Source organism: Magnolia sinica, chromosome 3 (genome assembly GCF_029962835.1).
Source record: "Magnolia sinica isolate HGM2019 chromosome 3, MsV1, whole genome shotgun sequence".
NCBI lineage: Eukaryota > Viridiplantae > Streptophyta > Magnoliopsida > Magnoliales > Magnoliaceae > Magnolia > Magnolia sinica.
Genome location: NC_080575.1, coordinates 20,241,068 through 20,313,156, shown reverse-complemented (window position 1 = coordinate 20,313,156; position 72,089 = coordinate 20,241,068). Strand labels below are relative to the sequence as shown.

The following is a 72,089-nucleotide window of genomic DNA, read 5'->3' as shown; positions in this document are numbered from 1 at the left end:
TTGCTGACGCTTCGGAGAGGGCGGATCAATGATAGGCCGATCGATAAGGTTTTCATCTCTTGTAACTTCATTTTTATAGTGCATTACTCGTCGCTTTTGTGCCATGGTTTTTTCCTGAAAGAGTTTTTTCACGTAAAATTCAGATTGTCTTCTTGTTGGATTTGTTTATGCAATTGTGATTACTTTGCTTGATTCTTCTCCATATGCTTGTGAGTCTTAAGAAACAAGACTAGAAATCATCCCCCACAATATGAAAGACAAAGATGGTGTCACCTGTTAATGAAATAGGTAGTAGTCTTGAAGAATGGAATATCGTTTAAGACATACTTCCTTTACGTTGTAGGGCAACAACAATTTTACTATTTTGGGTATAAGTGAACAACTTAGAAACTTGCAGTGGGCAGACCCATGCCCAACTTACTACAAGAATTACATTAGACATGGATAAAGCAAACACATCCAAAAGTTTTAGGAAGAAGAATGAAAATTAAAGAATTGGGCTTCAAAACTTTAAGAAAGTAACTGATTTCAAGAATGAATGAAGACATATATTAGTCATCCTATTGGCCATATAGGCAGCTGTGACACCCCAATGGATCTTAATACACACATCCCAAGTAACATTGACCTAGTGAACTCCAAGAGATGAATATTCTTTTGGAAGAACCGAAGATTCAAGAGAGATCAGACTCTTGACCTAATTTTATTAAGCATAAGAAAACTCAAATCACAAATTTTTATATGATATCCCATAAGAGCACCTCAATGAGGAATACATGCATCACAAACATGACCTAAAAGGTGGCCCAAATGCTCGAATCAAATATAACAATTGTTCATGTTCAACAGAAAAAAGGTAAAAAGATTTGGACAAAAAAGTCAAATGTTTGATGTATAGATTTGTTAAGCTTAAGACATTTACCAACAAAACCCGACTTACAATTAACATGAACCTAACCCATGAGATAAATGCACCACTTCCTCGATCATCTGATACCCTCTTCATGTCATGCCCCGGACTTGGTGACCGGACTCAAAAGGAACCCGATAGCCGGTTCTGACCGCAATAGCCTCCGTAGTACCCATTCTCGGCTCCTAAGACAGGTTCTAATCATGGGATCTTATAAGGAGGATTTCTATACCATAAATCCGATTCAATTGAGTATACCCAAGCTCATAACAAGTAAATCTAAGAAAGTAAATATAGGAACGCATTGCAAAATCCACTAGAATTTTAAACTTTTACAGGTACATAAGGTTCAAAAGGACATACATAAGGTAAGAAAGGAAGAGAATAGTCTACAACAGGTCCTCAACACGCTCCAATCCAATGCCCCACCGCTACTGCGCCGACCTAGGATCACCTGCACGCATCAATCGTGCATAAGCTTATAGAAAGCTTAGAGGGCGGTGAAGGCGTGTGACAATGGTGCTTAGAGGAAGATAGAGGAGAATGCAGAAGGAAACATGAATGATACTAGCCATACCGAGACTAAGCTATGAATGCAGTAAGCCGTACCCAGGGCTATGCAATGCAATACATGAGTACTGGGCGCCATACCAAGGTGATGCAACATAAGGCTTATATAGTCGTTGCTAATGCAATTGAAGTAATGCCAGTCCTCATATCCAATCCACATATCAAGTACAGTTCAATCATAAGGAATCTATCGGGGTCAAGTACACCGCAGGATGACTGCCGCTCTCCAAGACCCGCACAGTCAAATGAGCGTAGGAGACCTCACTACCTGCCTGTGGATAACTAATCACCAGCGAGGCTCGACGGTAGCGGATCCATTCACGAGCTGGTCAGACTCAACCTAGCTATGCCCTCTCACTCAGGCGGATGAGACCAAACCCCATCTTAACCGACCTCGCAACAGTGGAAGTCGCGGCCTAACGGTATAAGGCACTTGGGCGCTCATATTTTTCACTCGGTCTCGGAGTTGAGGCGTCTCCTCGATACCGTGAAGGTTTAGGGGCTTTCACACAGGGATATTCTATGCACACCAAATGCTCAAGTATCATTTCCAGTGTCCACACACGGCCATTCATGATATACTTGTGGAGGCTATGACCTTGATGAAGCAAGGGCGGATATCCACATGTTATGCAATGCCAAATGCATGAATCACACTATCACCCATGCATCAATCCCAAGCATCCATCGTGCTCAAGAGGGGAAACTCCATCCCTCGGGGAGATACCAACATGTCCTATACAATGGCACAACCATGGCCAATCGTACCTCAACCAAGCATGCATATGATGCATATGGGAGTGGGCCATGAAGATGAATAGGGGTATCAATGAGGTGAAGATGAACTCTCTACTTAACCATGAAAGGTCTAGGTACTCACTCAATTCTTCATAAGGAATACAACCTCTAGTGGGGGCCCATTTACATGGGGTAGCCCATAAGACTAAGCAAACAAAACTACGGACCTAGATAATATAGACGAGCCTAGCAAGAGACTAAGGTGGGCAATCAACCACTCTTAGACACTAATGGGCCTAGAGGGGTTCAAATGGGAACTATCAACCACCATTTCCCCAAGGCATAACCAACCATACATCACATAGTTATGAGGCCTAAGGCCCGTATCCAAACCATATGTACATAAGTCCCACATAATGCATAAGGAATTGGGCTAATGCTACCATCAACAATCATAGGCCCAGAGAGAGGAATCAAGGCCCAAGGCCTAAGTCCTAATGGCCATAGGATCCATCCATTTAGCTGGACTTAGTGGGCAACCCATATACACAAATACATGGCCCAAAACAAGTTTAAGTTGGGTGGATTGGGCCCCACTATATCAGCCCAATAATTATCAATTTAAGTGAGCAACCAAGGGCCCAATACCACCCTTATCTTAGCCCATAAGTCCATCAAAATGGTGGAAGGACAGCCCAACATATGGCTGACCAAGGTGGGACGTTCCAGCCCAATCTGGGCCAACAAAAGTCCCAAAAATCCGGTATGTGTTTGGGTCCCACAAATGGTCATCAATGAGTGGCCCAATCATGCATTAATTATGCCCAAGGGAATACTAAAATATAAAGGGGCAACAAATACCCAAATCCCTCAATGTGGTGGGTTCCTCATCCAATGAAAATCTAGTTATACAATATACATATAGTGCCCGATGGCTGGACTTTCAGTCCACCTAATTTCCTAGGCCTATTGAGGCCTAGAAACTTGTCCAAGGATGTATGTATTATTTCTAAAAGGACCAGCATTACTTATAGGGGTCCCCACCAAATGGAGGAAGGGGTTTTGACACCCAAACTAAGTGAGCCTGTTGCTGGAATGCAGGCCCAGCAGCAGCCCATGGCATGGGCGTCCCAAGGGGTGGGATGGTCCAAGGCTTGGACGGCCCAGCCAAACACATGCAGTAAGGTGGGCTCCACACATCACAAGTGGGCCCCACATGGGACATCCACCTAGGGTGGACCCAACCTACATGGGCCCCACACAAAAATAGATGGACAGCGTGGATGAAAACATACTTCATGGTGGGCTAGCACGTCTGGATGGCCAGCTCGACTTGCTGGTCCAGCTGGTTGGCCCCACAAACATGGCCTCCAAGGGCCTCAATAACATCAGGAATGGGCCCCACAAGCAATCACCAAAATCCAATGGGCTGGGGCCCAATTACTGCTACAAACATGAAGAGGACAGCAAGGTAAAAAAATAAATTCTGCACTGTACATCTTGTTATCCTGAATTTGGGCACTCCAATGGAGTGGGTCCAGGGCCTCTAAAATTCTTGAAATTGAGGACCAAGGTCCTTCATCATGTATACAACAAGGTGGGACCCAGAAAGGTGGCCCATCATCAGAGAAAAGATTTTTAAATTATGGTTTTATGGGACAATGCTACTGGACTGCACAGCAGAAATTTCTGGTAGTCCACCATGTTGGCCCACCCTTTTAGAGGCTCAAATGGGGTCAGTTGGGGCTGAAATTTGGCATGCTTATAGGTGGGATATACACCTTTAAGAATCATATATTATATGGTACTAATCTCCCCACCAAATGCCCAAAACTCAGGCCCCAAGATGCCCTAAAAATCTGTCCAGACAGTTCTGGACAACAACATATATTTGAAATAAATAAATTATAAAAATTATTCAAAAGATGATTTAATCTCAGAAAATCATGGTGTGGTCTACCGTAGTGGGCCCCACAAATATCCAAACCATCCACACCTTCTAAACACCTTTGCATGCACCCCATTTTGGTGCATTTTGGGGGTCACATGTCCAAGGGATGGATTGTCAAAAACGTCCTCCCACTTGGGACAGTTTGGATCTTGTTAGTCCACAAGATGGGCCACACACAATGATCAGAAGCATAATAACAAGAAAAGAAGGAAGACCCGCCACAAGGGAAGGGTCTCTGCCTCATTGAGGCCCTTCCCCTCATCACACATACATGCACATTCCATTATCGCAATATGCACAAGATCTACAAGATCAAATGGCTATCTACTTGGGATATATGGTGGAGATCCAATCTCCATCAACCAAGGATCAAGGGTCTAGATGACCCAAAGATCCCTGATCAAAGGAAGAAAAAGCATGAATGGATCCATGGAGAATGGTCCCTTGCATACAATGTAGGATAGGCTACAAGCCACATCCATGGAGACTTGGAGCCACCTCATTACTTGATGGGTCCCACAAGCTCCATCATGAGAAGAAAAATGAAGAATAAGAAAGGAACCAAAGAAATCTGAATTTTTACAAATGCTAACACACCCACCTATTGATCAAGCTTGAAAGTTACACCATCATCATCTAGAAGCTCCAAGAATCATGAATTTAAGGTTAAGATGAGTTAAGAAGGGATGGATTGGGAGGTATTTGGGGTAGCAAGGGTTGGAAAATAGAGAAGAGGTGGGACATTTGGAGAGTTGCTAGGGAGAGGAGAGAGGAAGGAGAGAGAGAAATGAGAGGGAAAGAGAAAGAGAGGTTTTAAGGCAAGTCATGATTGCTTCTCTCACCTAGGGTAGAGAAATGCAATCATCAGGGTAGGGAGTTACAAACAATGTTCATAGGCTAGTAGGCTTTTTGAAAATCCAGCCTAGGCATGACATCATCATCCACATGCTCATGGGAAAACGTGTGGGGTGGGGTCTACCATCCACACATTAAGGGTCCATATCGAACGTTGCCCACAACTTGAGATGTACACGTCAGATTCACGCACGGGACGCTGCGTTGGAACTACGGCGCCGATACAGACGAAATAGCATAGGTTTCGGGTTGATCCGAGTCGAGTCATCGTGACCAAACTTAAGGATGACTACAAACACTATCCGTAGGTCGCGGGTCGCCAGGATTAGACCGGTAAGACCGCGAGACCTAAAGGAATGGCGTGCATACTTGGGTTAGGGTCTTACACATCATTTTGGACATTAAACTAATCCAAACACTTCTTTTTTAGAATTTTTACAAAATAGTGCCTCATTGATACAATATTTACATACTAACACCTTTTTAAATTATGGGCTCATTTGGCATCTCTATTCTAATCTAATAAGAGCTTTTCAAATAAGAGATACTCTAATAAGCTCTTCGTCTTCTTTTTTTTCTACCGCTTGTTTTAAATATGTTTGTTTGATAAATTATGTATTCAAAACCATAAAAATCTCTTATTTGAAATAAACAACGTTCAAATAAAAACTTTTTTAGGTATAGTAGATGTCATTTTCAAAGATTACAACAACTCTTTTATAAGAGCAATCCAGATGGTTGTTTTGGTTAACCTTCGATGTGGACCGTCCATTATATTGGGCCCATCTTGATGTAGGTCATCCATCATGTGGGGCCCACCATCAATACTAATAGTCCTTTATGTGGGGCCCCTCGATGTCCACTGCTCATGATGTGGAATCTACATTTGATGTGTCCATCGTTCGGGCCCCACCTTCGAAGTGGGTTGTCCATCATATGGGGCCCACTTTTGATGTTCATCATCTGTCATGTGGGGCGCACCTTCTATGTGGATCATCATGTCGGGTCACTTTGGATATAGGTCGTCCATGATGCAAGACCTTAGATGTGGACCGTCCATTAAGTGGGGCCCACTTGATGTGGTAGTCCATCACGAGGGGCCACACTTTGATGTGGGCCATCCATCATGTGAGGCCCACCTCATCCATGATGTGGGCCACCTTGATGTGGACCGTTCATTATGTGGGGCTCCACCTTCAATATGGGTCGTTCATGTGGGCCCACCTTTAATGTCAACCATCCATGGGCCCAACTTTGACGTGGACTGTCCATCAAGTGGGGCCCACTTAACATGGATAGTCCATCATGCTGGGTCACACTTTGATGTGGGTCCATCATGTGGAGCCACCTTTGATGTGAATCATTCATTATGTAGGCCCACCTTGATGAGGACCATTCATCATATGGGGGCACCTTCAATATGGGTTGTTAATCATGCAGGCTCACCTTTGATGTCCACTATCCATCATGTGGGTCCCACCTTCGCTATTGATTGCCCATCATGTAGGGCCCACTTGATGTGAATAGTCCATGCAGGGCCACATTTTGATGTGGGCCATCCATCATGTGGGATCCACCTTTGATGTTCACCATCCATCATGTGGGTCCCACCTTTGTTGTGGACTGTCCATTGTGTGGGGCCCAACCTTCAATATGGGCCATTCATTATGTGGGCCTACCTTTGATGTCAACCTTCCATCATGTGGTCCCACCTTCAATGTCCACCATCCATCATGTGGGGCCCACTTTTGATGTGACTGTGCATTATGTGGGTCCACGTTGATGTGGACCATTCATCATGTGGAGCTCCACCTTCAATATAAGTAGTTTATCATATGGGCCTATCTTAGAGAGATTATAAAGAGAAAAGAAGATGGTAACACGAGAATTATTTTAAAAGTTTAAGGACAAACTTACACCCTTATCCATAGCTCAAGTGGCAGACTAAGTGAAAAATTCCTCGTCTCAATACTGAGGTCTTGGTATCAATCCCTAGTGGTAAGCTAAATAAACTCTTAAAGAAAAAATGTTCTCCCTAAGCTCTCATTCATTAAGATACCTGGTTGTCCAGGTCCATTTGCTTTTCAATTTCCACAGTAAATACAATGTAAATGAATAATCATTACTCATTACAATTGCTTTGAAGAGAGCTATTTACATTTTAATTTGGCTTTAAAAATGTGGCATAAAGGCATTGAAACATGATCCAATTTGTGATTGTTAAAATTGTGGGGCCCACCATTATATATGTGTTTGACTATGCCATCCATCTAATTTACATGTTCATTTTAGGGCATGAGTGTGAAAATGAAGCAGATCCAAAGCTTTAGTGGACTAAATTGTAGGAAGCATGAAGAATTGAATGCCCAGGGCTCACAAGGATGTGTACCTGTCATTCAACCAGTTCATAACGTAACATGGACATGGATGGAGGGAAAACAAAAATATCAGATTGATCCAAATCTTATGCGGCCCCAAAGAAGAATTGAATGGTTATTTATAATTCCTCTTGTTTCCTATGGTGTGGTCCAGTTAAACTTTGGATTTGCTTCATTTTTGGGCTTATATTCTAAAATGAGTGTGAAAAATGAATGGACCGTGCATATCAGATACATACATGACAGTGGGCCCCATAAATTTTAGTGAAAGAAAATCTCATTTTCTATATTATAGCATCTAAGTTTTTGAAGAAGCTTCTCGGCAACATCAAGCGGACATCAAGTGGCTGCAGTTCGTTCCTGTAAATATAAAGGTAGGTAATAATTATCTATTTAATGCTTATTTACATTGTGCATGGGAAAACAAATAGGGCTAGGCTAGGCTAGCCTGACAGGCTTCTAGGCCTAGCCCGTGAGTGGAATATCAGGCCCACAGGCCAAGACTGGACTTAACCGTGCAAAGCCCGTCAGCCCTCTAATTTTATTTTATTTTTTATAAAAAAATCACTCCTACCACAAAAATCTGAGCAAAAGCAGTTGAAATTTGAATATATATATATATATATATATATATATATATATATATATATATATATATATCCCTCCCGTAGCAAAAAGCTGAGCAAAAGAAATTGAAATAAAATAAAAAAAAAAAATCATTGTCCTCCTGCAGTAAGAAGTTGAGCAAAAGCACTTGAAATTTATTTATTTAAAAAAAAAAAATCATTTTCCCTCATACAACAAAAGGCTGAGCAAAAGCTAAAAACTGACGTCTCCTTTTCATCTCCTTATTCTGTTTCTTCCTTCCTTTCTTTTTTTCTCTTGTTTAAAAGTAGTTAAGTCATCCGTGCAGCTCTCTCTCTCTCCATGCCCTTTTCAATATTGTGAAATTTTGCCCTTTTCAATATTGTGAAATTTCACTTTTCATGGCCAATTGTAAGAATTCGAACTTGACTCAACCTAGACCCGACCCGTTTGTTAAATGATACAGGTCTGGGTTAAAAAACAGACCCAGTTACTAAATGGTCTAGATCTGGTTTCCTTTATATTAGGCTCGACCTGACTCGAGCCAAACCCATTTTAGTAAATGGGTGGGTCTAGTCTATGTTGCAAGGGACCAATGGAGACCTAATTTTAAACTCGGTAAAAATGCTTGCATAGGACCCATGGAGACCTAATTTTCAACTCGGTAAAAATGCTTGCATACCTTTATAAGTAACATGGAGAAACCCACCTATGTCTGGTTGAAAATATGGGCCACCACAGAATATAAATCAACGTGCTGAAGATGCTAAGATTAGTAAATTAGGAAGTAAGCAAGTTGCATGTGAAAGACTTTTGCAGGAAGTTCTTGGGCTCGGATGGCTAAGTGGGGCCCACCGTGAGGTTTGTTAGAAATCTGCCCCGTCCATCCATTTTGCCAGCTCAATTTAGAACATGAGACCAAAAATCAGGCGGATCAAGAACTCAAGTGAGCCATGCGAGAGGAAACAGTGGGCATTGAACGACCATCATTGAAACAGTTGTATGGATACAAGTTTTATATCAGGCTAAGTTTTAATCCAGACCTGTTAGACCCGACAAGACCCGTTAAACTTGTTTATAAGTGGGTCTGGTTCATGGTATGGATATCCTGGATATCCCTTAAGCAGACCCGTTAGACTCGCCCATTTATAAATGCACCTGGTGGATCTCCTTCTACTAGATCCAGACTCATTTATTAACGAGTCTGATGGTGTTGACTCAAACCCAACCCTGCACCTGCCCATTTAGTAAAAAGGAATGGGTCTAAAATTTCGAACATTTAGTACATATGCAGGTCTGGTTTTGGCTAAACCCACCTTAAAACTGACCATTTACAGCCGTGTTGAAGGATCTTTGCTTTTCCGGAAGATTGTTGGTCCAGATTGTTGGAAGATGAAGAGATTTTCTTGGTCTACTTTTCTGAAAGATTGTCAGCTGCAGAGGGTTTTAAGCCAAAAGAATGGTTATTGATAAGTGATGATTGCCGGATTTGCTATCAATGAATATCTGACACTGTAAGGCTGGCGAATTTGTGCACGGATGATGATTGCCGGATTTGCTATCAATGAATATTCGAAGACATTGGTAATATTTGTATGTTGCAAAGGGGAATTTGGAAAGCCCAGCCCTCTGACACCCCTAGTGTTGGCTAATCTTGGCACTTGGGAAATCTGGACTGTCAATGGATCCACAATGTCAACAATTTACGGTCCTCACTGATCCCAACTCAACCTAGTTGTGAGCAATTGTTGGTTAAGCCTGATTATTAATGTATCCACCTGCTGATTATTAAAATCACCTGCAAACACCAAAGGCATGTTAGAGAGAGAGAGAGTTATCACTTGTTCGACCTGGAGAGGTTAAGCCATTGCCAGAGATTCATCCTAGCAAGTCCAATCAACAGCTAAAGCTCAAGTGGGCAAATATATTCTAATGGTTTTTACGCAGGGCCCATCCATGAGTACTACAACTGATAGATGAACCAACCCAATCTAAAACGTGTATACCACACGCATACATATTGAATGCTTGAACGCTATCATCTTTTCTCATTATAACCGTTTCCTATTTCTAGTAGGGCTGGAATTCTAGAGTACACTTTTCTTTTCGTTTCTTTTCTTTCTACAAGAGGAGCCCCTGTTTAAGTCATCCAGACAGTTATATAACATGTTTCACTGTGCATGCCAATGAAAAAACAATTCTCATATTGGAAGATCCCGGCCATTTGAGTCATTTACCTTTTTTTCTCAGTTGAACATGCATCATTCACATAATGTCTGTTTTCTGCCAAAAACTGAAAGGGCCAGAATTTTGGCATCCAAGAAAATTTTCAGTGCATAGTGCAGGTCGCATCCTATCATATACATCCGTTTGCACTTGTAGAAGAAGAAAACTAAAAGTGGTGAAGCAAAATTGTGTCATAATAATGTTGACTTCCAATTACATTAAAATCATATGATAAAATCACAGAAGCCAAGAACTTGATAATCTCATGATATTAATGCATTAATGTGATCATAACATTTGATTTTCAGCAAAAATAACACAACATTTTCAAAATCTTAAAGATACTTGACACACTGGCTAAGAACAAGAAATACCCACGTGGAGATCCCTCAAATCAACTAACAAAAACATAGACAACAAGATCCCACCAAAAGAGTTGGCTGCAGAGAACATCCAAGGAGCCCAAGTTACATGCTTATAGTAGACCACTCACATGTCAATGCAATCATATTCAACACAGCACTTTAGCCTGACTATCATGCATTACCCCAAAACTGTTATCCATGATACCTACTGACCGCCCCCAACACAATTCCTTTCGCCCAATCCTAACCCAAAAAGGAAAAAGAAAAAAGTGCCAATGATTCTGTGGCATTTGAATCCATTTCAGCTAATGTCCTGGAAAAGGTCTTGATGCATCTTTCTGCTGTATTATACAATGCCCCAGCCAAGAGTTTGTGCAAACAGGGCCCACTATTCGGTGATCCAAACCATCTAAATTGTGGGCGCTGCTATGGATGACCCAACTGGTTCAGTAATAAAATAAAGGTCCCCATCAAACCAAATAAGATCATATGATTTTCCTGAAACAGGGATTTTTGGAGCATGGACCATACTGAAAGCAAGAGCACGCTGCACAAAAACTCCCGGCAGAGGCACTGTACACTGCCCAGTTTTGACTCCATAGTTCCCAACACCTGCCCTACACAGCTCCCAAAATAACTGCCATCGAAGTTCAATTTACAGTGCCCCAAAACAAGGTGGATCCACTTCTTAATGATGTGGCTGTTCTCCACACACTCCCTAGCTGTTGCCCACCAGTTTATCTCATCGTATCATTTGAAATGAATTTTCATCTCTTTACTGACGTCCCACCAATCAAGAATATTTTCTTTAATTCAACTAGCCACTTCCTTGTCCCCACTGCACTTTGAGCATTCTCTTACTTCTTTCCACATGCATTACAAAGATGTGTGTGTGTGTTTTTTTTTTTTTTTGGTTTTTTTTTGGGGGGGTGTTCTGTCTCAATGCCTTCAACAGCTGCACCTGCGAAACAAAGAAACAAGCCTTATGATTCAGCAAACCTAACTCATAGAAGTTTTTATTTTTATTTTTTATACACACGCACACACACCCCACACACTCACGCTAGTGGAATTCACCACCTATGGATACTCGAACCCTTGATCGGGTGTTGAAACTCCTGAGAGTCTACCATCCGAGCAAGAGTAAGGATCCAACTCATAGAAGTTGTTAAACATTTAACCATTCATACATTTCCGTACACAATTGTTATAACTGCATAGCCAAATGTGCCGGAATTAAACACTACAAGCCCAAACCTATAAATTGCTAGACTTGGATACAAATTGGCACACAGTATACAACTTATATTTCTAAGAAATACATGAACACAGGAGAGAGATTGGCTACAATACACTTAGTTCTAAGAGCTTTGCTAAGCACACATATGTGTGCAATAAAGGTTGTGTACAGGCCACGTGTGAGAATGCCACAAGAGACCCAAGATCCAATCCATCCATTGGAAAAGAACCACTATGTTGATGCCCTAATCCAAGAATGTGGTTGACAACCAGTCAGGTTGGCCACAGTTTGCTAGACAAATGAACGGCTCTGAAAACTTGGCTGGGGTTTTCTAACCCAACCATCAGTTTCCAATACTGGGGCCCACATGCATGAACCAGATTTATTTTTGGGAAAACCTGTAGAAGGTCAGGCCAACTTGATGGATGGATTGGCTCTTGAGCCTACACGCATGGCGTGTGGTGTGTACATGAGCTTTATTGCACACATGTTTGGTTCTAATACAATATACTATGACTACTTTTATTTTTATTTATTTAATTATTATTTTACATACACACTCACAAAAAAGTGGGATTTCACCACAATGGGTACTTGAACCCATGACCTCGTGTTGAAACTCTTGTGAGTCTACCACTGAGGCATGAGTTAAGGACCTCGTGTTGAAAACCTTGCTTCTTTTAATGGTAAAAAAGTGAGTCTCAAAAAGATGGAAATCTCCATATAACAATATTTGAGGAAGTGGGAATAGCCCTTGTTCAAGGAAAATCATGGAAATCGATTTCCACAGTTGACTTTGCTTTCACAAATGGTGGAAAACATCACCTCTGAGGAAAATGATTTCATTTCCACAATAGAAAAGAGGATTCCACCAACACAAGCAGCCCATATCTGAGTCAAGTATCTGAAAATTTTCCGAGAAAAAAATAAATTTGGTTTGAACCAAGAGCATGTTGAATATTTTTATTTATTTATATATTAGTTAGTTTGTTTGTTTGTTTTGAGAAATAACAGCAAATTTTATTTAAAACAAAAGGATACATCAAGAGGTGAGAGAACACCCAATTACAATAGAAGAGAGGGCAATCCCAGCTTTAGCTAAACCAGCGGATAACAAATCAACTTCTTTGACAAGATGGGCAAACGAAGTATTTAACCTTGAAGATTTCATCAAAACAAAATATAGCCTCCATGGTTCAGCCTGGCCCTTAATTGACCAAGATGCAACACTGAGAGAGTCGCTTTCTGCAAGGACCTGACCTTCAAGCTTCTTGGCTAGGAATCTCAAACCTTCACTAAGGGCAAGAACCTCTTCCACTGAAGCATCACCCAAGCGGGCTGGACAGCAATATCTAAAGATGACCTCTCCCTTGTCATCACAAAGAGGCCTGCCCACACCACAAGGATCAGGACAGCCATTTAAAAGATAAATCAAATCTTGAGTTCGCACCACCACTGACAAGAGCTGCTACCAGCTACACAACTTCATTGTGATGAGATGCACCACATGCCACCAACAGTCAATTGAATAGAATATCCAGGCGGACAGCCCCCTTAACTCAGGGTGTTGTAAGGTCTAATTTATAATGCTACTCCTAAGCCGCTCAATGATTTTCTCCCAAGAGGTGATGATCCATAAATTTTGTGGTGTTTCTTTCCTTTAGAAGAACAATCAAAACTTGAGTTTGCACCACCACTGACAAGAGCTGGTACCAGCTACACAACTTCATTGTGATGAGATGCACCGTATGCCACCAATAGTCAATTGAAGAGAATATATAGTCGGACAGCCCCTAAACTTGACAGTGTTGTAAGGTCTAATTTATAATGCTGCTACTACGCTGCTCAATGATTTTCTCCCAAGAAAGGAGATCCATGAATTTCGTGGTGTTTCTTTCCTTCTAAAGCTCCCAACATTAACCCAGAATAAACTTTATAGAATAGACCCCCAACTACTTTTTTTCCTAGGCTTTCTTTTCAGATCCATTTTTCAGATCCATTCCATATTGAATAATTTCAGAAAGCGACTTGTATCATCCTAGCCACTAGGCAATGAATGCATAGATGATGAACTGATTGTGCATCCCTTTCGCCCATGATGCATCAACTAGGATTCTAGGAATACTAAAACCCAAGTGAATCAAGTGATCCAGTGTAAAGATTTTGTCAGCCACTGCAGTCCAAATGAACGCTTCCACACTAGGAGGATCTAGAGAAGACCATGCACTGGCACACAGGGGGGACCCAAGAGAAGTCAGAGCATGGAAGGAGCCAGCAGAGAATGATCCTGAGGGAATCCATTTTTTAAAAAGTACATCCTTACTGAACTCCCCTACATTTATACGCCTCATTTAGAATCTCCATTAAATGAGTGAAATCCTCCACCTTGTCTTCTTTAAGATTCCTTCAGAAGGGGAGCATGCCAAATTAGATTTGGTGAAGAAGAAATGCACTTGACATCTTAGACTGACAAACACCTGGGACCGTGTCGAGACAGGCTACTCACATTGACAAGGAATACAAGGCTACAAAGGAGCATCTAATGAACATTGCGCTGGCAGAATACACTGAATTAAAAAGATACCTGCAGAGGCTCAATATGGGAGCCACACAAAAGTTATGATGCATAATGATAAATCTGGGTTAATCATTGAATATTGATCTAGACTCCAAACAATGAAAAGAAACTAAAATCTTGGGCACCATTTCACGAAATGTACATAGCTCCATTGCACTAAGTACATGGGAACCTTTCCATCCAAAGTTGTATTTGGACATATGGGCAGTTCATATCATCAGCCTTGAATTGCACCATCATATTCCCTCCCACCCTCCCTCCCTCACTTTAATCTTTGATGACATCTTAACTATTCCTCTACTCGGTGTCATTTTTTTGTTTTCCCCCCTCGACTCGCAAAAGGATGAATGCGGCGTTCTTCAATTTGCTTGATGACCAAAGTACTGACAACACCTTTATTTTCTCTGCCTTCTCCTTTCCTACAAATGGACAGAACTGTCCACAGAAACTCCAGTACGAACATGAACGAATTGTACGATGAAGATTCATCCTTTTTTTATTTTCTAACTGCAAGAGGCAGTCAGTAGCAACCCTCTCTCTTTTACAGGTAGTTTCAATCCTCAATCCAGACTACCCATCTGCTTAGCCACGCCTTGAATTGTCTATCCCTAAAAAAATCACTCTGATTGTACTATCCTAACCATCAAATTGTTGGTCTGCAAACAAGCAGCCTCCATGTTAGGATCACTCAACCAGAGATCTTTTTATGGTGGGCCATCAACACTGGACCCACAGAATAAAGGTCTAGATCAAGTATCTAATTGTCTGCATGTACAGTGCATATTGCAATATGACATGGTACATTGATCAGAAAATTTTCCAAATATAGGTCCTTCGATTCGGTTTTTGCAATGGTGACACTCATTACAAGTGTATGTGTAGACAATCCATCCCAATTCACAGAGAGAACGGTTTGCTTCATTTGATCTCACAGACATTAAGTAAATGAAACCTCCAGGATACATTAATTGAGATCTAGTGGTGAGTTGTCTTGAATATCTATGAACTTGTGTAATGCAATAGAAAAAATAATATATAAAAAATTGCAGATCCCAGCAGATATTTGGTGATATGTTCAAAGTAAGAAAACCTCCATTTAACTAATCATAGAAAAATCCTATTACAGTTCCAATCCTCACCAGAAACATTTTTTTTTTCCTGATTTTTTTTAAGTTCCTCACCAGAAATCTATAAAGCTGAAAAACAATAATCAAGCCCAATCAAGAAGTTATTACTGGTGTTAATGAATGTAATATGGGCCTACATAGGCCCACTTAGATGGGTTATTTTGGACCAGGACATAGATGTGATTTTTGCTTTTGTTATTAGTGACAATTTTGTAATTATGAAACTTCCACCCCCAACTTCAGCTCACCCTCTTCCTCCACTATATTACATGGTATTAGAGCTATGTCATTTTTTATCCTTCTTATTTCTTCTTTTCTTTGATCCCTTGGAGTGCACATCCAAGTCGACTATGACTTCATATATGAGAAAGTTTTCTAGTGGCAAACTCTCTACTTACACATGTTTGATCTCAGGACTAACTTGTTGATGTGCTCACCAGGGTTCTTCGTTCCACTCAAGCCACACGCATTGTTCGGGGTATCCCTAATATTATCGAAACATCCCGGATATTATCCGTATCTCCAGCTCGCCGATACCGATAACAATAACACTGGTGGTCCCAGAAATTCTAAGTATCAAAGATGTCTTGTTAAGAATCGCCAACATTTTTGCCTGTATAAATTCTAGGTGTCACTTGTGTCGCCAGTGTATTGATATCACCAATATATTCGACTGTATAAATTCCAGGTGTTGCTTGTATCGCTAATGTAATGAGATTGCCAAAAATCAGTTTATTAAAAAAAATCCATTTCAATTTTTTTGTGTGCATGGTTGTATGCGATGTTAAAATTGCCGACGATAATATCAATTGTATCGCAATATTATCATTATTGCAACATGGGCAATATTGAGACTATAGTCCCTTGTTTCCTTTCCTGTTGCTGATGATTTTTCAAAGAAATATTTTGTTTTGTTGATACTATGAAATATCGATGGATGTTTGGATATAAGGTTGGATGGTTAGATGGATATATGGAATGGATGGGATGATTGGACTGGTTTCTTACAACAACACATGCTTTTAGGCCCCCATTAAATGGAAATTTATTACGTATGCATTATTTTCGCAATATTTTTCCTAAGGATGCAAATATGTGTATTTTAGCATCTCCTGAAGTTTCACTTAAAAATTTCATTGTTTTCCCCATGTTTCCCTACATCGGCGACATCGATATTGTTTCTGTATCCCCAACCGACGAAACTTATAGCAATGACAATACTTCGAACGCTGGGGAGTGTTAATGAATGTAACATGGGCCTACATAGGACCACTTGGATGGGTTATTTTCATCTAAGACATAGAAGGGATTTTTGCTTTTTGTAATTAATGGCATTTCTGTAATTATGAAACTTTCAAAATATAAAGGAGAGGGGGGTATGAACCCTAACTTCAGCCCATTCTCTTCTCCTCTCTCTTTCTTCTCCATTCCATCTCTCTTTCCATTATTTTACAGCTAGAGCTCTAACAGGCGGAGCTCACAACCCAATAAACATTCCTATTTGAGTTTGAAAGTGGCACCTCATTGGCTCCAGTGTTTTAAACAGCTTACACTTTGTGGCTTGTAGCATAGGTTTCACGCTATGTAGCTCATGAAATAGCTTAAGCCTCTTGTTGCCTATGCTACACCCTGATTTGCATATAGCTACATGCTACATAGCCTATGTTACATGCTATGTAGCTTATGCTACACATTTTTCACTAAACGTTAAAACTAATTCATGTTTCAATGATTCGTTACATTTATCCATTTTTAATAAACACTAGTCAATGTTTTTTTTTTTTTATATAAATTTTATTTATGAAAGGTGACTAAATTTTATTAGAACCCCGCAAGGCGCGGGGAAAGCAAACAAACAAAAAAGGAACAAGAAGACAAACGACTACAAAGGGTAAGGGACAGCAGGAGCAAGCTTAACAAAAACGCTAGTTAATGTTTTCAATGACTTTAGTAAATAACAATATTAAACCATTTCCGTTGCTATTTTTTCCATTACTTTAGGATGTGTTTGGTTGCACCAAATATCATGAAATTTCATGATATTTCGTTTGGTGCAACCATGCACAACCTTAATTAAAATCTAAAAGTAATGCGTAAGCTACACGTTACGTAGCTTACACTCGCGCTTCAAAGGGTGAATGCTACATTACACGTATTCGCTATTTAAAACATTGATTGGCTTTTATTGAACACATCTATGAGATCAATTAGTAAGTAATAATTACAGAAACCAGATACAGGACAGCTTCAATCAGGACTCCGATTAAGACACTCAAAGATACACAGTTTTGGTTAAGTCTGTTATTGGGCTGCATTCAATAGAAGTTAATGTTACATCGTGCTACAAGCAGCCAAAGCAATTTTTTCTCCCGTGAAGAGTAATCATCTAAGGCATCTAGCCGAAATAAGCTCAGACTTTCCAGTTTAGAAGTGCACATCTAAGCTCCCAAGCAACATATTCTATCAAGCAAAAAACTAAAAATAAATAATAGAGGATGTTTCAATTTCTATCTGATGCATATCAGAGCTAATTTATGCACATCAGCTCTCTAATTCAGTAATTTCTTTTAGACATAATAGAAATTCCTCGAGCAATAACAAAACTAGGTGAAAAGAATCAATAAAAATGACATATAGAATAAACTTCAACAAGAAATCATATCTAGAATTGAAAGGGAGCAAAAAAGACTTCATAAAAGTAGAATAGCAGTTCGCATAAAATTCAGTGAAAAGGCATTCTATGGAAAAAATAAAAAATAAAAAATTGCTATGATCACGTAAAATCCTCAAAAGCAACAAAGCCCTAAACTAAATGCTAGCCTTGGTTATTGCTTATCCTCAACCCTCAAAAGCCCTGACAACTTCAGCTTCTACCTCTATTGAAAACAGAAAGAAAGAACCCCAAATAAATCAAGCTTTCTACCTCATTGCAGCTTTTCCAAAAAAATAAAATAATAAAATCCCATTAAAAATCCTTCCTTAACTAAAAAAAAAGGCACACTTTTCCATTTCCATGCAAACCTGGATCTGTGGGCCTGTCTGACTTCAGCATGACATCATCAGTAAGCCCCAAAATTCCTGTGATTCTTCCTCTTTCTAAGACTTGTATGGTTGTTGATTCAATGTCCTTTGGATGGGGATAAGACAGGCTGTGCACCACGATCTCCACTGATATTAACTTCCAAAATGTCAGTCCATCAGTAATGGTAATGGTACGATTGTCCTTTTTTTTTTTTTTGAATGGCAACCAATGGTACGACTGTGTCCATCAACCATGAAATGCTCATCTGCGCATGAGGAAGAACACCAGAACTTTTTTTTATAGGTAGAAAACCAGAAAACTATTGTGCTTTATAAAACTACTAGCACTTGGTGCCTACTGACAGTACCTCGCAAATGACTAAAGTCAACCAATGATTACCGTGTGTGGAAGAGTAGCTCGACACTATCTAGTTTAGTGCTAAAGCAAAATACCAGACAGCCTTCTGCAGTTGGTAAAATGGTTTTAAGGCCTCATGGTCATGGGAGAAGCCAAATGCAGGTGTAGAGCAACAACAAGCCTAATTCTGTGCTAATTACAATGTCAGAACATCACACAGACAGCTTCAAAAAACATATCCTTAATGAAAGAACCCAACCATTGGAGGTCAGGTCATCTGCCATTTAGTGAGAAAGAAGGTGACAGAAGTACTGAGCAAGACATTTTCTAAGAAGCAAAATTTTCAGTCTTACTTTTTGTTTGAGTAAGACCATTTATTGGTATGAAGCAATGGAGGCTGACATTACCACCAGGCAGGAATTTTTTCAATCATTCATAAGCAAATCTTTGACTGATAAAGGCATGCATATTAGCATGAAGGGGAGCGTCAAAAGTTTAATGCAACTTTTAGAAATATGTTTATGATGGCATCCATTTACTTTCCATTTGTGAGGATATATCTCTCACCTGGACATAAGGTTTTACTTGGTCACCCAAATCATTGTTATCTGATTTTATGAATAATAGCAATTCATTAATACCCAAAAGGGGAAAACATGAAACAGCCATAACTACCCTAGAGATCTTTCCAAATTACTTTGGGTGAATATGTTAATGAGGGCACTCTTTTATTTTCCATTTGTAAGAAAGGAACCAACGATATACTTCTGACCTAGACGGAAGGTGTAACATGGTCAACCAAATCATTATCACCTGTTTTTAAGCGTAATGGCTATTTATTAATACTCGCTCATAAAAGGAAAACAGGAAACAGAAAGAACTGTCCCTTAGAGATCATTGCAAATTATTTGGTCACCCATATTACCATTTTGCGAGATAAAACCAGAAAAGGATAAAAGTATTATATTTCACCTTTCCAGTGTGTATCTTACATGAGATCGAAAAGCCCACTTTCATCAAGGAAATAGCACCATGCACGTGACAACTCAACATATGAGAAAAAGCCACATAACCAGGCATCCAGATAACTCACAGACTTAAAGATGGTCAGGGAGTCACGCAGAGCATCCAGTACATGTGCCTACTTTAGGGGTCCTCCATCTCTCACTGCAATTGTTCCTGTTCAAATTTCTACCCAATTCCAGGAGTTGGAAGACGAACAACAGTTTACAAAGCTATGTTCAAATTTGCCCTGCATATTTCTCCCTTTGGTATGTTGCTGTAGTGGCTCAGTGACTACAGCATAGAAATGTTCGCATGTACATAGAATTTCTGCTTCAGGCCCCATTGAAAATCTGACCAAAAACCATAAAGCCGCACAGACTGTCATCGATAATGCCGACAGAGTCAGTTGTGACACCAAAGATCTGTCCTGGATTCTCATTTGACTTATTTCAGGCATCAGATGAATATCATGGAGAGTAGCAACAAGGAGAGTGTTGCCTATATGATGGACATACGTAACTCCATGATAGATCAGGCAGCGACGGTTGCAGAATTGTGGCTTCATAACAAGCATGACTTTTCCATAGAGATGAGATTTATTGAAGGTAAGTTACTTGCCCTCAGCCTGCTTTTTGAGACACTAAGGCCAGTTGATGAGGGGGAGTACATGTTTAGAGTTTATTGAAAAACAAGCGGAATTCTGCATCAAGTTCATGAATCTGGAGCACAGCAGAGAGTTGATCCAAACTGAACTTCCAAAGGCTGAACCAAGGTATTAACTTAGCCGTCCACGAACTGAATTTCAGTGTAGGAACAATTCACTTCAATAACAGCGGATGAATGCGAATAATTTCTTAAACATAGCTATCACAAGCAAACACAGGGAGGCAAACAAAGCATTGGCTTGATTGCGCCAACTGTAATTCCATCTCAATGGCTGAACAATGTGGACAGATGCGAGTTTTGCAAGACTGCATTCAAGTATTTTGGACCAATGTGTTCGGTTGTCCACTGATGTAGAGTTGGTGGATTTTGGCTTTTTACTGTGGACAGTTCCTGTACTTCTTTTTGTGGACAATTTTGTAATGCACCAATGTGACAATCTGCAAATTTATTTCTGATGAATATGCACAAACACGAATTACATCTTTTGGACATCCATACTTGCACTTTGTGGGGGAGGAACCATTAAGGGAGAGATACGAGTGGTAGAGACACCTGCTGGTGGACGAGAACTAAGAGGGAGGGAGCTGTTTGGGGATGGGGAGACCGAAGAAAGAGGAAACGAGCCATTTTGAGGGGGAGCTTTCTTATCAGGCTCCATAAATTACAGTCTAGCAAAATTAAAAACCACATAAACATTAACTTATATTATAGCCTTCTGGTTTTAGGATTTAGTCATCAGTCAGAAAAGGAAAATGAAATAAAGCAGAACTAAAAGCCTGACAAAGAGCAAATACATTTTTAATCTTTGCTGTGCTTTGCAAAGTAAGTTTAAAAAAAGTTTATAACGAACAAAAATGGCCAGCTTGAGGATACAAAGGAGGATACAAACATAGAATATATTCCTGAAGCCTGAATGACTTCTACTGCACAAATATGTCAAGAAAGCAAGTAGAAAAAATCTGTGAGAAATATAAAACAATTCATTCCAAGAACAAATAAACAGCACATCTATGAGAGAAGTGATCAAAATACTTACAAGTATAAATACAACATAAGATCCATTCATGACTTCTTCTGATGATCAGGGCAATGTCCTTTGCTAGACTTGTCAAGTCTTTGTAGTTTATGATGCTTGACATCATCTGTTTGACTGTACAATTTATCCGGTCTAATGTATTTGCTGTCCAAAGAGGCATCACTAGTCTCTTCATACCTATCATATAAGCCAGAAGGATCGTATCTGTCATCAAAAGTACTTTGTGCTGCAGAACCTGACTTATGCTTCCCCTGAGTCCAGTGTCCATGTCTATGTTTACTTTCTGGCATCTGATCACACTTACTCGTGCTTGAATCCTGTGAAAGTTTTGAGGAAGAAGAAGAGAAGGATTGGTTATCCCGGTGTTTAGAACTGTGAGAAGATAAGGAACCATTCCTTTCATACTTATTCCTGGTCCCTTCCACATCATCTTGCTCTTGCTCTCTTTGACGCCCATGTCGCTCACGTGACTGGCTGTGACTTCGATAACCATGTGGACTTCTAGATCTATACTCTCTATCATGATTGTCCCTGCTGACACTTCTCTTGCGATCTTCCCAAGAATTATTAGACGCATGGCGTTCATAACTCTGATGCTGGTGTGCATACTTCAAACCACTGCTCATGCCCGATTGATCTTTTGTAAGAGCATCCTCTAGCCTCTTAGATGCGATGTTAAAGCCGGTGTGTACTTGTCTCTCATAAACATGAGAATGACTTCTGTTTGTTTCGACTGAGCGGCGCCCGCTGCCTTTTAACTCATCAACATCTGCCATTTTGTCACAAGCAGAACTTGATACAGTTTCTTGAGCTCCTTTCACCAAGCACCCAATCCCTCCTGCCTGCTTGATTTCCTCCATGTGCTCCTCAATTATATCCCGCATCACCTTCAAACAAGAAGACAAAGAATAAGACAAATATTGTTTTTCAAGAAATATTAATAAAAATCAAGTTTGAGAAAAATAAAAAAGTGCCAAAAAAGAAATTCCAAAGCAATTGATCAAACTTAAATCAGGTTGCAGTACAATGGTGAGTCTTCCCAACTTACAGTAAAACAAACTGTAAAATCAAACATAAAGAAAACAGAGAAACCATAAAGAAGTTCGGATTTGAAAGATGAGAATAGGACATATAACTTCAGAACCAAGATCTGAATAAGGAAGAAAAAAAGGAAAAGCAGCTATAAGAAATTCAATATCGCAGCTGTTCCTCACCTCTGTCGTTGTTCGCTTCACCTTCTTACCACGATAGGACATCCTCCGCCGTTTATAATCCCTTTCCTCAGCCAACATCTCCTCTCTTGTCTTGTTTTTATTTGTGTCCTTCAGAACAGAGATACCGAGTCAAAATAAACAACTAAAGAATAAAGACCAACAAGCAACTACAAAGACCATATAGCACATTATGACAAACAAGGCAACATGTAATCCCATGCCTGCCAGAAGATTTTAACTGAAAACTACAAAATTTACATCAGTGCAAACCTGTCTATCTGAAGCTCGTACCTTGTGCTCAAATGGCAATATCCAAGCTAGTTAGTACAAAGCACAAAGGTTCACAAGAAACCTGTAGCAAAGCTGCTAGGGTTATTGAGTGTCTAAATTGAGACTAGATTGTTTCTTCTATGCAACAAAGTATTGTTTTATGCACTTTCAATGGTAGAGTTGTATCTCTTCCTTTATTAACCAACCTATAAGCAAACAAGAACGCTAAATTAAGAACCTAACTTGGGCCAAGGAGGGAGAGAGGGATCATAACTCAACAACGGTACCGGGGATTGAACCCTGGATCACTCACACACTACGCTCTCTACCAGCTCATCTAACGGGGTAGCCTCGTTGCTGAAAGAAAATATATCTAGAGAAATACACACACACACACACACACCTGAATAGACGGTGAGTTGCAATCAACATCCAGCACACTGCAGGTGCCAACATATATCTGACATCCTAGTTGTCTAGAATTGTGGGTCCATCCATGAAAATCACCTGCAACAAAATCAAGACAGGTGGGCCACACATGTCCACTGAATTGGACCGCCTACCTCATTGTTTTCTTCTGGTTCGGAGTGCCTGACATTGCCAGACAATCTTATAGACAGCTTTAACCTTTTGGAGTGCTCAGATGTTGTACACACATGACACGTGTGCCCAGGTGGAAGGTAACTTACCTACCATTGAGCTGTATGCAAATGTTATTCCTCTTTTTCTTTTCTTTTTTTGAGAGCTGACAGAAATTTATTAGAAAAGGAAAACAAAGCATGAGAATTGTAAGGCATATCTACAATAATACAAAAGAGAAGAAACCCCAAAGATCCTCCAACCCCACTTCTTCGTTTGAGACCACTGCACATCATCGCCACTTTTGCCGAACTCAACAATTGAATGTGGGACTTCATGTTCCCAACCTCTTACCTGTACCGACTGAATGTTCCCCTTCTCTAATACCCATCTCTCAACCACATGTCAACTTTCTCGTGGGAGAGAACCACAGAGCTAGATGCCCGTCTCCTCTTGCTTCCATCACACATATGCCTCTTTGACTTCCCTTGCCATTCTTCATAGCATTGACAAAGAGCTTGTGCATCAACTACAGGTGGAAATGGGTGGTTGGGTTTGGGCCACACAATGAGACCCAATCCCAAGCCTAGCACGAGCCCGGCATGGACCTCGATCAAAGACACAAGCCCGAGAAACTTTGATCGGGCCCAGGCCCGACCCGCTAACCCTAATTGATACATGTTCAGAGAAAAATCAGGGGTGGAGGGGCAATGGAGATGTTGTCTTGTGTTTTTTCCTTAAAAGAGAAGAAAAGAACTAGAAAAGAGAACGGTGGAGGGAGAGTTGCTATTGAGTTTAAGAAAGAGGAAACAAGAAAAGAAAAAGGGAGGAGTCAAAGAGAGAGTATGAGGGGTACATGTGCGTGTGTGTGTGTGTGTGTGTGTGTGTGTGTGTGAGAGAGAGAGAGAGAGAGAGAGAGAGAGAGAGAGAGAGGGTTAGTGTTTAAGCTATGTTAAATATATGCATGCATGCTCTAAATTACTTAAATACCCTTATATTTGCGCCCAGTTGAGTAGGCTAAATGACCTGAGCCTAAGCCCAGCCCAAAAATTGATCAGGCCATACATGTTAGGCCCAAGCCAAACCAGGCTCTCCATGTTGGGTGAGCGACCAGGCCCATTGCCACCCTTAGCACTAACAAAAAGTGGCTGTTGCCGAGCACTTGAGGTGAGAGAACCACAATTTGCTCAGCAGTTGCAACCCTACCGTTGATAGAGTATGACCCACTTTGGCTCATATTACTAGTCCTTTTGAATGAGGGTTTCTTCCTATTTCTCAAAGATTCTAGGCCATTTGGCCCTCTGCATATTCAGACCAAAACCTCCCAATCAAGCCCACTGACATCTGCAACCTCCTTAACATCAGCCTCTTCATATTGCATTTGCACAAAGTCAATGTATTTCTCAATGTTCCGTTCACACAGCCTCACTCTGAACACCTCCATGAGCTAGTCATCTTGAGGAGTACAGAGAATGCTAGTGTATTGTGCATGTGGTTAGTGGCCCCTTTTAGCACTTCCCTCTTCTCCTGCGGTGTACTATTATGCTTTATTATAATAAAATATTATGTGTTAGGGCAAGCAAGCCTAACACAACATCTCTCTCAAACTCTCCTTCTTCTTCTTCTCTCTCAATATTTCTTCACATTATTATCATCAAATCATTCTCTACTAGGAGGATGACCTCCAAACCAGTCATCAAAGGGTTCGGAGTTAGGTTGAAAAGAGGGTGACTGACTCTCTTCCTATTGCTAGATTTCCCCTTCTTAATGATTGTCCAAGCACCGTCACAGGGTAAGAATTCCTCTTGCTCACCACCCTCGCCAACATCACTTATTCAGCTGACACCATCCACTGTCTTCCTTTCATATTGAAAATGAAAAAATAGTTTTGAAAGCCTTCGGTATTTGATATTTTAAAAAATAGAAAGAAAATGCAAAAACCATATAAATGAGAATGTATTTTGGTAAAAACATGTATAAAGTACATGGGAATCATATGAATAGCATTTAGAAATGTATTTAAGAATGAACAGGAAACGGAAAATAGGAGAAAACAGCCAAAAAGGAAAAGAGATACCTAGATATTACAATAAAAAACACAAACTGATATGTTGAAGACAGATGGAGTCTCAGTCATAGCAGACTCTGAGCCTGTCCATGGATGTCACAAGTCAGGTTGGCATTTCCCAAGTCAAATTGGCAGGTTCAAGAATCTAGAGGTTGATGCACAGCGCTCACTAGATAGGTGTGAAGGGTTAGTAACATGGTTCCAAACCTGTAATAAACAACAGATACGATTCTCGACTAGAAGGTAAATTGTTTCCCATTTTCCTATTAACCAAATGATTAATGATGTTGTAGAATGTGGACTAGGGAGGATCATCTTTTATAGAGGCTCCAAGAAATAGACCAAGTTTAATGAAGACCTTTTTGTTCTAATTGGGGACAATCAAATAAGTTCAAACATAGACTTACTACATAGTTACAGATTCTTTCATGGAAAAAAATTTGTGTTATCCATATTGAAACCGATACTTTAGGCAGAGTTTGGGAATTGTCATTAAGAAGAACAAATATGATTACGAGGCCAAAATATAAATAAATAGGAATATGAAAAAGGGCACAACATCCATTCTCACTGGACTCACTGAGATTCCGACTCTAAAATTTTAGATTTCCAAAAGTCCACTTTGAAATAGTTAACACTTAACAGTACCCTCCTCGATATTTTGATGAACAACCAATGATCACATACTTGAAAGCATTACATTATTCAACAAGTAACTCAATAATTTTGTGAACTATTGTGTCAAATCCAAGAGGGCTAAATAGTTGTTGTGTGATAAAGAGCCCTTAGATCAAAATATAGTTTCTTATCCAATTTTAAGGTGCCGACGACCTCAAGGATATTAGGCCCATAAGTTTACTTGGGGGCCCTTAGCCCCTTACAAAATCTTAGCCAAAGCCCAGGGTGCTTTTGTTTCTAATCGCTAGATTCTGGATTGTGCCCCCATTGCTCACGAGACCATAGATTCTAGACATCGTGAAGGATGGAGTGGGGTTGTCTGTAAACTTGATATTGAAAAGGCCTTTGATCACATTGATTGGGATTATATGTGTTATTTTGTCTTGCCTTTGGCTCCAAATGATGGGATTGGATCAAGACCTGTGTCTCTTCTGCCATGTTCTCAACCCTAGTCAATGGCTCTCCTAAAGGCTTTTTTAAATCCTCCCATGGCCTGCGCCAAGGTGATCCTCTTTCTCCCTTTCTGTTTGTTATTGTTGTGGAAGGCCTCGGTCGTATGCTTAGCAAAGGAGAATTGGTTGGTTTGTTCCATGGATTCGGCATTTCGCCCTTTGGGCCTTCAGTTTGTCGACAATTCTCTCCTTTTCTATGATGCCTTTGAGGTGGCGGTTGAGAACCTTCGAAAGATTGCTCGTTGCTTCGAGGGTGTCATAGGTTTGAAAATCAATCTATTTAAAAGCGAGATGTTGGGTATCAACCTTGAACTGTCAACTCTTTCCCATCTCGAGGATACCTTTGGTTGTAAGGCTAGTTGCTTCCCATCCACTTAGCTTTGCCTTCTCCTCTATATTGGTAAGCTTGTTAAACATCTATGGGATGTGGTTAGGTTTGAACGAACATTGTCTGTCTGAAAAGGAAGGTATCTATCTCTAGGGGGTCGTATTACTCTTATTAAAGATGCTCTTTCCAATCTTCCTTCGTATTTTCTTTCCCTTTATAGATACCCCAAATCAGTTATCCGTAGACACGATAAAATCCGTAGAGACTTCTTGTGGCAAGGAGACTCAATTGGGCACAAATTTAATACGATTAAATGGTTTGAGGTTTGCAAGCCCATTTCCAAGGGGGGTGTTGGCCTTCAAGATATCTTAATTGTCAATTATGCTCTTCTTGGAAAATGGTTAGGTCGTTTCTGTTCAGAATCCGGCTCTTGGTGGAGGGATATCTTGGCCTCCAAGTATGGCTCATATGCAGATCCTTCTTCCCTCAACCGAGCGTCTTCTGTATGGAAGTCAATTTGTCTATTGAAACCTTTGATGCTCAATAGATTCTCCTTCTGCCTGGGAAATGATTCTCAAATTTGCTTTTGGCTCGATACATGGATAACCGATAGGCCCCTTATCCTTTTCCCAATTTGGGTCGTATTGCCTCCTCGGTCTCTATTTTAGTGACGGATTGGGGGCCTGGTGCCCCCCTTGCTGGATGTCCCCTTCTGACATGGAGTTGGAAGAGCTGCTCAAATTATTGGAGTTGTTGTGAAGCTCATGTTCTTCTCCAGAAGAAAGGATTCGATTATTTGGTCTCTCGACCCCTCCAAAAAATGCTCAGTGAAATCCTTATTCAAACTCTTCAATCCCAATCCTCCCAAAGAGGATTAGGCGTCTCCTTCCTTCGAATGGGGTTAGGGAGCCCCCCTCAAGATTGATACCTTCTCTTGGATTCAGCTCAAGGTCGAACCCTCACCTTTTTTTCCTTTTTTTTTTTTTTTTCTTTTTTTCCTTTTTTGAGAGATAACAAAATTTTATTAGGAACGGTCAAACCCTCAGCATTGACAATCTGCAAAAAGAGGCATGATCCTGCCCAATATCTACCTCCTATGTATGCAAGATGTAGAATCCATAGATCATTTATTATTTCACTGCTTCTTCGCCTTCAAAATCTAATCAACTATCCTAAATCATTTGAAAGTATCCTGGGTAACGCCTTATTCAGTTTGTGATCTTCTTTTCGCGTGGCACAAGTGTCAAGGTGGAGCTACCTCGATACTTCATGGTGCCTTTTCATCCTTGCAACCTTTGGACCATCTAGAGAGAGAGGAGCTATCGCACCTTCCAAGTTTGTCGATCCTCCTTAGCTCGGGTGCTCTCGCTTATTTATAGAGATGTGGCTGATTGGACTGCTTGTTCCATGCCTCCTAATCAGTTTGGTTTAGGCCTCTAGCTCCTGCTGGGTTGACTTGTATAGTTTTTGTGTTCTCTTTTTGGTTCGTCTATGAGTTGTATGGTGCTAGGTTTTCCTGTTTTTCTCTCTCTTTTATTTCTTCCTATTCAGTTTTTGTTTTGTTTTCTTTGTGTTTCTTTTGTTTTCTGTTTCTTTTTCTTGCCTCGTGGCATAATGATATTTGCATCCTTTGAAAAATAAAAAAATAAAAACATTTCACTATCATTGTGGCTGAACTTGAAGGTAAGGTAGATTATCTTTGGTGGTGTGCTTTAACCATGCATTGTGAAGCTCTAAAGTCGTCATTTCCAGCACAGAACAGTGGAGCAGTGGCTTTTTTGGACCATTGAGTACTTAAACATCGCTGCTGAAGCTGCAAATGTGCCATTTCCAGCCATACAAACAGCTGGGCACAATGGTTGCTTCTGGACAATTGTAGGGTAGCAAAATGGACTCCAAGGTTAATGAAGTCATAGTTTTAAATCAGAAAAATAATATCCTTCTTTTGAAAAAAAAAAACACTATCTTCTTCCTCTTACACTTCGTCCATTCCCCTTTGGAAATGGGAAGGGAATGGGGAAAAAATACAGAGAACCAAAAGAAGGGAGAGGGAAATGATGATTTTTAGGATTTAGCCTTTTCTTTTTTTGTGCTCTTCAAAATTATGAAAATGCCCCTAGTAGACCCGGCTTACCTGTTTCAACATGTCCGAGTCAACTAAGCCGCAGGTGGACTCAGGAAAACAGGCCCAAGTCACATGCTGGCCAGAGTAGGCCTGGTTTTCCTGAGCCATGACCAGATCCCTGACTGTGTTGGGCTGATTCAACCACGTCTCGGGTTGACCCGCCTGGTTTGCAAACTATAAATATTGTACTCCCAATGAATATGTAAAAGCACGTAAAAGGCATTACAAGATATGTCCCTTCCAGTGGTGCCTCATAAAGAGAATGGAGGAAATCATTTTTGTAAGTTAAGGGATGCTCAATGTTGAAGTGGGTAACCAGAACTCGCTTTTAAGGTGTATTGTGTGGAAACTGAGGGATTGGAGCTAACACCTAAGTTTTTTTAATCTGAAAATTGGTGTGGTTAAAACCAGTATGATTTATCCTTTCGTGGTGTACTTTAACCATGTCTTGTTCAGCTGTAGAACTGTCACAATTATGCTACAGGGACAGTTATGGGAGTATGGCCGCCCTTGGAGCACTGCAAAAAAAAATTAGGAGGATTTTCTCCGTTATTTATATAGGGGAAGATTTTCACAGTTCAAAGTTAAAGCATATGGCCCTTTACAAGCTGCAACAAGTAGAAACTTTGGAAGAAGTGCGATGAGTTGCAGAGGATTCCACTCTCGTCAAAAACGTATTCATTACTCATCTAATCACCACTGTGAAAAAAATGCTCAAGCCGTTCGACGACCCTGACATAGTTGTCAGATTTGACTGCCATATCATTTTTCAGACATAAATTACTTATTATGGGTGAAATAAAAATTAGTACATACATCAACATAAAGATAAGAGGCGTACGCAAAAGCAGAGTCAAGACCATCGACGTAAAGAATGTTTTTACAAGAATAAGCATCTCTTGACTTTGGAGTTGTGATTAAAGCAGACCACTTAGAAAAGATCCTCCTCTAGCAGTAATCAAAACTGGAAACTGTCATGGTGTTCATGCATTCATCATACTCATCAATACTGAAAGGCACCATAAAAACAGTTTAAGTTGTTGCTAAAAGCCTAAGATCCACAAATAACAACCCCATGGTAATATAACATGCCTGGTTGCGCGATTGCTGCCAAAGAAGCCCATCATGCTCAAGTAAGGCTCTATAGTCAGGGCGCTTAGCTCGCTCCTCATTTGCCCTCATTGACACAGATAAATGTTCATTTATCCTACAAGGAATCAGGAAGGTCAATATGATGGTTGAAATTTAGAAACAAAATGAAACAGAACTTTTTTCTTAATGGCAAAAGAAATAGTACACTTGAAGTAATTCTGATAACGAAGTATCTCAAACAAATAAAAATGGAGCAATAGATTACATGCAACAATAAAGTAATATTTCTGAAATACAAATGCAAAGCGACAAAACAAAATGACCAGATATTATTTCAAAACTTGAAACATAAATTCACTCTTAAACTGATCGAGTACTGATTATTAAAAGAAGATTGGGTCCTTGAAATACTTGCCAGGTCAACTTGACTCTATCCAAAACTTAGAAGGGTAATTTGTTCTTAAAAACTCACATATATATATATGGGAAAAGGTACTATGCTCTCGACCTCACGATAAGCTCCTGTGAGGTCGAGCTGTGTCGGCCCCACCGTGATGCGTGTCGACCATCAACACCGTGCATTTGATGGGTCCCCTCTAAATTATGGGATATCCCAAAAATCAGCCGTATACGGAACTCAGGTGGGCCATACCATCTAAAATCATGTGAAGACACCGTTAAAACATATAAAAGCACTTGGTGAGGCCCACCTGAGTTTTGAATGCTGTTGAAACTTGGTCTGAACCCTCATGCAAGCGAGACACACATAATGGATGGGCTGGATTTGCAAACCACATCTCGGTGGGCCCAAAAAATGATTATGAATGTTTTAATGGTGCACGGCCCCTCCCCACTTCTGTATGTGGTGTGGCCCACACAAGTCACGGATTGACTTGATTTTTGAGACCTAGGCCCACGATGGAATGGTGCATCTGACTGATGGGGTAGATGTTCAAAACGCATCATGGTGGGGCCCACACAGCTCGACCTCATGGGACGGACTCGTGAGGTCGAGCGCATAGTACCTTCTCCCCATATATATATATATATATATATATATATATGAAGAAGCTTTGTAGCCAACCAAATTTTCTGAGTCAACTCAAACCCATGCTCTCGTACAAGGCATTGATGGATCGGATTAACCACCTGGCCTGCGCTGGACAATCCGGCCTAGACCCGTTGACCCAGGTTTTGAGCCTAAATGTTCAGGCCTGATAACCAATTAAGCCAGGTTCGAGTCAACGCTGCTGGCCTGTCAGGTCGAGTTGGGCCAACTCGCCCATGCTAATAATAATGATAACACGTGTTAATTATTTATATGTTTATTATATATAATTCACCTGCATACAAAAGCTGCAAACAGATGAGTTGGGCTTGATCATCATCGTCGTCATCTAAGCCTTATCCCAATTAATTGGGGTCGGCTAATGAATCCCATTCTATCATTCCACTCTATCAAGGGCAAGTTTGAAATGTCATATTGTTGGATTCATTGGGTCTGATAACTTTTTTAATGAGGTCAGGCTCAGGGTGACCCTAGCCCAGACCTGCACGTGGACAGTTGACACCACTATAGTTGCACAAAACAAGAAATGGCAACATATTTGTGTGTGGGAGTAGGGAAACATCCATTTCATGTTAGCTAGTATATACAGCTAGGAAGCTAGACTGAGAACAAGAGTGCAAGTTTGAAGCATGATTTGATTTGAAGCAAGGGCAGCCCTGGGAAGAAGGTTCATCCAACTTCTATGCTCATTGAGTCCTAGTGGTGTTCAAGGTGTCTAACCTTGCATATAGTCCTTGTTGGTCATATCATCACAGCAAATTTTCCCAAAGCATAGCAAGTTTGACATAATCAAAAAAGAGTTTGATTCATGCCTGTCTGATGCCGAAAGTCATTCAAAGCAGAGGTTGATTTGATAACCCAAAAAAAAAAAAAAAAAACACATTCTTCAAGATGGCATAGCAAGATTTGTGAGCAGCAAATCTAACTGTATAGCAACTCTCTAGCCAAAGAACGGTTCTATCACAAATCGCTTTATACAGGCAATTTGTTTGCAGTGTGGTAATGTCTTCTTATAATAAAGTTTTGCCATCCATCAAGAAGAAGGGTTTGAGTCAAGGTTTTCAAAATCCATTGTCGGGACTTGGGACCACATCGGCACAGCCCAAGATGTCATATTGATTTGTATAGGCGCTGGCACCTATATCGGCTCATATCAGCGGACAAGGGCATTTTATCGGCGAATAGGCTGCCATATCAAGACCATACTGCCCTTGCAAATTGTGACGGAGGCCCCCTATTTCAAATTTTTTTCCCATTTTTTCCCCATAATCTTGGACCACTTTCTTCATTCCAAGTTTAATGGATGGCTAGAAACTCATCTATTATGCGCTCCGCAAAATATGTAAAGCCCCTACATTGTTGGTCTTGGAAGTTGGGACAACATGCATATAATTACTTATAATAGTATGTTGTTTAATTACTTATAATAGTATGTTGTTCATTACATTTCATTCATGACAATCGTGATTTTAATGGATATTTTATTTAAGATGTTTTGATCACAGATATTTTATCCATGGATACGTGGTGATTCCAATGATGCTCAGTTAAAATATGTAATAAAACCCACTACAGCAAAATTGACTATCAACCAAATAATCTCTAATTCGTAAATGCTTTAACACCTAACTTAGAGGTCAAAGACTAGAAACCCAGTTTCATCAGACCAGGCCAATAGACATCATTCTTAGCAAAAAATGGTCTAATGTATCATTGCACACATGTCAAAAACGCTAATAAATTATAGATTTTTATGTTTCCTTTCTTTCTTTTTCTGGTATTTTCCCACATTTTTCTAAGAAAAGGTTTACACCATACAACCCAATATCGGTCTATACAGTCCGATACTTCCCCATATCTTATCAATTTTTCAGCCAAGCCAATATGAACTCCAACACTGATATGTAAACCTTGAATTCAGGATGAAAATGGCTCGGCAAGAGTCAAAAGCCTCCATAAGGTAGGAAGTTCTATAAGGAATACATCAAACAGCCTGAGCAAATGGGACCAGCAATTTTAATTTTTTTTGAAGGATGATGGAATTTATTAAAAGACCCACTAGCAACAGCCAGGCAGGGAAAGTATACAAAGCCAAAAGCCACAAACTACACAAAGGTGACAGCTACATTAACCAGAGACGGCTCTAAAAGTGGCTAACCACTCAGAAACTGACAATCTAATGGACTCCACAATAGCCTTAAAGGAAGAAGAAGAGTTATGAAATTGTCTTCTGTTTCTCTCGCCCCAAATGACCCACCATAAAGCTAGTAACGTGAGATGCCAACAAGATTTCTGTCTCTTACCTCTGCCTCCCCCATGCCACACCCATAGGAGGTCCCTAAACAAACCTGGCATGACCCACTGCTCCTCAAAACATCGATAATATGCTCCCAAACTTTAATCATGGATGGACAGAAAATGAAGAGGTGGTCAATGGTTTCAGCGTCTTGCTTGCAAAGGTAGCACATATTAGGAATGATCAATGATCTCTTCTGAAGGTTATCTATTGTGAGGACTCTATGTTCAGATGCACCACTATAACATGTTCTACTTACAAGTTCCATATCTGAAATTAATCCAAAATCACCAAATAGCCAACCATATAACAAGCCATGCACCAATCAGTAAAGAAATAACTACAAAATCATGCTAGTCATTGACAATTATTTGAGTATAAATGCTCATTTTAAATTAACAGAAGCAATAAAATGCAAAATAATGAAAAATAGAAGAATGGCATGAGAGAGACGTACAGTTGAACTTTTGAAGGTGGTACCCCAAAACGCAACTCCTTGATTCTTTCCTCCAGCAAGGACCGTTCATGCAGTGCCGCAATTGCAGCTGCAACTTGTGAAACAAACATTTTACCTTCAGACCATGAACTTTCAGCAGCATCTAAATCCCTTTCCTCTTTTCCCCCCAACATGAACAACAACGAACCCGACCCTGCACTCAATAAACACTGAGCAAGCATCTCAATGGCAAATAGTTTCCCATTCTGTTCTCCATACAAAACAGAAAGCTGCAAACCCAACCACATCAGGACTTCAACCAAACGTGGACAGACAAAACACAACAACTTCAAATTCTCTCCAGAACCCAACTCTCCCCTTGTCACCAACTCCAGAGACTTTGAAGCCTCCCGCCAAATCACCTTCAAGCACAGCTTCAAAATCACAAACATGTGATCCCGCATTGGGACATCGATCACAATCCCATACCGAGGCGAATTCCCAATGACCCAGTTCAACACATCCAATTCGTCCATCCGTTTTAAGCAGGAAATGGCCCGCAGAACAGTGTAAGAATACGACGACGGGTAATCACTCCATGCCTTGATTTCTCTCCTCAAGGCCCACAATTCCGAAGGAAGAAGAAGAATCTCTGGAACCCCCTCCTTAATTTCCTTGTTATCACCATCACTGGCGAAATTCGCACACTCGACAGATAAAACTGCGGGAAGAGTGAAAGTCCTCCTGGCAGCATCCTGGTCAGAGGATCGGACAACACCAGGGCAGTCCTTGTAAAAGAAATTTGAACCACCGAAGCCAATGTATTCATCGAGCGATAAGCAAAGGTCGGCATCGGATTTGGGGAAGCGGGTTTGGTTGGGAGGGTCGAGGAGAGATTTGGGATAGCGGAGGGAGTCAATCAGGGAAGGGGAGAGGGCGGCGGGAGAGGAACGGCAGCGGATGAAATGGAGAAAAAGGGAATGTACGGGGAGGAGGTGGCTGGGGTTGAAAGGGCAGGGAGAGAGGTGGGTTTTGGGAGGATCGGAGCAGGGGAGGTTAAGAAGACGGGATATAGATTGGAGGGTGGTTTGCGCCAGATGGATGGAGTGCTTGAGGGCCGAGATTGCGTCAGGGATGGTGGTGTTTGGAGGGAGGAGTGGATTAGGGTTAGGGTTTTGGGGTGGGTTTGGAGTGGTGAGGATCGAAGGAAGGGGTGGAGCTGGGAAGGGAGGGAATGGAAAACTAGGGCTACGGTTAGAGTTAGGGTTAGGGTTTTGGGAAAGGAAAGTGAAAGAATGGTGATTGAGATATGGATTTGCAGGATTCATGGCGGAGATCTGAGACAGAGTTCAGTAGAAATGGAGGGGCGGGAAAGAAATAGTAAGAGAAGCGACGCGGATCAGCTACTGACAGGTTGAACAGCGAGATTCGCTACCGAAGTGACGTCACAAAGTTCTGTGGGCCCACTGTGATGTATGTGGTTCTGTGGGCCCACTGTGATGTATGTGGCCCCACTATGATGTATGTGCTTTATCTACACCGTCCATCTATTTGGAGATTTAATTTCAGGGCATAAGTTAAAGAATAAGGCTGATCCAAATATGTAATTGACCCCACCACAAAAAAACAGTGGGGAGATTGATGCCTACCGTTGAAACCTTCCTAATTCTCACCTTGATTTTAATATGAAATCCAACCTGCTCACGAGTTAACACAGACATTAAAGAAGGGAAATAAACAAATATCAACTTGATCAAAAACTTTCGTGGCCTATTTGATTTTTTAATGGTAGGCCTCACTCTCCCCACTGTTTTCTATGGTGAGGTCCACTGGAGCTTTGGATTTGTCTCGTTCCTTGGACCTTTGGCTAAAATTATATTTCCAAATGGATGGACGGCGTGGATACAAAACATACATCATGATGGGCCCACATAACTTGGTGACGTCACTTCAGTTGCAAGTCTCGCTCCTCAACCTCTCAGTGTCCAATCCGCTCCCGCGGAAACAGATTGGCTACTCGACTGGTGGTCGGTGCTAAGTGGGCCCCACCATGATGTCTGTGTTTCATCCATGCGGTCCATCTATGTTTATAGATCATTTTATGGTATGAGACCAAAAATAAGGTATATTTGAATCTCAAGTGGACCACATTACAGGAAAACAGTGTTGAATGAACGTCGACCATTTAAAACTTTTTGGGGGCCATAAAAGTTTTTGATCAAGCTGATCTTTGTTTTTTTCCATTCATCTGGGTTTATATGACCTGATCAACAGATTGGATGTCACATAAACAGTAAGTTGGGACTTAGGAGAATTTTAATGGTAGATATCCAATCACTATTGTTTTCCTGTGGTGTGGTCCACCTGAGATTTATATTCCTCTCATATTTGGTATCAAGCCCTAAAATGATCTTTAAAAATGGATGAAACACATATATCATGGTGGGCTCAGAAAAGTGCCCCGTGTTAAAAGTTGGGATGTGTATAATGCGAGGGAGAAAATCTCTCTAGCAAAGGATAATTTTGGATTAAAAAAATAATAACCCAGAGCCTATTCTTCATTCGCGATTAAGCTAGACTCCCATCACAAAAAAATTTTAACATAAAAGACTCCCATCACGGAAAAATTTCAACAGAAAATCATGGAGCGCTTTTCCTTTTATGCGTTAACAAACACCACTAAACATGGAATATTTTCATAATTCCGTGTTAAGTACAAAAATTCAAAGTTAACAAACAGGCCCTAAGTCATAACACGAGATATCCACAATTTTATATAATCATCACGATGCCCCTGGAAAAATCAAGGGTGGGTATCCCTCTCCCAAAACATTTCCCCTCACATGCCCCACTTGAATCATATGTTGGGCTGATTGTTGGATCCTATAGTTAAAGTGGGGTGATGCACATGGTAATTAGAGTGGATTCCATTAAAACACTAAGGCGGGAATCACTTATTCTTGAAGTCAAATTCAACTGCTTTTAAGACGATGGCATTAGGTGACAATTGAGTTTTTTTATATATATAAAACACACACACCCACCCCACCACACTCACGCCATAGTGGGATTTCACCACCCATGGGCACTCGAACCCTTGACCGGGTGTTGAAACTCCTAAGAGTCTACCACCTGAGTAAGAGTAAGGATCCACCGTCGTACACCATCCCAGACCCAGATACTTTCTGCTATTACCAAGTGACCCTTCAAATCTAATTGACCACTTGGTTAGCCCAACACTGTCAATGCCATCCTTGGACTCGGGACCGGCCTAAAAGCCCATCGAGTCGAGGCCCAAAACGATACCCGGACACGATTGGGCTGAACCCAATGATACCGAATGTGGATTGGCTGGTGTACCTCACACTAGCTATATAGTTGTTGTATTGACGTCAGCAAGTTCTGTGGCTCCCATCATGAGGTATGTGTTGTATCCAAACTGTCCATTCATTTGACGAGCTCATATTAAGGCTTGAGATGAATAATAAGATATATCAAACTTTCAAGTGGACTGCACCGCAAAAAGTAGCGGAGAATTGAACATATACCATTGAAACCCTTTTTGGGGTCACATATATCAAGGTGGGCCTTATTTGAAGGTTTTGTTGCTACTGGTGCTCAACCCTACACGACACATAGTGACAATCTTCCCGCTAAGAGGAATTGAGGGCCTTATGAATAATGATATTTTAGTTTTCTATTAAGTATTTTAGTTTATTTGAATTAAATATAATAATTATATTTTCGTTTAATAAAAAATAATTTCTTTATAATGTAAAACATTTCCAAACGGGAAAGGCAAATGTGTCAAATTAACATATTTCAGACATTTAAGATGTTTGTTAACAAACGGGTTGTTTCAAATTTAGTACTTAATTTTTAGACTCCAACCATAATTATCAAACAAGTTTTTTGACTTAAGATTTTAGATTCAAGCTTCAGATTTTAGATTGTCTTTAGACTTCGGATTTAACAAACGGGGCCTTAGTTTTGGATGGGTGTGGTTTGAACTTGGAACAGTGCATTACAAAGACTTTAAGACGCCACTAACTCATTAATGCATAGAATCTACCATCAATTATACCTATAAAATCGTCTTAGGTTATAGAATCGGAGACTCTACAACTAAGATGACTCATGCATGAGGTGTATGATTGAGGATTCTAAGAAGGACATCGGTAACCGAGAACTAAGGAGTTAGGCATCATTCTCCACACGCATTTGCGTACAATCACTACTGATTTAAGATTTTATAATAAAAAAATTGTGGTTTTAGATGTTCTTATTTAAAATAATTAGCCTATTGTAAACGACATCAGAAACCAACTAGTAAACCATTACTCACCGAACACACCACTAAGGAGATCATAATGCCTTAACCTAGGGTGAAATTTTGAAAAAATAGCAACAAACAAAAGGAAGAGTACAAATGTAATATAATAATAAGTAAATAAAAGTAAAGCACCAAATCAAACGACACTTGATCTCTGATCTATTAAAAATTGAATATTCGGCAACGTGTATAGCATACACTTAAGTTACTTGAATGATAAGCATGGAGTGTATGAGAAAGGAGATTTACGATATAAAGAAAGAAACTAAAAATTTACGGTCATACAACCCCCCGTGCACATGGAGATGTAAGAGGAGGAAAGAGAGCTAAGACACTCCTTTTAAGAGAAGATGGTCGTAGATCTCAGGTCACAACCCTACTCTATCAATTTTGAATTGTAGAGATAACTTGGATACTTGTATAAGTTGGTTTGAAAGGTTTAGATTCACTTTGAGGAGTGATAAAACAAATAATTTTATCTGTTAGAAGAATACTGACTGTTATACACTTGAGCAGCAATAATATTGTCGCCTAGATGCGAGTTTCCTTTTATCAATATCTGAGAAAATGTTGTGAGAGATCTTGAGATCCACCCAAATTTGAATATATTGCATCTTCACTGCTTTTGCACTCTAAGCTCAGCAACCGTGGGGGGCTCATGGCCATTTAGGCTTATTAACATGGGGTTGGCTGGCAATGTTGTTGCCACTTGTGCACTCGTCACAATTCCACATTGTCTCGTTATCCTTATATATGGCACAGAAGTGGGGTTCACTTTCTAATTTTACCTATGAAACTCAAAATCCCAATGAAGGCCCATGGCTTTATTCTAGTTTGGGTTTTAGGATGGTTGGGCAGGCTTCCCAAAGGTTCCAAGCTCACAAGGAATTTGTTTTTGTTTGAAATAAATGCATAATTTTGTTGGGGTGAGTTGTTTGTAGAAATTCACTATAATCTTTCGATGTTAACCTAAATTTTAGGCATTGGTACAAAAAATCTAGCTCATCCATGATTTGTGTGGGTCACACCAAGGGAAACAGTTTTGAGGTTGAGCGTTACTTTTTCTAATCGCGTGGTCCACCTAAATGATGGACTATGATGCTTTTTAGGCCCTACGGCAAAAGTTGGGTGACGCGCCTAGTGATCGAGGTTGATTTATATAAACATCACTATAAGCTATATGTGAGAATTTTTTATTTGTGCATGCGATTCACATTGGTGACTTTGTATGAAAATTGTCCAAATTTGACTTCAAGAATTAATGAGCCCCACCATTATGTTTAATTAAAATTTACCCAATCACCAAGTGTGTCATCCCATTTTAGTTGTATGGCCCAAAAATCAGCCCAATTCATGATTCAGGTGAGCCATACAAAGGAAATAGTTGGGGGTGAGACACCATGTATTTCGTTTTTAATTGTAAGGTCCACCTGAATCGTAATCTAAGCTTATTTTTGGGACCTACGCTAAAATGGAGCGATGTACCTAGTGATCAGGGTGAATTTCTAATGTAACTAACAAATGAAAATGATCTACACCGCATACAAATATGTCAACCCTTATGATATAACTATGCTTAAACACACTCAATTCAATAATAGATGTTCTTCCACTTGAAAAGTGTTTGTACCAAAATTTGGTAGAGCTAGATCGATGGTGCAGATTGCATCATGTGGCATATTTGATATCTTTAAGGCATGTGCCAAATATATGGAAAACATATTATATCTTTGAGAAGCTCGATGTTTAAGATATATTCGGATAAGGACGAGCAACTGTTAAGACCACATCAACACTGGAGCACGTTATAGGCGTTTGACAAAAGCAAAACCACAATTAGAAAAAGTAACCACTCTTTCCTAGTTAGTTACACATGAAGGCGCCACATGGATAAATAGTTATTTTTGCATATCTCTCAAGGAAGGTTATAAATAGCAGAGACAAATATAAATGGAAATCCCTAATCACCAGTCAATCAAACCAACAATCAATCAACTAATGTAACGTTGTTTATCATAATTTAGTTTACCATCTCCACCGCACATCAGTCATGGGATACTTAGTCTCTAAGAGTAATTCAATACAAGTCCATCCCCGCAATCATGTTTTACCGACTTCTAGTTATAGCCGGTAGCTATAATTTCCTTCCATCTACACCTGTATGTTAGATCTGAATGAAGACCTTAGCTTTCGGAACCGTCTACCTATGCTCATGTGTTGGGTTGACTGTATCTGTAATTTTCAGTATTGCTTTCACCTCGCTCACCAACACACCGTTCCATGAAGTGCCCTGCTGCTCTTAACCAAATTGGCGATCATGTTGTCATAATAAGCATTCACTCATTTCTGCATCCATCATCTATCTATTCCGTTCAACTATACAATTGTTGTACCTTTGAAAATCATTAATTTCCAATGTAAAAAAGAGTCATAGGAGGAAGAGTGTTGGGGGCCTTACACAAAACCTTAGGATCTAGCCTCCCAAAACAAACCAGAACTATGGGATAATAAAGCAATGAAATAAATCAAAGTATAAACCACACCACACGAGATTTTTACGTGGAAAACCCTCTAAGAGGTAAAAACCACGGGACCTCGTCCACATCAACAATCTACTATGAAGTAGAACGTTACAGCCTTCTTCACTCACGCAGGAGTAGATAAATAATAAGAGAATAAAAGAAAAATAGAGAGATCTCACCGATCACGAGGACATATAAGCGTTGAGATGTCGAGTACACAATAGATCACCTCTATGAGCATAACCTCCATTCCACAAGCTTCCTCTCTCTCTCTCTCTCTCAAATACACCTTTGATAGCCCTAAACCCTTTAATAAACCCTTACAAAGCTTTAGGAAACCCTCTTGCATTACCTAGAACAGTCCTAAGTACCTCTATTTATAGTTTAGGCAAATCCCTTTCGCACCTCTTGCAAAATCGCCTCAAATTTTCGCATTCCGCACAAGATTCGGACTCAAAGCTGCGTAAGCTCGACTGGTCAAGACTGTTCACTCGACCGGTCCAGCAGTGCTCTCGACTGGTCGAGCAGCGCGGTGATTCCATTATTTGTGGCATCCGAACCGCACCACATCTCCTCTGACCTGAGGAGGAAAACTCCATCAAAGAGCACATTTGTGCTCACTCCCTAAATGAACGTACGATTGAACCATGACCAAATATTGCTCTATCTCGACACTAGGGGTCAGTGGTCATGGTTTGACTTGAACCCAATTGGTTATGGCATACTCGCATACCTCACACATGTATCGCATGGCATAATTAGAGACCAACACAGTTGTGGCACGCCCGGTGGGACATGTGTGTGGTTGTCGATTGAACTTTATAACAATATGAATAGTCGATCGGTTCAAAATAGTGGTAATATCAACGAACATGAACTTAATTAAGCCCTTAAAGTAATCCAAATGCATGTTGATCCAAAAGTTATGAATCCTCCCCTCCTGGTCATTTCGAAGGTAGGATCATCATCATAAAATAATTATGTTGAACAGTTCAATTGAATTTTAGGCAACATTAATGTCAGCCCACAACAATTAACAGAACAAAGGAGAGCGCAGACCAAGTAAGCGAGAGCTCAGGTCGAAGCTTTTAATGGGCTTTTAATGTTTCTTAATGGCAGGTTTGATGATTACCATCATTAGAATAATAAAGCACCTCCGTTTAACAACATTCCTCCAGCACCGCTGAATATACTTACATGTAACGTTCGGCCAGACCCAGGTCTTATAGGCCGAAATGATATTAAAAGAAACAGACAAAATGGCCGACCAAATGGTCAAAACAAAAAAAATTCAAACCGCGACATACTCATTGGGGCACAATTTATACCGAACAATGAAACACTTGAGGGGGCAAGTTCCAGTGGTGCAACCTGCTCAAGGCATATAGCTTCATCAGATAGTTAACCCAGGAACCAAGACCCAAGGGTCATAGTTTTTCCCCCACAGTTGAGCCAGGATGAATTGGTTAATCTAATAAATGAAGTAATCAAACAATATCATGGTCGTCATAACTATTGACCTGTTTACTATAAGTCATACCTAAATTGAGTCGATTAACCTGTCGATGTATCGAGAGGGTGCAAAATCCCGGAGTTTACACTTTTTTCCAAAGATACAAGTTAATCTACAGTGGAACACATTGGTCGTTTTACCGTGCAATGCGGTGAATTCTCGATTAGTAACTATGTGAAGCTAAATTAGTTTGTAAATTTATTGACCGACACTATGTTTTCATTATATATTAATTTATCGTTGAATTTGGTTTAGAGATAGTAAGATATGGAGGAAATGTTTCATGCCCAGATTTTTTGAACCGAGCTCAAGTTTTCTTTAGCTGATCTATCACGCCTGAGATAGTTACCCAACGATTTGGCAGACAGATACATAACCCCAAATTTAAAAAGCAAAGAACAAATGTCGGGTATTCCTCCCAAAGCACAATTTGTTAATATGAAAGGTTTAAGCGTCAAACTTCAAAAGAAATCCTAATGGATGAACTTCGAATATTTGATCAATATTTCTGACAAAGACATTAGATATGGATGGCTTCTACGTGAAGAGAACCAACGAAAGAATTCATCACTTATGATTTTTTATCGAGATTCAAACTATGAATTACCATTGGCTAAAATAAGTTTTAATAAGCCTTTTATTTGTACGACCTTGACAAAGGCCAGCGACGAATCACTTTCTTAAGGTTTTAATACCACTAAAGGAATTTTAGAACAGAACATGCAATATTCATTTGATATTACGAAGGCCGATGAAATTTTTGATTTGTTATTAGCTGAAATTTTCATTAAATTATCGCTGAAACAGAGGATTCCTTCGGCCAAAGAATTAAAAAAGTTAGAATATTGTAATTGGCATGGATCATGATCTCACTTCACAAGAAACTGCACTACTTTTAGGAATGTGATTCAATATAATATAGATTTTAGAATGCTCGAATTTTCAGAAAGAAAGAGCAAGGTCATGTTAGTAGACACTGATCCATCCCTCCGGTGATGGGAATCAATATGGTGACCACTGACCTGAGAAACATGGATGCCCCCAGGAAAAAGGTGGATCTTACATCGGCAATAGAGCAACACGGTCATTAACCAAACAATGACGGTAAGAGATCGAAGCTCAGAAGAAACACAAGAGGGCAATGACATTCCGGTGATGATTCGATAGTTAATTAGGAAAGTCGATTATGTGAGTGATGCCATGAAGATGTTGAATGACAGCATGCAATGAAGTTGTATTATGCGCTGAAGAAACATATGAATGTACATGGTAACAATACTATTCAAAAATACCAAACTCTAAATCTAAAGAGAAGCCGATCAAGCTGGGGGTGGGGGGACACTTTTGAGAACTATGACGGAGAATGACCCGGAATGGTCAAGCCTATCGAGACTACAATTAACTAATAGGTTAAAGCCGTCCGTCCATCCAAATTTTTTTCAATACCCTCTAGAGATGACAAGAACTCAAATTCTTTGCAATACCCCCTAGAGAAAATGACAAAGAGAAACGAATAAAGTCATGTAAATGCGAAATCAGAGGTTTGATAGACCAATGATGTATGGTCAGAAACTTGTTGGTTAAAATTAGGCCTGAGTAATTAATTTTGACAAAAAACAACCAGTTGAAGAGAATGCGTTGTCCAAGGATATTACATAGACCTAGGTAAACTAGATTCAGTCGATGAAATTAGAAAATACAGCTTTTCAGAGAAAGCTTTGAGCTACCTAATATCCTTGGAAGAAGGCTTGTTAATCGAAGAGATGCTGACAAATCCAAAGGTTCTAAAGAATGATATTGACTTTCAATAGGCAACGAATCTAAAGAATTCAGGAAATAAAGAAGGAAAGATGACAATCTTGTTCAAAATGTTGATGCCATTATAAGTAAATTGTAACATAGTATTCTCAGTCCCACTAAATTTCTTGGTTAAGCCAGATCAACCAAGTATTATTGAAGGAAACATCGAATAAATGGGAGCAACCCTAGTCACAGGAGGGAAGATAATCCAAGAGCAAGTAAAATACAGAGATACGTCTACCGTCACCATCGAACCAGGGATACATGTGGAAAAGGTAGTTTTGACCAATCTTCTTATGCAATGTCACAACATCTCAAGACGCTGTTCATATTGGCACATATGAACGAATGTCCTATCCCTTGCATTATGGTGGATAATAGAGTAGTAGTTAACATTTTGCTTATAAACATACTAAAGAAATTAGGAAAAACTCGTGCTGATATAATCGTCATTTAAGTAATAGTCGTTGACTTCAAGGATGACATAACAAACACAAAAGGAATTCTATCGATCAAATTAACGGTTGGAAGTAAAAAAGCATTGATGAAAATTTTCATGGTACCGTCTATTCAGACGAGATTGGATCCAAGCAATTCATCGCATCCCGTCCTCCTTACATCAATTCCTTATCTTTTAGAATAAATGAAAGGTCAAATTGGTCCCAGCCGATAATAAACCATTGTGTTGAGTCTAATGCAATCTAAGCTTACTTTTATGAGAACAAAGTTAGACCGGTAGTTTTCACAGGTCGAGATAGATTTGGCCAGCTAACGAGAATTTCATCATCAAATAACCCTTTGTTAAAATGGAGAACCTAAGCCTCGCCTCCAGTAAATAATTGACCGTGCTAAAAATGCTTGTCGTGTATCGACCAGGATAGTCTTATATTGTTGAAGAGTCATCATGACTAAAACACAAAGAAAAAAGATAAGAAGTGGTCGAGATCCCGGTTTGGTTCATAAAGCTCAAGTAAGCTTGGGATAAACGTGAAGTAGAGAACGATTGTCTCATCAATATAATTGAATGTTTATTAGAGTATGATGAGATTGTCGAAGACGACATGTCTTTCGAGGAATTGGGAAGATGCACTAGCAAAGCTAATTGATTTGCAAGTAGACGTATACGATCCATTAGTTGAAGTTAATTTAGGAATCGACCAATGTCCTCAACTAACTTGCGTCAGTGGATGCTTATCTCCTGAAGAATATGAAGTAATAGTCAAACTATTACAAGAATACAAAGAATGCTCTGCTTGTAATTATCATGATATGCCTGGTCTAGATCGAAAGTTAGTTGAGCATCGATTGCTGTTAAAAGAAGTATTTTGACTAGTCAAGCAGCCTCCCAGAAGGATAACTATGGAGTCTTGGCTAAAATACAATAACAAAATTGAGAGATTATTTGTAACTTTTCGAATTTCAGGGGTTGAGAACGAACTTGATCCTCAATATTCCGAGTGTCACTTTTGCGTTGCGTAAGCGTGATTTCTCTGTACAATTATATTGGCATCCAAACAATCATAAGAGATAAACTAAACAGTGTATTAAAACTTGAATATAAGTTTAATCAAGTTAGAATCCAAAATATACATACATACATCCGATCACGGAGTCCACTCAGTTGGGGGACCCACTATTTCATAAAAAGCATATATATATATATATATATATATATATATATATATATATATATATATATATATATATATATATATATATATATATATATATATATCATATCAATAACACCCACTCACAAAATGCCACAACCAACGGCAACGAGACACTCTGCCTACGCCTGCCCATCGTAAACTAGAAGTATGGAGCCTTATCGACTGGATCTACATACAACTCCTCCAGTGTGCTAGCCTTGACTGTACTTGTGTCGACAAAGTTGTCTTGTTGATGTTTTAAAACACTATCTCAGTTGGAAGTGAGTGATCAATTCAGTGGTTCTATTTTTTCAAGTTACACATGTAACGAACATAATTAAGCGTATGCAACCATAGCGTTACAAAACAATAGATTTTCTAAGCTGGTTATTTAAGTGTATAGATGACATGATCTACAAATGCATGACCTGATAATAATAACAATTATAGCACTTTCTCATTAACATAATAAATCAATAAAATAACCATACAACTGAACAAATCAACAAATGTCATAATATTCATGGTTAGCCAAGTATTTATTAATCCACATTCAAACAACAATTTGGTGAAGCTAAGATACCGCCATTATATCATAAGTCTCTACTTGAATCACGTGGTTCATTGCGGCTCCTCACCAGTGTCCATTAATCCAATTTTTTGGGTTCGTTACCCAATACACATTGTGATCAACAATTTCAAAAGTATGGCATGAATGCCCAATAATATGCAAATAATAAGGGTCGTCACCCCAATATCAAATGTAAAGAAAGCTCACCACCTAAATTTGTCTCTAAGATGGTAGGCCATACTAAAGTATCAAATGTAGAGAGGGCTAGTTACCTAATTTTTCTCCAAGATGATAGGCTCGTCACCTCCATTTGTGCTGAAAGGTTACTGCGGGGAGACTCGTCACCCTAGAATAGGTCGACAGCTTATACATGGTGTCCCAAACCACCATGCCTGGCTCATGACTTTTTTGTAAGATCGTAATGCATTAACGGTCATGGACTCAAAATGAATGGTAATAGTGGTGTTCCGTATTCCATTATGTGTTATGTAATTATAAAGCAAAAGAATAATCGACTGTACATTAGATTGATCTGATCGACTATGGAAAACCCCAACAAAATCAGCATTGGGTGCAAAGCATCTCATGTAGTTTCAACTATTGTCGGTCGTCCGTGTTCAACTTCAGTCGATCGTATAAGCTTGAGACCGTCAACCTTAAGCATGTCATCCCTTACTTAATATAATACTCCGATCCTCATAACCCGAGGATGATCGCTCGAGTACGACAACTTGAGGGTTACGTTATAAAATGAACTACCATACGTCTAATTACTAGCACATTTCATAACATCAAAAGGTAACTACTGTATAACTAATGAAAGGAGTTTAACATATGTGGATGGAAGCAATGGAAATAAAGTGAGATCCCTCAGTAGGGGATTTAATTACAAAACTCAAGATAAACAAATGTAGAATCTGAAATGTAAAGCAGTAAATCCTAAGTCTCTAATGGAACTTTGGTGGCTCGACTACATCATCGTACTACTCCTCACCATATCCTCCTCAACTGTACCAGGAGTCCCATCGTAGGTGCCACTTTCTGCCATCATACCTATGCCTATTTGGTGCAACCACACAATTGGGTGAGTGAAAACTCAATGGGAATTTTCTGCAAGTATTCATGCATATTAATTCATTCCAAAATAGTTTAAACCAATATATTCAATCATAATGAGGATAACATGAACTTGTATATAAATGTATGGATGTATGAATGTATGCTCAAGTCACAGATCTGGGGATGCACATCCAACTGTCAAAATAAAGAGCCGCCCAAGGAGAGCTAGTTACCTAAAAAAGTATACAAAGGTACACGTAAGGAGAACTAGCCACCCGGAAAAGACCATGCAGGTGAGTGCGCCCAAGGGTATCCTGTCTCCTAGAAAAATACACGGGGTACGCCCGAGGAGAGTCTAATCTCGAAAAAGCCTTATGAAAAGAGAGAGTGCCCTAAGTGGCACAAATGCACATGTTCTATGAGTTAACTGAAGTGATAGGACTTTCAGTAAATCGAACAGAGTGTGGCTTACATTGAGCACTCAGAAAAGCTCATATATCATGCGTGGATGTCATGCACCATGATACCCATGAACACTCCATAAGATTAACAAGAATACCTTCATCAACATTGTCAAAGCTTGAGGGCTTTTAATAGGATATCAAACATCATACATGAGCTCAACATAAATCCTTTCACTTTCTCTAGGTCCAAATGTGGGCCCATAAATGTAACATGCCAAGTATGGCTAATTGTTAGTAAAATGACATTCCACACATGATCTTCATTGTACAATATGCAAAATAGAATGAAATGAAACTTCATAGCTCTTGTCATTACTCATTGGAATATGCACATAATCAAGCAATTACTAATATGACATATGGAATACAAGACTAAATTCTATCTACCTAGTCATTGAATTTGGGCTTTGAGTAATAAGGAATAAAGCATCTCCTCATGTTCATTGATACAAAATAGGAATGGAAGGGTTCAATTACCATTCACATTCTTCTATACAGATTAGATTTAAACTAAATGGAGTCTAGCGCATGTAAGAGGCAACAATAAAATTTATAAGAAGGGTGCAAACAAGATTCCTTACTTCATATTATAACTAGTAAGAAGGTACATATAACCAAACAATTTTAAATGTGGCATGAGAAGTATATTACAAAATTCTATAAAACTGCATTAGAGTTATATGATTTTAAACATCCATTAGTGATTATCAATATCAATTAAGCATAAAATGAAGTGAAATTAGTATTTACACTATTCCAAATTTCGTTACTCTTAAAAACCAATTGGATTAAAATGAATGAAAGAAGCAATGTGGGACATTCCTCACCTTTAATGAATATTCGTCTTGCTGGTTGGAATGCCCTTATGGTTGAATGCAAGGATCCTAAAATCCAAGTATGTGTAAGTCTAGAATTCTAATCCCAACACACATATAGCCTACTATCAATATAAATATTAGTTTCCACTCACCTGTTGAGACTTGTTGAAGGGAGGAGTGTCCTTCCAGGTAGCTGATTTTAGTTAGTTCCTGAATAGACGTTTACAAGATAACGGTGAGTCGTGAATAGTTGACTCGGTTGGATGCCTCAACCCACAACTAGTTGAGTCTCCAATCTAGGAAAACATTTGCTATAGAAATAGATTACTGAGGTTCCGAATCTGTGGTGATATTTCAGATCTCTAGCAAACGCCCAGTTAGAACTAGATTAGATTCAACACATTAAGAGACAGAGTGAGTGAACTCGGGACCGAGTTGAGAAGGATTTGAAACTAGGGAGCAGGTGTTGATTTTATACACGTGATTGCTCTTGGCTGATGGAGGAGTTAAGATGAGGTGTGATTAACTCTCCATGTCGTCAGATAGATGTACTGCTGGATGCATCATTTCGATGCGTTATCATTGAGTTAACTCGATCTACGCACCAAATATAGAGATGAGAGGACGGTTGGGATCGTTTTCAATCGGTTCCTACGTTAATTAACTGAGGGGATCAGTGATATCTCCAAGGGCCTTATTGGCCAGTTTCAAACGTCGTTTCTTAGAGATAACACGTGCTTGACTCGGTTGGGTATTTACCGAGTCAGCTCGCGAATGAGTTAAGTGCAATATTACTACAAACTGATGGAATTAATTTGAACTACCTGATGGTGCAAGGAGATCGAGGCAAACTGTTCCTTCGCTCAGATCTAAGTCAGGGTTTTATCCTGAAATGTAGATTTAGGTCGGGTCAGAGAGCTAATGACCCACTAGTGACTCGATTACAAGGAAAAATAACGGAATAGCAATCGATTTCCTGCGATTGCTGGTTGATTTAAGAGATTCTATGGGCTGGTTGGATTTTTTTCCTACCCTCGACAGACGGACACTGCTGGAGCTGACCGATTGTGCTGGGATGGTTGGGATTTGGTGGGAGTGGGGTCGGTTTTCTAAAAGGCGGAGTTGAGGCGGAATCGCCAAGCTCGTAGGTGGGTTGATTCAACTCTCGGTCCAAGCTAGCTATTGTAGGTAGCTCCTCTCTTTCTCTCTCTCTCTCTCTCTCTCTCTCTCTCTCTCTCTCTCAGCAAGGGAACGAGTCAAACCTGACTGACTCACTATCTGGTGTGGCTGAGTCGAGTTGCAATAGAATTTGCAACTCGCTCTAGCAATCAACCACTCTCTCTCTCTCTCTACTATTCTTTCCTCCTTTCTTCCTTGGGATTCGCCCTAATAAAACGACTATTTATAGCCTTACTATTTCTGGATGCTTTTACAGCTAATCACTGGGATTAGCGTGGAGTTAACGCGAAATAGTCGAGAACGACCACCGTCAGGGTCTCACCATATTGTTGATCCTGTGCATGAGACTCTGATGAACCTTAGATGGGGTGTGCCACACGATAGATGTCTCGGATTAGAGAAAGGACCCACCAATCAAGATCCGTTAATGACGGTCAGTTCGGAGAAGATGACTCATCGGCCATGGTAGTTTTGTAACGGGCGGATAATCTGTTGATCAAGGCCATTAGGACGGTTCAGATGACTCTCGGGACGCATGTGGGGTCCACACAATGGTGGCCGAAAGCTGGAGGTTAAACATGATTAGCCAAACGGAGGCGGTTTGCGCCGATCGGCTATCTCATCAATTTCTCGAGATTTTCTCGCATAGCTATGAGATTTCTAACAACCGTAAAGTCGACGTATGGGATTTGCTCAAGAGAAGCTTCCAGATGATCGTGATCAGCTGGGATTCAAAGATTCTTTCCGACTTTTGCCAGGCAGGGGGGCATATTTGGAAATCATAGGGCTGACGAGGACTCTGAGTGTTGCGTGGACGGTGACACGCAACCGAACGGTCGGATTTTGCCAGCAGGCGCTGCTGAGGTAGATTTACGCACGAGAGAAAAGTTCCTTGCGCCACACTGTCTGGAGCGGACTGTCGTGCACGAGAGCGTGCACCAACATGTGAAAGATGAACCTGGTTACGGTCGGTGGATGCCAAGCCCCAAACCCAGAAATCGGATTCACAGGAACCCCGATTGTCGAATCCGGTGCCGACAGCCTCCATAGTACCCCATTCTCGGCTCCCAGCGCCTATATACCAGGTTCCGATCCTGGGATCCTACAAAGAGAATTTTTCAACATACATTTATCTCGTAATAAGCATAACCACAAGTATACCCAAATCATAAAGGTAACATCATCATCATATATCCACTAATATAAACATTTGAGTACAATGCTGAAAGGGAAATACATATATCAAAATCAAAGCCCTAAAAGTCAGGTACATGCTCCAAGCTCCACGCTGTTACCTAACATTTCCTGCACGCATCTATCGTGCATAAGCTTATAGAAAGCTTAGAAGGTGGTGTAAGTGTGTGCACAAAGTAAGTGTCAAGTATCCAATATAATGCCATAATCGTACAATATCAGAAATATTGGTAAGAACATATATCGTACGATATCAGAGTAAGCGAACATACTGACAAGTCCAGAACTCAATCAATATCAGAATACGTAATACAGATTAGCTATGCAAATGAGGAGTCATAAAGAATCAAATATCAGATGCCGAGGATACAATGCAATATGTAATTCGGAAGAGCTAACGAATACCATCAGTCTCATCTAAGTCACATGAATACAAAAAAATAACAACCCAAAATGTCATATATGCCGATGATGTAATGCAATATGCGATATGTGGTGCAAATGAAATGACTATGCTGGAGTGTGAAGTCGGGATGATAGTACATAGTATCGCAGGCTATTGGGTTCATCACAAGGGACTTCTATCCAAACCAGTCCCATACCTAAATTTGGATAGTTAGACTCAATGTGGTAAACTCTTAATCTCAAGTTAGTCGCGCGCCCCAACCGAAATTCTGGCCATTGCGAAGGCACATGTAACAAATAGTTGCGCACCACCATCCCGAGTGGATAGTGAATGAATGAATGAATGAGTATGCAACTCCTGCCCAATAAGTCCACATATTAGTACTGTTCATCTTTAGGATTATCACCGGGGTCTAGTACACTATACACCAGCTTACCGCCCCATCAAGCGCATAACTGGGTAAGTGGAAAAGACCTCACTATCCGCCTAGCCAGTAGTTGACCAATATTTACCCGGCACGTCGATAGCAGACCCATTGACGAGCTGGTCAAACTCAGTCTAGCTATGCCTACTCCCTCAGGCGGGTAAGGCCACACCCCCTCCCAACCGACCACGACACAGTGGGAGATGCGACCTCTGGTACCAAGAGGGTCTAGGGATTTTCACCCAAGGCTATCTATGATAGCCCGATGCTAGAACAGATTTTCGATGTCCCATCTAGCCATCCACGATATGCCTGTGGAGGCTACGACCCTAATGTCACTAGGGCGTACAGTAATCATAGCACACAATACAAGATGCATGAGTCATATAATCCAGTCATCCATCAATCCTGCGCATATCATGCGCTCATGTGAGACAATCTCCGCCTATCAGGGAGTCTCATAACAACCGGCACCATGACATATGCAATGATTAATCATACCTCATAACAAACATACAGATGATGCGTATGGGCATGTATCATTATGCTATGATGTCACATACTCATAATCGGTATCAATAATCGGCATCAACAATCGACCTCTACAATGTGGACATTTAACCAACATTGCCTCTAAGGAATGACCCACATATAGCCTAACATATAGTGGACCCATGGCCTCACATAAGGGCCAAATATACAACACTATGAGCCTCACTCAAGAGTTTAATACACATCACGATGGGCCTAACATACATCACAATGGGCTCCATCGCCTGACCCTCAAATGCATCACAATGGGCCTCATCACATAAGCCTCATATACATCACATTAGGCCTTAAATACGGGCTGAATACACATCACAACGGGCCTCAAATACGGGCCGCATATACACCACATTGGGCCTTGATTGGAATCGACAATCGGCCAATCGGCCAAGACAATCAGAATCAGCAATCGGCCACAATAATCGAAATCGACAATCGGCCACGATAATCAGAATCGGCAATTGGCCACAATAATCGAAATCAGAATTGATAATCGGCCTCAATGAGAATGGACTAAACAAGGCCTAAGGGAAGGTCATAACATGGACATTAAACCATCATTGTCCATCAATGTAGACCTTTAACCAACATTGCTCCCAAGGAATGACGCTCATAGGGCCAATCGGATAAGGACCCGACCTAGCACAAGGACCTAATATACATCATCATGGGCGTCAATTACACCAAATGAATCAAATGGCCTGATCGAATGGGCCGAATCAATTGGGCCAGTACAAATGGGCCGAATCAATTGGGCTGAATCAATTGGGCCGATCAAATGGATCGAAACAGATGGGCCGGTACAAATGGGTCGATACAAATGGGTCGGTACAAATAGGCCGAATCAATTAGGCCGATCAAATGGGCCAAAACAGATGGGCCAGTACAAATGGGCCGAATCAATTGGGCCGATCAAATAGGTTAAATCAGATGGGCCGAAACAGATGCACCGGTACAAATGGGTAGAATCGATTGGGCCGATCAAATAGATTGAATCAGATGGGCCGAAACCAACCACCCATTCATCTATAGCTAAAGATCATTATAGAGCATTATCACAAAATGAATCATATCCAAGGATCATCTGGACCATACCACAAATGGCAGTGGTGATAATGATTTCCACTGTTGAATTCCAGTGGGCCCACCATAATATTTAATTTCCATCCAGACTGTTCATAAGGTCACAAAAAAACTTGATCAGTGAGGGAGAACAAATATCATATTGGTTCAAAACTTTTGTAACCCATAAGGGGTTTCAATGGCGGGTGTTCAATCCACTGCTTTCTGTAGTGTGGTCCACCTGATAACTAGATCTGTCTTATTTTTTTTCTTCCCAAGCCATGAGACGAACTACCATATGGATGTACGGTTTAGATGTAACGGCAGGACACACAGAATTTGTGGCCATGATGCAGTAGCTGGCTGCTAGAATTGGGCCACCCATTAGGTGAACGGTGTGGATACAACATATACAGCACTGTGTGGCCCACGCAGCTGCTGGTGCAGGTACATCAGCCATGCGTGTGGGGCCCCACCGTCCAGTGGTGGGGGACGGTGTGGATCAGGCCATGATTGGCCATACTGCTCACGGCAGTACAACAGCTATATGGTTGATGTAGTGCGCTGGCCAATCGGCCATCAACAAAGGTAGGTCCCACGTGGGTGTGATGGCCCACCAGAGTATTCATTTAATATAAAAATATTATATTATATTATAGAATAATATATATCATATATGTATATTTATACACGTGTGTGTAAAGGACGGTGAGAGTGTCAGCGTCCTATGGCACCGTCCAGACCCTCCTGGACGGTGTTGATCTACATGAGTTTTAAAGGTGGGTCCCACGTAGGGCCCACCACTATATATCTTAAAACATATGTATATATATAATATTATATTATATTGATATAATATAATATATTATATAATAAAATAACATATCATACAGTAGCTAAAAAAAGGGCCACCGTCCATGCCCTTGGATGCATTGGACGGTGCCGATCTTACGCATAAATCATGGTGGGGTTCCACACGTGTGGCCCACCTCCCAAACATGTATAATATACATATTATATTAATATACATCATACATTTCTTTTTTTTTTTTTTGATAGCTGGTTAGTACATTCGAGCATCAGATCACGCTTCTCTGTTAGCCACACCCCAATTTGCCACGTCCAGCGTCCTTAGACACCGGACGGTATAGATCCAACACGGGCATCATGGTGGGTCCCGCATGGACGTGGCCCACCAGTTGGGTTGATCCGATATTTATATTTTCCTTTCCATCTAGGCTTGGTAACAAGCTGAACGGTGTAGATCTAACACATCCCTCAGGTGGGTCCCGCAAAGATGGGTGGCATGGATAAGATACATACTTCATGGTGGGCCGCACACACATACACCATCCATACAAGAGAGAGAGAGAGAGAGAGAGAGAGAGAGAGAGAGAGAGAGAAACAGTGAGATAGAGGGACCCCGCCATTATGGGCGCCTCTCTACATTTTATACATCAAAGTGGGTCTCACAATAAGTGGCCCTAAAATTTGAAATCAACGGTGGATCACCCACCTATTGCACTCCTCCTTGATCCCTTAGCCTCCTTACCTCCTTGCCTTCACTTTTGATGGAGGTTGATGGGTATTGGAAGGTTGAGATGGGAGATGAGAAGGTGGGCCACACTTACTATTTGGGAGAGAGCTTGGATGTTTAAGCTCTCATGAAAATTTGAGAAATTGCTAGAGAATGAGAGGAAGAAGTAGAAATAATGGATGAAGGGATGGGTAGAGTGGTAGTTGTAAGGAAAGGAGATGGGAAAGCATGGGTGTGTTTAAAATTTTGTAAAAGAGGGATGGGTAAGGGAGAGAGAGAGTTGACTTGTGAAAAAAGGAGGGATGGAGCTTGTACTTGAGGTATGGGGTGTATTGATTGATTGATTGATGGGACATGTTGTAGAAATTTCCTCAAAATTCGCAACGCGCGGCATTTTCCTCAAAATGAATGCGAGCCCACATCTTTTAGCCTGGGTATCGGATCGGTGCACTAGTCGCGACGACAGCGCGGTCGCTAAGGTACAAGTTTTGGGTCGAGCCGACTTCGGTATGTAGGCTTTGGCTTAGGATCGCGCACAAACGTTAGATACAGGTTGAAGGTTGCCAGAATTCGACCAGGAGGACCGCCGAAGCCTACGAAACGGTATGGACTAGGATACGGGCCTTACAGTGGACCCTGCTGCTTACAATGAACGGTTCAGATCTCGCAAGGCGAGATTCCATAATCCCCGATGGTGGCCCATTTCGTGATGACGTATGGGCAGTTGCATTTGAATCGCGGAAGAGGCGGGAGATTGGGATAAATCCCAATTTTTGGGTCCTTTCATTGGGTTAACTCTCTGTTGATTGATAACGTAGTTCCATGCATCACAGGTGCACACAGATCTGTGCACCAACGTGGCTTAAAAGCGGGGCTCACATAATGATTGATGAGATCTACATCGACAAATCGTTTTAAAAGGTTCGTTTAAGTTTAAGAGGTCTGACGGATTTACGTTGTTAGGTGGTTTGAACTTACGGTTTAGTGTTTTTAGCTACTACGTATTATTATTATTATTCTTTACGTGTATATGTGTATATATATGCATTTTAAATTACGAGTCGTTACAATCTCCCCTCCTGAAAAAAATTCGTCCTCGAAATTGTACCCGAGGTTGTCAAAAAGGTGCGGATACTTCTCTTGCATCTCATCATGACGCTCCCACGTTGCCTCCTCAACTCCGTGACGTGACCAAAGAACCTTCGCCAATGGAATGGTCGTGATGCGTAGGATTTGTTCCTTACGATCCAGGATGCGAACAGGAGTTTCGATGTAGCTGGCATCATCATTTAACTCTACCTCTTCCCAACTAATGATATGAGATGCATCCGGTTCGTATTTCTTCAACATAGATATGTGGAAGACGTTGTGAACATTGGAGAATTTTGGCAGAAGAGCAAGACGATAGGCTATGGCTCCAACCTTGTCCATGACCTCAAAAGGCCCAATAAATCGAGGGGAGAGCTTTCCCTTCTTCCCGAATCGCATAATGCCCTTCATAGGGGATATCTTCAAGAACACATAATTCCGAACAGCAAATTCCAAATCCCACCTATGATTGTCTACATAACTCTTCTGTCTGCTCTGTGCCGTACGCAGGCGTCTTTGGATTATGTCTATCTTCTCTATAGATTCCTGGACTATCTCTGGTCCCAGCAAACTCTTCTCTCCAACTTCAGCCCAGCAGTGCAGAGCTCGACAAGGTCGTCCGTATAGGGCTTCAAACGGTGTCATGCCAATGTTGGTTTGAAAGCTGTTGTTATATGCGAATTCTACGAGATGGATATGCTCATCCCAACTATCTTTGAAGTCCAGTATACAGGCTCTCAACATGTCTTCCAGCACTTGATTCACCCTTTCGGTCTGACTGTCTGTCTGTGGGTGAAATGTCGTGTTAAATTTCAATTCTGTACCCAATTCTTCTTGCAGCCTTTTCTAGAAGGTGGAGGTGAACCTGGTATCACGATCCGACCCAATTTCTCGCGGAATATCATATGCATGAACAATCTCCCGAATATACAACTTAGCCAAGTCGTCAACTGAATTACTTACGCGAATAGGGAGGAACCGGTTGACTTGGTCAGTTTGTCAAATATCACCTAGATGAAGTCATGGTTCCCACGTGTCTTTGGGAGACCTGAGATGAAGTCCCACCTCCATTCGGCGAGGGGCAATGGCTGCAAAAGTGTAACACCCCGTACTTTCGGTACTCAGGTATTCCCGTGTGACCTAGCTCAGTATAAATACAAACCTAGCTTGAACAAACATTCACGTGTATTCCAATTTAAATCTAACTGTTAAAAGTAATCCCAATCCACACATCAAACCGTTCATCCATTGATTTCTAAGGTGGATCACCATGCCACTAAAGAGACCCATTTTAGGATTCAAATTTCATCGGTGGACAAATCTCGCTGACCATTACAACCCTGGATCATGAAGTCTACCATTCACCAACTTTACAACGTCCCATAGGATGATCTATCATTTAAAAATATAGATCGGATCATCTAGTTTTATATACAACTCTCAAATCACACCTAAACGTTCTTTGGGATCCCTAGGCTTATCGGTGGCTAAGTTAAAGTCAATCCAACCGCCGAATTGTTGGAATGGCTAGGGAATCGAGAATTTATATCCAAACATCCATGTGATGTGGCCCATGTGACAATTAAAGTAAGCTGGGGATTAGGTACATGAATCATGACAGTTGATCCACCGAGAGGACAACTCTGCCTAGAAGTAGGCCCTATAAATAATAATCATAAATAACAATAGTTCAATGTCTAATGATATAAAAACAAGAAATGGATGGTCTTAAGAACCTACAGGGTGGGACCCTTAGCATGATTAAAAATGTGCACATAAGTAGAGATAATGATAATAATAGTTAAGAAATAAACAGTAATAGTAATAAGTGGTAAAAGTAATAAGAATAATGTTAGCATTAGTATATAGCTAGTAAAATATTATAAGAGTCATATGAACGACCCATCAAGACCTTTTAACCATTGGTGCTCGGATTGAAGTTGATCTGACTGTTGAATCAACGTAGTCAACACTTAAAGGACGTAGATGAACCTGTATGGCCCACCTAAAGCTTAGATCTTCCTGATTTTCGTTGAGAGGCCCTGATTGGGACCTTTGAAGTGAATGAATGGACTGGATTTATCACAAACATCATGGTGGACCCCACCTGGTGGTGTGCGTGTGCACAACTGGTGCACACCTGCAGTGCACCAGATTCCCAAACACGGTCAGACGAGTGCTGACCCGCGCTCGCCCAAAAAGAGAAGGGTTCCCCCCTCCTTTTTCCCTCTCGATTTCAATTTGAATGGACAGGCATCTGTAATTCTGAGCGTGGCCCACCAACCACATTCCGTCTCCATGATCGGAACCGTCCATTTGATGGAGAGCCCTCGTCTGAGAAAATCCTACCATTTTAACTTGCTGGAACACGAAGGCATGACCACAAACTCCGACGGAGATGGCATGCGTGCGGCTGCTTTCTTCCGAAAATGGAAGCCGTCAGCACCTTAGCTGGCAACTCGCCTGCGCACGTCCCTTTCAGTCCCAGACGTCCAAAAGCTGGGGAATCTCGGCCCTCCACCTAAGCAAAGCGGTTTAGGGCTCTCGAGCAAACCAACGACTGGTCTCAGTCCCTACCCACCGTTTTGAGTGGCGGTTTAACTGGACCAGATCCAGGCCCTTAAATCTTCATCCGATGGCTCTAAGAAGATCTAGAGTTCGTGTAAGGATGTGAGGATTGAGCTAAAACAGACCTCCTCCCTTCTTGTAGCTGCGGGAGAGAAATTGACCGTTTCCTCCTAGCTTTGAACCCACCACCAAAACTAGTTCAGAGCTCCAAAATTTCCCTCCTACCTGCTTATATGGACTGATCTTTGACGTCCACATGCCTCAGATCGAAGAAAGGTGCGCTGGATGGAGTTTCGCCATTGGAGGAGCTCATCTTCCTCGCTAGAAAACCACCCATCCGCACCGTCATTGTAAGCATTGAGTCATGGCCTACTCGTTCACCTGGTAGGCCACGTCTATGGTGGATGGTAGCCTGAGATAGTCCCATTTTCGGGTCCCAGTCAGTAGGTGAAATTGGATGGTGTGTGAGGCTTTTGTCGGGTCGAGTTCGGTCGACTCGTTGATTGACCCAGCTGCTATAGCCTTTGCGAACGGCTGGACTGTCCGAGTCCATACCTGTCGAGTCGTGCAAGTGAAGAGGAGAAAGAGAGAAGCAGTGAGAGAAAGAAGAGGTGGGAAGAAGGTAGAGAGAGAATCGATTCAAGGTGTAGCCATTGCACCACTTGGCTCGACTCACTGTCAAGCTTGAGGCCGATCGTCTGGAGGTGCTGTTGGACTTCTAGCACATGGAAAGAGGGAAAGTGAGAGAAGAAAAGAGAAAGAAAGAGAAGAAGGAAGATGAGAGAAAGGGGGGAGATCGAGTTAACTCGGTCTCAAACCGAGTCAACTCACCGAGTCAGACTGCTAACCCATTGGTTAGGTCGAGCCCAACTGTTGCTGGACCTTTCTAGGTGAGAGGAAATAAAGAGATAGAGAGAGAGAGAGAGAAAAAAAAAATGAAAGGAGAGGAAGAGAAAAGAAGTGAGGGAAAGTGAGAAGGGAGAGAGCTTGGGTTGTGGATTGCTACCGAGTCAACTCGGCTAAAATCCACCGAGTCGGCCTGAGTTGGGCTAAGTTGTGCCTAGCCGAGCCACTAGGAAGAGAAGGAGAGAAGCAGAGAGGGGTGAGAGGAACGAAAGATAAAGAAAAGAGAAGGGAGTGGTTGTGTTGAGCCGAGTCGACTCGACCCAAACCGAGTCAACAAGGTGAGCCCTCATTGAATTTATTTTTCCAAGTTACCATAATTATCAATAATATGAGCATTATTTAACCATCATCAAATCACTTATACTAATATTAGTATCACAGGCGAATTACAAGTATTAAACAAAAGTGTGTTAGCCTTCACCCTCAAAGATTACTATTGATAGTTATGAACATCATCATTAAATGATATTATTATGGGATTAGTATAATTTTGTTAATATGATTATTGGGTGTTAGTCATCATTATATTATGGTTAGTAAAAATCTCATTATTAATACTTGTATTATATACGAGATTATAAGTCACTATAAGAGTATTAGGTAACGTCGGTATTTGTTTATACCAGTTATTTAATACTTCTATTATGATTATTACTTCATTCATGGTACAAAAATAATAATAATAATAAACAGTAATGATTATAGTCAGAGTACAAATCCTAAAATATAAGCTTAGCTTTAAATCCTAGGATAAAACCCTAAGTGGTCTAAACCCTGGGTCAATACCTTGGACATAAATAGTGAGTTAAGTTTGGATCTAATGGTACTATTTCATAACTTATGATAGGATCCAAGTCTAAGGGCGTGTGCTCTTCCTAATAACATTGGAAGGCAAGTTGACAAATAAGGTGATAATTCTTCCCCTTGAGCTTTCATTTTCCCATTAGCTTAAGTTATAGTTTGTATTTTAATTTATAGTTGATATCTCCCTTTTATAATTACATTTGTTAGCTGGTGGAAATTGAATTGCTATATTACATGCTTAATGTCTATCCTGTATATTTGTTCATACTTGTAGATTATTTGTGGATTGCTTATCGAATTTAAACTGGTATATTAGTGAGAAACCCCCACTTATAAATGTACACCCATACTTGGGATGTAACTCGATTGATGGTGATTGCAATGGACCTTCAATCTAGGGGTTATTGAATGGTGGTTTAAATTGACCATTGATGTGGGCCTACCATCCAGGGTTGTTGTGTCCAATGGTTTTTAAGGATAGTCTTTTATCACATGGTTTTAATACTCGCCCTATGTGGCTTATTTTGATATTAGCCTTACATAACTTTGTCTTGGTATTTTCCCTATATGGGTTCGATATTTTATACCGTACAACCATGTGATGGTAAGCCCCATATACTATAATATGATTAACTACTGGTCGATGGGTTTTCATTAAACATCATAAGATGGTAGTCTCATGGGTCGGGGATGGCGGTCATGGGACACTATGCCTGAGTCGTCGGCCTACGCTGGGCCATGTGCTCCCCGTAGTGACCGTGAGCTTATTTAAATTGGCTGGTTGTAATTGGACTAATAACGGGTTGGCTAATCATGCATGCATAGCACAGACCAACATCTATTGCTGTCGTAAGTGACATACGGATTCGCCTGACTGGATGTTTTGCCTGGGGTATAAACCATCATCTTTTGTCATCGTACGTATTTGTCTGTTTGGATGTTTTACCTGAGGCACAGACCGTCTGGATGTTTTACCCGGGTCGATGATTGCATGGATGACGAGCCCAATGCATGTCTGAATGTTTTACTCGGGTCGATGATTACATGAGCCATGACCCTAATGTCCGTCTGGATGTTTTACCTGGGACAATGATTGCATTCATGCATCCATGCATCTAATAAGACTGCATTTACTCTGTTTTGGTTGTCTGGATGCTTTATACTATTTCTTACCTAATACGGCGGTGTGTAATCTTGAGGGGAATTCACACTGTGTTAGCCATTCATCCATCAAATATATAACCGTACAGGTAGCACAGGTGGCCTAGGTGACATTCACGTTTATATCGATGAGGGGCAGACTATAATTGACAAGGAAGCATGATTGTAATTGCTAAAGGGTTGTCACAGGATTTCATATCCCAATTTTGTTATAATTTACTTTATTTCACATGTAATATTATTTCATTTTGTAATTGTAAGAATGGAGACCTTGGTTTGTATAAGTTATTATGGGCAGCTCTTGTATATTTCAAATGTAAATGAAATTTTCTTTTGTGTTGATTTGTTCATTCTACACTCATCTGCTTACTCTGATAAAAGAAAAAAATATACTCGAATTTGACCATCCTTTAGGGTTAACACTTGGGTTTTTGGGAAACGAGTCGTATACTCAGGTCCTGAAAAGTCGGGGCGTTATAAAAAGGCCTGGCAGCTTGCAATGTTGTACCTTTACTTGCTGGCAGGTGAGACACTTTGCAACGTATTTTACAATATCCCACTTCATATTCTCCCACCAGTACTGACGTCTGACATCCCAATACATTTTTGTCCTGCCAGGGTGAACGGTGAGATGGGATTTATGCGCTTTGCCCAATATTGCCTATTTCAATTCCGGCACTTTCGGTACACAGATACAGCCTCGGTATATCAGACCGCCATCTAAACTGACATACCAGTCCTGCATTTCTTCACTTTCGCACCTCAGCCTCAACTTCTTCAGTGATTCGTCCTGATCTTGAGATTCGATGATACGACGAATCAAGGCTGGTTCCACAACCAATGAAGCTACTAGAATACTCTGTCCTCTAAAAGAAAATTGCGCATCATAATCCTGAATGAAATCTAGCATCTCTCCTTCCTTTATCATGAAGCTAGCCATAACTTCGTGATTCCACTTTCAACTCAAGGCATCTGCTACAAGGTTCGCATTGCTAGGATGATAGGACACTTCAAATTTTTAATCCTTCAACGTTTCCATCCATCAACGTTGCCGCATGTTCAGATCTTTCTAAGTGAAGATATACTTCAAACTCTTGTGATCACAGAATAATTCGAACTCTTCCCCATAAAGGTAATGCCTTCAGATCTTTAAGGTGAAGACCATTGCAGCGAGCTCTAGATCATGGGTATGGTAATTTTCTTCATGTTTCTTCAATTGTCTAGAAGCATAAGCAATCACCTTCTCATTTTGCATGAGTACGCATCCTAGCCCTGTCTGTGATGTGTCACTATAGACCACGTACTTGGCCCCATCTTCTGGAAGTGTAAGCACGGGGGTCGTGGTGAGTCTTTTCTTAAACTCCTGAAAGGACGTTTCTACTTCATCACTCCAGCTAAATTTCATGTTCTTCTTAGTCAACTGGGTTAGGGGTCAGGTGATACGAGAGAATTCCTTTATGAACCACTGATAGTATCCAACCATCCCTAAAAAGCTCCTAACTTCAGTGACAGTGTCAGGCCGTTCCCATTTCACTACTGCTTCGACCATGGCTAGGTCAACTACGATACCTTCCTTCTTCACCACATGACCCAAAAACTTTACTTCCTCCTTCCAGAAGTCACATTTTAATAATTTTGCATATAACTGCCTTTCCTGGAAGGTCTCCTCGTGCTCTTCACGACTCTTAGAGTAAACTAGGATGTCGTCGATGAAGACTATGACGAATCGGTCTAGATATGGTATGAAGATTTGGTTCATCAAGTCCATGAATACTGCAGGTGCATTAGTGAGTCCGAACGACATCACCAAAAATTCATAATGCCCATATCTGGTGTGGAACGCTGTCTTGGGAATGTCTTCTTCTCTAACCCTCAACTGATGATACCCAGACCTTAGATTGATCTTCGAGAAATATTTGGCACCTTTGAGCTGATCGAATAAGTTGTCGATACGAGGTAGGGGATACTTGTTCTTTACTGTAGCCTGATTTAACCTTCTGTAGTCGATGCAAAGGCGCTGTGATTCGTTCTTCTTCTTCACGAATAATACGGGTGTGCCCCATGGAGATGCACTAGGGCGGATGAAACCCTGCCCCAATAACTCATCGATCTACACCGGCAATTCTTCCATTTCGCATGGCCGCATCCAATACTGAGCCATGGATATTGGGGTGGTACTAGGTAGGAGGTCAATGGTAAACTCTACCTCTCTCGTTGGTGGTAATCCCTATATGTCTCAAAACACTTCTGGGAATTCACCAACCATTGGTATATGGTCGATGGTGATCTTTGTTGATTCTATCTTTTTCAGAGTCTGTAGACCTTCATAGGTCTCGAATTGACGCCTTCCTTGTATAGTAAAGGGTGACTGCCCAGGTAAGGTTACTGTAACCGCCCGGGCATGGTAGTCCAATATTACATGAGCCTGGGTAAGCCAATCCATACCAATAATGATATCGAACTGCTTCATATTCATCACAACTAAGTTCATACGAGTCTTATGGCCTTCCAATACAACCAGGCATGCAGGACAAAATCTCACAGTTTCTACAAATCCTCCCATCGGAGAGGCTATGACCAGGGGTTTCTCTAGACGACTCAACTCTAAATTCAGTTCTTTTGCTATGGATGAACTAATAAGAGATATGGTAGAATCCGAATCAAACAGAACAAATACTGGAGTATTCTTAATATAAGCCGTACCTTGGACAACTCATGGAGCGTCCGCATTCCGATCTTCTGCAGACATAGCGAACACCCGTACCGCATGAGCTCTATTCTGTAATGGAGCTGCTGGCCTCTGAAACGGAGGTCGGTTGCTGACATGTGGCCTAGCCACTGATTGAGGCGGATGAGACTGAGTTGCTGGTGGTCCTGGCCTGTTGCCCTCATCCCGTGTCCTTTTGAAGCAAAATTTGACAATGTGCCCTGGCTTCCCACAATACTCGTAAGGCATACCCGGGTGCGAAGAAGTTTTGACTCGCTTATCAGCCATAGTGAGGCTAGGAGGTAGAGGTGCGGGCCTGACTTGGCTACTCGAATCTTTGAGCGGAGTTCGAGCTTTCATCATTTGGTCTATGTCTTTCTCTACTCGGGTGGCCTTGTCCAATACTTGCGCATATCAGGAAAAGTCGAAGCAACACAATTTCGACCTTATTCCCAGCCGCAATCTATCTCTGAATTTCCTCAGCCTATCCTTCTCTTCACTGATGATAGTCGGCACGTACCGAGAGAGTTCGGCAAAGCGAGCTTCATATTGTGCGACCGTCATATTTCCCTACTTGAGCCTGAAGAACTGTGACCTTTTCGTGTCACGGAACGATTCTGGAAAGTATTTCTTGTGGAACTTGGCCTGGAACCCCTTCCGAGTCCACAGATAGTCTGCTGGAGCGAGTCTGCGGGTAGAATCCCACCACTTGTCTGCTTCCCCTTCTAGCGCGAAGGTGGCGAGGGTCACCTTCTAAGTATCTGAACACCCCAAGGGCTCCATCAGCTTCAGTATGCTTTTGAACCAGTGCTCAGCTACTATGGGATCAGTCGTCCCAGAGAAGGTCGGAGGTCTCATCTTCTGGAACCTCTCAAATACGTCGATATCATTCCCTGCAACTGGACGTGGAGCTAACCCGTGCGGCCTCTAATTTATAGCCTCCACTACGGCCACCATGGTGGTCTGCTGGTCCTGCATAAAGGCTTGTTGTTGGCTCAGCAAAGAGACCATCTGCTCCCAAACATTCGTTGTCAGAATCCCTAACTGAGCCTCGAAGGACGAAGTCCTTTCCACATGAGCTGGGTGAGGCGACAGGATGGCCCTGCTCTCGACTCTGAGTCAAGCTCCTCAGGTTGAGCTGGGAGTGTTGGTGTATATATAGGACTCTCCTCTCTTTTAGTCCCTACAGGATTTTGCGGCATTGCTTGGGACGCCTGTACCTGCTGGGATCGCTTCTTTGGAGGCATATTATCCTAAAATTTAGGAATGCAATGTCAGGGTGTAGTATTCTATCATTATCGCACCATAAGGCAATTAGTCCAGCTATAAGGACCTTACAATCCGAGGGATTCTAAGTTATCTGTATTTCTAGGTTAACAATTCCTTCCTAACTAAAAGGAATTTTCAAAAAATTTAAATGGTTCTCTAAATAAATTTTCTAAAGGGGACTAAATCTCTAGTTTCTAAGTCTACCTATGTAATAGTCAGAAACGGGGTCCTAAGTTTAATCTCTATATTCAGACGGTTACCTTGAAATTTCTTAGCGAACCTAAATTTGGGGTTTCTATGTCCTTAAAATTTCCTAAGTCTAGGGGAATTTACCCATGTTCAGCTTTCTAGTTCAAGTGTATATCTATGACACCCTAAACTTAAGATACTGAAAGTTTGCACAAACTCTTTTCCAAAGGCAAGGTTTGTCTAAACTCTTTCTCTAATACAAACTTGTAACACCCTAATCCTCATAACTCGAGGACGATCGCTCGAGTACGAGAACCCGAGGGTTACGTCATAAAATGAACTACCATACATCTAATTACTAGCACATTTCATAACATCAAAAGGTAACTACTGTATAACTAATGCAAGGAGTTTGACATATGTGGATGAAAGCAAGGGAAAGAAAGTGAGATCCCTCAGTAGGGGATTTAATTACAAAACTCAAGATAAACAAATGTAGAGTCTGAAATGTAAAGTAGTAAATCCTAAGTCTCTAATGGAGCTCCGGCGGCTCGACTACATCATCGTACCGGTCCTCCTCACCATACTCCTCAGCTGTACCGGGAGTCCCATCATAGGTGCCACCTTCCACTATCATTCTTGTGTCTATTTGGTGCAACCGCACAATTGGGTGAGTGAAAACTCTGTGAAAATTTCCCGCAAGGATTCATGCATATCAATTCATTCCAAAATAGTTTAAACCAATATATTCAATCATAATGAGGATAACATGAACTTGTATATAAATGTATGGATGTTTGAATATATGCTCAAGTCAAGGATCTAGGGATGCACATCCAGTTATCAAAATAAAGGGTCGTCCAAGGAGAGCTAGTCACCCAGAAAAGTACAAAAAGGTATCCCAAGGAGAACTAGCCACCCGGAAAAGACCATGTAGGCGAGTGCGCCCAAGGGTATCCTCTCTCCTGGAAAAATACATTGGGTACGCCCGTGGAGAGTCTAATCCCGAAAAAGCCTCATGAAAAGAGAGAGCGCCCTAAGTGGCACAAATGCACATGCTCTGTGAGTTAACTGAAGTGATAGGACTTTCAGTAAATCAAACAGAGTGTAGCTTACATTGAGCACTCGAAAAAGCTCATATGTCATGCGTGGATGTCATGCACCATGATACCCATAAACACTCCATAGGATTAACAAGAATGCCCTCATCAACATTGTCAAAGCTTGAGGGCTTTTAATAGGATATCAAACATCATACATGAGCTCAACATAAATCCTTTCACTTTCTCTAGGTCTAAATGTGGGCCCATAAATGTAACATGTCAAGTATGGCTAATTGTTGGTAAAATAACATTCCACACATGATCTTCATTGTATAATATGTGAAATAGAATGAAATGAAACTTCATAGCTCTTGTCATTACTCATTCGAATATGCACATAATCTAGCAATTACTAATATGACATATAAAATGCAAGACTAAATTCTATCCACCTATTCATTGAATTTGGGGTTTGAGTAATAAGGAATAAAGCATCTGTAAGAACTCTATAAGATGGGCCTTATTGATCAACGGTCTGGATTGTCCTATCAGTTAGATTGTGATTGGGTAAACCAGTGGGGCCCACTTTAGAGTGATCCGCTGTGCAGTCTATCTGCGCAAGTGTGCGTATTAGGGCTGGAATGCATAGATGATCAAATTCATCTATTACATATTCATATCAGAATTAGGGTTTTCCAATTCGAAACCAAATCCAGTTTATTAGGGATTTTCGAATCCCTGAATTCAGAAATTCAAATTAGGGATTTCGAATCCCTGTATCCAACAATCGATAAGAGATTTCGAAAACCCGAATCCCTATTTGGGAATTTCATATTCTACTTCCCATTAGAGACTTTGGATTTCAAATCTCAGATCGGTAATTGGGGGAAATCCAAATTAGCCCCAAATCCAATTAATTAGGGATTTCAAATCCCATCCTGATAATTAGGGATTTCGAAATCCCATCCAGTTAATTAGGGATTTCAGATCCTAAACCCCAGATCAATTTGGGGATTTTATTGTATTCGAATCCCAAATCAGTTACAATTAGGGATTTCAGTTTTTTATATCCCCAAATCCAATGATTAGGGCATAGGGTTTCATCCAAACACCCTTACCTGTATATTTTGGGGAGAAAGCCATGGATGCTAGGACTCCGCCGACATCTTTGTTGGTTGGCTATGCGTCTTCATCTCAGCAGGCCCAGATTCCGGCCGTTTCTTCGTCTCATGTGTTGGTTTCTCCCTCCATGAGCATCAAGATGATGGAAACCCTTCATATAGCCTCATCGACGATGGTCGTCTGCTCCATGAGATGTCCATCGTCGAAGCCATCACCCCCAGTGCTTCGATCTCTCTCTACAGCAGCCTTCATCGTCGTATGGAGAGATTCTTCTGGCAGATGCTGGTGGCAGAGCTCTCGCATGAGCTTTCTCCAACTACTGCTCTCAGACAGTCATGAACGACTGATTTTTTTGGCTGGTTTTTAGTTGTAAATGACCTTATATGAGGTCGGGCCTTTCGGACCTAATTTCATCAGTTCGGGTTCTGTTTTGGACCCGTGAATAGGATCCACCTTAATCCTTCTTACTGAGCCCGACACTCATTCCAGGGCCCATTTCGAGTTATGGATCCACCTAATGTTTGCATTGGGCCTGACACTTGTTCTAAGCCCATTACATATACTATGAGACATTAGATCAAGTTTCCTTTTGTCACCAGTGGGTCTCATCAATAGATTTTAGCATGGATGTTAGTTGGGCCCATTTCTTTGGACCATGTGGTTCACATTAAATTCAGATCATATCCATGGACCGTGAAGTTTAATGGGCCCTATATTCGTGGCCCAGTTTGGGTCTATGCTCACTTAAAATTTGTTGTGGGTCCATTTTGGCCTCTTGTGTTGATCCTTAATTTAGGCTTGGGGTTAAATTGGGTCGTTTGTCTTGCAATTCATGATAAGGAACCATCTCATGGGTCCACTCTAGTTATGGGCCCAATTAAGGCTTATGATTGACTATATGAAGCCCCTATTATAGGCCCATATTAATTTTATTCAGCCCAACTCAGGAAATGTTAAATGCACATTTAATGCTTAAGCCTTCCATTTGGACCAATTTTGGAAATCTGTTTTCCTAGATCTGAGTCATCTATTTAGTTTAGAATGTGCATATAATCTGACTCATTCACTAGATATGACAATAAAGAATATGAAACTTTCACATGTGGATCTTAAGTATTGGATCTGATCTGTCCATCTTATGGACACTAATGTAAGGATCTAACCATCCATCTGAATCGTTCCATACCAACCATCTATCGTGTGAGTGTCAAAGGCTAGACTTGTAATGCTTATTGATGATGACCAGATCATATAGAGTCCTGATTCGGCCCTATTATTAACCCATCACCCATCCTTAGGAGTTGATATGGACCGTTGGAATATATGGTGTGAAACCTATCTGTATGGTTCACTTCAAGTACCTTTATTTTCCAAAAGGTCAGTACCAATTAACTTATGGGCCGCATCAGACTGATTACGTTATAATCCATTGAGAAGCAGGATTATAATCGCGATCCTAAGTCTATATTTGTAGTGTTGGATTCGGTTGTTTTAGCCACCATAGTGACCTCAATCGATGAAAATTTTACAAGTACAGACTTGTAACATTGGGATAAGGAGGATTGCATACAGTTACATTCACGTCTTCATACGTACGGTAACGAAAACATAGACAATTATCGTTTAACAATCACATGAACGGGTGAAGTAAATGATGGTGGTAATGAAAGGTTGAAAGACTCATCTCACTTACAGGTGTTGAGTGTCTCGGCTTTACATAATTGACATCGCTTAGCTTCATGTTCAGGAGGATCACTGGCATGTTATTATTACCACTCATAGGAGGAATGATAATGATGTAACAGATCCTCGCCAAGATGTGATGGTTGAGCCCATCTTCATCTTAAATGATTCAGTTGATGCCTTCCTTAGCAATTGAATTGATTACTTTTGCCTGATATTTAGTTTTATTCATGTATTATTCTATGTAAAACAATCTGCTAATGTGAGTATATTTTACGGCCAGTTAAAATTTCAACTCAAACTCATCAAGTTCACATCTTAAACAAGTCTAACTATGTTCAATGGATAGAGGCCTTAGAGACAATCCTGAAATGCTTACATATGATGATCATTTAAGAAAGTTTTGAACTATTAAAATCATTTGAAAACAGTCAGAATATTGATCTTGTAACATCAGGACATGTACCTGGACATAATGGAAACAGAAAAAGAAACATGGTTCTAACGAGGGGCCCTCAGGACCTCACAGTCCTCTAGGTTCTCCAGTTGAAAACCAACCTGGGAATGGATTGAGTTGCAAGCGGACTAAAGGGGATAATTACTTCTTTTACAAGAAGTCGAGCCATCAAAAGAAAGATTGCGTAAAGTATAAGGAATGACTCATAAAGAAGGATAATAATTCTGTTCCAGCCTGTTTTAAATCTAATCTAACTGATGTGTCAGTGAATTCTTGGTGGATAGATTCGAAAACCACTATTCACATATATACTTCTATACAGGACTTACTACAGACCAGGCCACCAACTGATGCAGAACACTCAGTATACGTCGGTAATGGTGTCAAAGTCAACGTAGAGGCAATTGGAGTCTATAAGCTTAGGTTAGTGTCTGTTTGTTTATTGAATTTGGTAGATACATTTTGTGTACCTTCTATAAAGCGTAATCTAGTCTCTATTTCTTGTTTGGATAAATTGAGATATTCCAATTTGAGAATAAAAGATTTAGTATTTACCTTAATTCGATTAAAGTTGGCACAGACTCTACGGTGAACAACCTATACCAACAAGACTTGATTGCCTCACACGTCTATAATGTTAATGACTTGTATGGAAATAAAGTAGGATCCAAGCGAAGGCTAGACTATGAGAATTCCTCCATGTTGTGGCACAGGTGTCTATGTCACATATCTCGTGAGAGATTAGACAGACTTGTTCGAGATGGAATTCTACATTCTCTAGAGTTCTCCGACTATAAAGTGTGCATTGATTGCATAAAAGGAAAACAGACCAGAACTAGAAAGAAAGGTGCAACAAGGATTATAAGTCTCTTAGACGTGATACATATGGACATTTGTGGACCATTCCTTACGGCTTCATGGAGTGGACGCAAATATTTTATTACCTTTACAACTGACTACTCTCCTTTCGGGTACCTTTACCTTGTCAACGAGAAATCAGATGCCCTAGATGCTTTTAAAATCTATAAGGCCGAAGTTGAAAATCAACTCGATACAAAGATTAAAGTTGTCAGATCTAATCGTGGTGGTGAATATTATGGCAGATATAAGGAATTAGGTCGCAATCCAGGGCCATTCCTTAGATATCTAAAGGATTGTGGCATTGTCACCCAGTACATTATGCCTGGTACTCCAGAGCAGAATGTTGTGGCTAAAAAACGCAATCGCACCCTTATGGATATGATGTGAAGTATGGTTAGCAATTTGACATTGCTAGAATTTCTGTGGGGTGGTGTGATCAAAACTGCAGTTCATATACTTAACAAGGTCCCCAATAAAGAAGTAAGCAAAACCCCTTTAGAAGGTTGTAATGGGAGAAAACTAAGTCTCCGATATCTACATGTTTGAGGTTGTCCTGCTGAGGCCAAAATTTATAACCCGCATGAAAAGAAGCTCGATCCTAGAACTATAAGTTGTTTCTTCATTGGATATCCAGAAAGATCAAAAGCCTATCGATTCTACTGTCCTTCCCACTCTATCAAGATTGCTGAGTTTAGGAATGCCAGATTCATTGAGGACATTGAAAACAGTGGGAGCACGAACATTAGAAATTTTGTATTTGAGGAACAAAGGACTTTGACTTCAGCCATAGTCACACCAGATCACGTGGATATTAATGATGCAGTTGATCCTGCAATCACTGCAGAACACCACGTAGAACCTCTTGTAAAAACCACTGATGAGAAAAATCAAAATCACACCCAACAAGATGAACCATTGAGAAGATCTGAAA

At 40.7% G+C, this 72,089-nt stretch overlaps 1 protein-coding gene across 6 annotated transcripts; it reads right to left on the bottom strand.

The window, feature by feature from the left end:
* Nucleotides 1-17,788: 17,788 nt before the first annotated feature.
* LOC131239664 (U11/U12 small nuclear ribonucleoprotein 48 kDa protein-like) lies at nt 17,789-35,600 on the bottom strand. Of its 6 annotated transcripts, none has more exons than XM_058237490.1 (6): nt 34,238-35,600; nt 30,416-30,530; nt 22,824-22,931; nt 22,015-22,496; nt 21,610-21,926; nt 17,789-21,496 (listed from the first exon to the last, which is right to left on the bottom strand). In XM_058237490.1, the coding sequence occupies exons 1-6, from the start codon at nt 35,542-35,544 to the stop codon at nt 21,402-21,404; spliced, it is 2,424 nt and encodes an 807-aa protein (XP_058093473.1). In that variant the 5' UTR covers nt 35,545-35,600; the 3' UTR covers nt 17,789-21,401. The 6 variants fall into 6 exon arrangements, with proteins under 6 accessions (XP_058093473.1, XP_058093478.1, XP_058093474.1 ...); XM_058237495.1 differs by having other exon boundaries at nt 17,789-21,493; XM_058237494.1 differs by having other exon boundaries at nt 21,333-21,532.
* Nucleotides 35,601-72,089: the final 36,489 nt, after the last annotated feature.

Coding starts and splice junctions, on each gene's coding strand:
- LOC131239664 (XM_058237490.1), bottom strand. CDS start 35,544: ATGAATCCTGCAAATCCATATCTCAATCACCATTCTTTCACTTTCCTT. Junction 22,932..30,415: donor GGCAGCAATCGCGCAACCAG/GCATGTTATATT, acceptor TCTGTTCTGAAG/GACACAAATAAAAACAAGAC. Junction 21,497..21,609: donor CTTATGTTGTATTTATACTT/GTAAGTATTTTG, acceptor ATATTTGTGCAG/TAGAAGTCATTCAGGCTTCA.